The 56,292-nt window shown below is 33.0% G+C and overlaps 2 long non-coding RNA genes across 2 annotated transcripts; both read left to right on the top strand.

The window, feature by feature from the left end:
- The first annotated feature begins 17,149 nt into the window (after positions 1 to 17,149).
- On the top strand, positions 17,150 to 38,999 carry LOC133203677 (uncharacterized). The gene is made up of 3 exons (XR_009723444.1): positions 17,150 to 17,232; positions 37,730 to 37,907; positions 38,614 to 38,999. It is a non-coding gene; the product is annotated as an uncharacterized LOC133203677 (long non-coding RNA).
- Positions 30,726 to 33,468, top strand: LOC133203667 (uncharacterized). Its single transcript, XR_009723438.1, has 3 exons — positions 30,726 to 30,769; positions 32,519 to 32,601; positions 33,244 to 33,468. It is a non-coding gene; the product is annotated as an uncharacterized LOC133203667 (long non-coding RNA).
- Positions 39,000 to 56,292: the final 17,293 nt, after the last annotated feature.

The raw sequence follows: 56,292 nt of genomic DNA, 5'->3' as shown, positions 1-56,292 counted from the left end.
TATTCACAGATAAGTTGATCTTACAGGGATTTAAACAACCTCGTTTAAAGTCAGCATTTCGTAAATTCTATGGTTGATATAATGACCTTGTTAGCAAATAATGTATAAACTACCTATCATTTGGTCGTATTTTAGCTAACTTGTTTCATACCAATTGTTAAGCCTTTGTTTTTTGTTCTAAATTTGACTACGGAATGTTCCGTCTACTTGATCAGTACATAGGGTTCACGGCAGGTGTGACCGGTTCACAGGGGATGTTTACTCCTCCTAGGCACCTGATCCCACCTCTGGTATTTCCGAGGATCCGTGTCTATGCCCTGCATGATCAAAGATTTGTATTGTTTGTAGATTTCTTGAGATCCTTCACTGTTCACTTTTTTTCATTACATGATTATTGTCTACAGTAACAATATACATATAGCCTCAATGCACGTATTGTCATCTATCGGCACATACGAAAGGTGATCAAAAAGTTCGCGAACTATCTCTATATTTACAAAACCATGATTAAGATTAGAATGAAATTTGGCACACATATAGTCAAACATATGCCCTATAAATAGCAGGTGTCATGTAAAGTTTTGCTACATGTTTGTGACGTCACGATGTGAAAATGACGTCAATATGTAGGTGACCTGTGACAAAAAATGGTTGACTTCGTCGAACTGGAGCAACGAACTGCTGTAAAGTTCAACGTGTATCTTGGAAATTCCTTTGCAGTAGCATATAATAATTTGTACAATGTTAATGAAGAGATGACTTGACAGTAATTTAATCAATAATTGAATTGGTTGTTTAAGTGAAGAAAGGGAGATGATTAAAAATGACGTTTGTTCTGTTGCCCAGCCTGAGTGAAAGCAAGCGGCGAAAGAGATGAGTCTATATAGTTGAGCAATTTGTTAAGAAAGATCGCCAAGTTACAGTTAGAAAAGTAGTTGAATATCTTTAACAGTAATATAATTATTGAATCCCTAAAATATCATTTACTTTAGACTTTAAACATATCAGATATGATAAAAAGAAGGCGCCAATACTTGGATAAACGACGCTCCCAAGACAGAGGACTCGAGCTGTGATGGTCACCATGCTCATTCTGGGGAAGTATATCCATATCCGCCCATCCTGTTGCCGAGATTTGGTCATTTTTGACAAATGGACTGTTCTTGTTATAAAAAAAATAACTTGCATGGTAAGAAATATAAAACTCGGAAACATCTTTCAGCTTCTGTGAACAGAACGCTACGGAGCATGTCACGTGACCGCCTGGATCACGTAATTCGCGCATGGGCAGAACTGTGTAGATGTGCATTAAAATCGGAAAGGACTAGTTACTTGAAAAAATAATGAACACTGAAATATAATTTTATTTCTTTTATGAAAGTAATTCACTTAGTTTGCGAACTTTTTGATCACCCCTCGTATTGTCACCGAGTGAAAAATATACAGGTACTTATTGTTGCCAGGGAGGTAATTATGAAAAAAAATGATGAAAACAGTGCCCCCTACTCTCATAGAGTATAAAGTAAATCAACCCTTCGACTGGTAAATGTATATTTAATCTCATTTTCAGAATGCAAGTTTTATGAGATGACCAAGTGTAACGCCATGTTGTTTGAAGGTCTGAGTCTCGTCAGCACGATCCCAACGTCAAAGTTTCTTACAACGACTTGTGAGTACGTATCAAAAACAGAGGTTAGAGAGAGAGAGAGAGAGAGAGAGAGAGAGAGAGAGAGAGAGAGAGAGAGAGAAGAGAGAGAAAGAGAGAGAGAGAGAGAGTATTCGTTTTCTCATGCACTTGAATCACTCAATTTACGTATTGCTATTTGTTTTCCCTCTCATTTTTTACATTTCGATTTCTTCTCCAGAACCTTTTGGCCGATATCAACCAAATAAGGGATTATTCATCTTCGTAAGCCAAGGGTTGCTGATCCGCTACTCTCCTCACAAACCCTTTGGCCTACGGTGCTAAAAAATTGGGATTTCTTTTCTCGAGTTGTGATTTGAGTTGAATGATATCGTTCGACCAATCAGCAATTGCTTTTTGTAACTGCGTTCGGGGATAAATCTTGACTCTTTAGTCTCGGGATCGAAAAAAAAAAAAAAAAAAACAGGTAAAGAACGATCTGTAAGACAACATGCCATTCTATAAATAGCTATTGTAGTATTCCGGAATTCTGTAGACTTGTACCTTTTGGTTTTAAATGTTACTCAGGTACTTCCGTAATAAATAGTTTGTAACCAGGTTTGAATCCAGGTATCGACAAAGACTTAGAAACACTGGTGAAACGCTGCAAGGGTTGCCAGGAGAACCGACCCATGCCACCAGAAGCACCTGTTCATCCGTGGGAATGGCCCCAACGTGCATGGCAAAGGATACACGTAGACTTCGCCGGCCCGTTCCAAGGAAACATGTTTTTTTCGTCGTAGTCGATGTTGTCCAGGTGTCGACAACAACTGCAGACCGCACAGTGGATGTACTGCGTAGGATATTTTCAAGGAACGGTCTACCAGATCAACTAGTCTCGGACAACGGACCGCAGTTTGTCTCAGAAACCTTCCAAGACTTCATGAAGTACAACGGAATTCGTCATACTACGTCAGCTCCGTATCATCCGAGAACAAATGGGCTAGCAGAGAGACTAGTCCAGACGCTGAAACAGTCAATGCGTGCTTCGAAAGTGGAAGAAACTTCCATCACTAAGCGTCTTGCCAACTTCCTACTCACATACAGAAGTTCGCCGCATTCAACAACAGGGGAAACACCGGCTAAGCTTTTCTTAGGACGTGAACTATGTACAAGACTCACACGACTAAAGCCGAATGCTCGCAACACAGTGGAAGCTAAACAAGAGAGCATGCATTACCGCACGTCCGAACCCGTTCGACAGTTCAACACCGGTGACAAGGTTGCTGTGCGTGACTATCGCAGCAATAATGAGAAATGGGTTTCAGGGACAATAGACTCAAAAACAGGACCTCTTTCGTACAAAGTGGAAATTACACCAGGGACAACATGGCGGCGTCATACAGACCAGATAAGATCTGCAGATTTCACCAACTCTGCAGATACATTGATACATGATGATACATTGGCGGCCGAAACATCAGACCCTACCAAGAAACAATCACCAGAACTGACCCCTATACCGACATATGCACCCGCAGCAACTTCCGTGTCCGAAAAACGCTATCCAACCCGCACCACTCGAAATGTTCTGCCAAAACGTTACCAGTAGTAATAATAGACTGACATTTTTCTTTTATATGCGTACAGTGTTTGATTATTAGAAACTGTAATGTTTTGTGATTTTTTATGTTACACGTAACCAAGTAGTGCAAAAAAAAAGGTTCACCTTTTTTTTTATTCTTCTTGAAATGTGAATTTAGATTGTTCACAAGTCTAGTCAAAGTCTAGTCATGAATGTATTAAGTCAATATGCAGATGTCCATTAATATTGATATTCCTTCTGCTAGTCAAAATTTGATTTTTTTTATTAATCATTGAAGTATGAACTATGTGTCCATCACATTTAAAGGGGGAGGAATGTAGTATTCCGGAATTCTGTAGACTTGTACCTTTTCGTTTTAAATGTTACTCAGGTACTTCCGTAATAAATAGTTTGTAACCGCATGGAGCTGTGTTATAAATCTCATTTATTCGAGTGAATACACAACAGCTATGATGTCTTCTTGTGCCAATGATAAGGAGTTCTATAATCTATATTGCAGATGTGAATCTGCATGCTACATAACAAATAAACATCGCTCGATATGTTCTTGTTTTCTCCAAAAATTATGTGACCAATAACTCACATAAAACTTTCATATTAATATAGATGCTTATTCATGGCCTGCTGTTTTCCATCAGAATTTAAAAAGTTTTTCCTTTTAAATTCTCATGCACAACTTTGATCCCCCTATAATGCTTCACCTTATCGCTATTTTTTCCGGCCCAGTAACCCTGAGTTCACTGTTCTTTATCTGCACTTTTTCATTGAAAAGATTATTACATGACCGACTCGACATAGCACTCGGTCGTAGATATATATGGGCCTATTTGCTTTTTGTTGGTTAACTTTCCTTGTAAAGGGCATGGCCCTTCATTTTAACAAACTTGAATCTTCTTCACCAAGCTAGGATGCCATGTGCCAAATTTGCTTGAAAATGACCCTTATGTTCTGGAGAAGTAGACAAATATGAAAAAATTTTATTCACATGAGGACAACGCCGATTGATAATGGACTAGTTTTAATCAGGAAAACTCACTAGAGGCTTTGGCTCAGATGAGCTAAAAATCTTTCTTATAAGGAACACATTCTCAGGAATAATAAATCTTAAGAAGTTCCCATATAGCTGAATATTCGAATCAATACACAGATAGAGCCATCAACGATTTAACGGCTCAGTAATGTTTAGGAGCCAATTCCTATCAGATAACTTCAGGGCCCATTTGTAATAATTAGATTTTATTATGCACATTTATATGCCTATATTTTCCCAAAAATGTCGTGGAATTTCTCCCGGTGAAAAATTTACTAAATGTGTACTGAAAATATTTGTTTGTTTTTTTTCTTTTTGAATGTTCTGATTGTTCCCATTTTAGCATGATAATTGATTCTGAAATTCCTGAAAATCTCGGTTTCACAGTCCCAAAATACACTGATGTTGTTAAACTTCTCTATAATTATTGAACAGTTTAAGAGGCAATCCCGAAAGTTATTGGTACAAATATCACATGGTCAAAGTTTTGTTTTCCAGAGCGTACTCCCAGTACAGTCCCTGCATGGATCCTCTTATGTTCATCTGTGAGAAAAAACGCATTAATCCGTTTCCCGAGTTCCTTCTACAGGCTAAGTCTACAGATAACTTTGTTTCTAGACTCTGTAAAGAACACGTCTTAGGTAAGTCTACAGACAACTTTGTTTCTAGACTCTGTAACACGTCTTAGGTAAGTCTACAGATAACTTTGTTTAAGTGTGAATTTAAGTGTACATAAATGTTTTTATTTCCTTCATAGACCTGATGATATCTGCGGACAAGTGTTACGATAAGACGGAGATACAGTCCAATGTGGACACCACCTGTTCCAACCCTCTGATGTCGATCATGTTCGCTGGCGAGCCGAATGAGATTCAGCTCTGCAGGTATTTAAAAGGAAGATTTTTTTTTTTGAAATTTTAAAGTTTTGGATAATGTCCTTATGCCTTGAACTTGATCTTTAACCTACCTTAATATAGTTCATTAAGGAAAATATGCAATGAATATACTTAACCTTGAAGCATTACTTTATTTTTAAATTCTTCTAATATCAATTAGCTCTTCACATCTAACTTGAAATATCTAAAGAATTTTCAAAGCATGATGGGAAAATATCAAGGCGTAATACTTTCATTATTAATAAGGTATGACCTAAATTGAAAAAAAAATGTTGTCCAATTTAATCAGATCATTTTAGATACAATTATTACTTAATTTTTTGTACAATATAGTGAGCTATAAAATTTGGCAGAAACATACATGTAATGTAAGCATAATGATGATTTAATCGTGGATTGAATAGTAAAGTTGTTTTTACAGGTACATGTACGTGATATTGGTTGTTGTAATTTTAACAAACATCAACAAATTTTGGGTTAACTTTCATTCACTAGTTATTACTAAGTAATTCCTATATTTCACAGAAATCCAATGATTTATCATTTATTTACTGATTAAAAAGTATTCTCCTCTTTCAGAGAAGCCAAAAATTATGTTGAATGTATCGAGGCACTTATCGGGACAGAGTGCCCAGATGACACGAATGCTGTTAAGGCGATAACAGCTTATCAAGAAGCGTGGATACTGGAAACTCTTTCCTCGATGATTGGGATCAACTGTCCACCCATGGGCTACGCTAAAACTAGTAAGTTCTGAGTTACTGATATGCTAAAACTAGTAAGTTCTGAGTTACTGATACACTAAAACTAGTAAGTTCTGAGTTACTGATACGCTAAAACAAGTAAGTTCTGAGCTACTGATACACTAAAACTAGTAAGTTCCGAGTTACTGATACACTAAAACTAATAAGTTCTGAGTTACTGATACGCTAAAACAAGTACATTTTAAGTTACTGATACGCTAAAATTAGTAAGTTCTGAGTTACTGATACGCTAAAACAAGTACGTTCTGAGTTACTGATGCACTAGAACAAGTAATGAGTACTGATACGCTAAAACAAGTACGTTTTAAGTTACTGATACGCTAAAATTATTAATTTCTGAGTGACTAATACGCTAAGACAAGTTCTGAGTAACTGATACGCTAAAACTAGTAAGCCTGAGTTACTGATACGCTAAAACTAGTAAGTTCTGAGTTACTGATACACTAAAACTAGCAAGTTCCGAGTTACTGATACACTAAAACTAAAAAGTTCTGAGTTACTGATACACTAAAAAGTTCTGAGTTACTGATACGCTAAAACAAGTACATTTTAAGTTACTGATACGCTAAAATTAGTAAGTTCTGAGTTACTGATACGCTAAAACAAGTACGTTCTGAGTTACTGATGCACTAGAACAAGTAATGAGTACTGATACGCTAAAACAAGTACGTTTTAAGTTACTGATACGCTAAAATTATTAATTTCTGAGTGACTAATACGCTAAAACAAGTTCTGAGTAACTGATACGCTAAAACTAGTAAGCCTGAGTTACTGATACGCTAAAACTAGTAAGTTCTGTGTTACCGATATGCTAAAACAAATAAGTTCTGAGTTACTGATATGCTTAATCAAGTATGTTATGATTTACTGATATGCTTAAACAAGTAAGTTATGAGTTATTGATACGCTAGAATAAGTAAGTTTTGACTGAGATATACGCTAAAACAAATAAGTCTTAGCTATAGGTACGCTAAAACTAGTATGTTCTGAGTTACTGATACGCTTAAACTAGTAAATTCTGAGTTATTGATACGCTAAAACAAGTAGGTTGTGAGTTACTTATATGTGTAAACAAGTAAGTTATGAGTTATTTTGACTGAGATACATAATATACGCTAAAACTAACAAATCTTAGTTATAGGTACGCTGAAACTGGTAAGTTTTATGTTAAAGATACGTTTGAGTCATAAGTACACTCAAACCAGTACTTTTTGAGTCATAAATATAATAAAACAAGTAAGTTCTGAGTTTGTTCCAAGCTTTTTATACGTTTAAACTAATAATATCTGAGTCCTAGACACGCTAGAACTAGTTAGTAATTTCTGAGTGACTAATGCGCTAAAACTATAGTTCGTTCTGAGTAACTATTTAGGGTTCCTTAAAATGCATCTTTTTTATCCTAAAACCCTCTTTCCAAATAACTTTCTTTTTAACAGAATTTATGCTTTATCAAATTTCAGACTAGTAATGAATTTGAAGAAATTCTTATACAAGAGGCCTTTGGGTCACATGCTCACCAGAGAGAGAGTTTTATGCATGTATACACTTTATACATGAATATTCAGGAAAAATAAAAAATAACTATTGTGGCTTCTTCGCTGGTTAACCGGAAGAAGGAGAGTGCATTTACATGCAAACACTTACGTATGGGATTTACTGTCTTATGACAGCGTCTAGTATATATTTGTTTGTACTGAAAGATGCATTGCAATTCTAATTTTACAGCACCAAAACCTGCAACTACTACTCTTTCATTCTACACCGGGCATGGTATCATAATCCCCTCAACAGGACAAGCGAGCAAACCGACGACTCAGGCTCCACCGACTCGAGCACCTAAGACAAGGGCTCCAATGACTTTTGCTCCAACACAATCCCCAGGAAAATCCTCCTCAACACCTTCCTCAGGCGGAAATGCTCCTTCCTCTGAAAAAAGTGGGGTTTCTGATGGCACCAATGCAGGGGAGATCGTCACAATGTCACGAGGTCTAGTGTGGATTCTTTTAACTGTTTTTCCATTAAAGACCTTTCTCTGATAACACTACATATTCATACGACGAGAAAAAAAACACTTCTTCTAATAGGAATTTTGTTTCCTTGTATCTGCATGTATTTATAAAAGAAAGATATTTGTCTGCTGTACATTTTTGTGAAGAAAACTTTGTCTAGCTGACCTATTGGCAGCACACATATCAGCGAATCTTTAAGGATATATATCCTATGATAAGAATATTCCGTGTTTAGATCGCCAACTGCAATTATTTAATAAACAAAGTATTATTGAATAAACAAAATATTAAAACCATTTTCATTTATTAATATTTATGTATGCTCCATTACTTTGCATAAGGTTTAACAAAAATACAAAAATATCTTCTTTGAGAGAATATTCAAACTTGAGTCCTTTAAGGTTGTTTCCACACTTGTATCCATTGCATGGATGCCCACAAACTATTTCTCCACCAACACACTTGTTCATATTATATTGTCACTCATATAGTAATATTTCTGTTGGAAAACTTTCAAAAATGCTGTATCCGCCTCTGATGTGATTAGTTAATTTTAGGCCCGTAATATGAAAGGAAGAGGGCATTTCTCCTATAGGAGACTTTCAATCGAATGCCAGTTTCCGGCTTTCATGATTGAACCACTTAAGAAAATTAAAAATATAAAAATCAATGATGGATCCGTGAATATCAACACAAAAAAATATAACCCCCCCTTTTTTTTGACAGGGAAAATAAACCAGTTCGAACACGAAAAACCTTATTGGGTGATTTATATACACGACTCTTCTTTCCAACTCCAGTGAACTTCTGTATTCTTTGGGGTGGTGGTGGGAAAAAAGGGGGGTCTATTTCTTACTTTACATTTAATATCTGAATAATAATAGAATTTCGCTGAATCCGCTACTGAGATAAGATGTTTCCTACTTCACGATGAGAAGGTTGTAGGCTTTGCTTTGGCATAAATTATAAGAGCATTACGTGCAATTATATCAACATTAATTTGAAGTATAGGAATTATCTAAAACTAGGATTCATGACTATAAAATCTACTTGAAACGGGGAGAAAGGATGTGTTTGTTAATAGTGCTATGTGCTAAAAGGTCAATGTCCAAGAGAATATGTATATATATATATAAAAAAAAAAACTTTGGAAATATTTTTTTCTCGAACGCACAGCATACTATTTTTACCACTGAAATAAAATTTTGTATGTGCCCCCCCCCCCTTATTTCTGCCACTTCTTTCTACAGAAATATTCTCTATTTCAAGAATAAAAGAGAGCATTTTACCCTTTTCCTCTTATACTGTCTGTCGTAAGGCCTCACATGTACTAGTATTTGCAAGTCCTTGTTCGTGTAAAATCAATCTTACGCTGAGTATATGCAAAATATTAATGCCTGTATGTATGAATCTCACTTCAGATCTTGATGTATAAGAGCAATACATACGCAATACTGCTCTATTTATTCACATAAAAAACATAAAGTGAAAATGAAACTGAAAGTATACTGAATGTTAAGCAATACATCAATAAAATACACTAAATTTATTACATTTATAGGTAAATAAATACTGATAAGTTTTAAGAAGAAAAATAGAAACCTCATTTATTTATCTTCACGATTCACTATCCTGCATACACTTATTATTTTACGGGAATAAAATATGGCCTAGCGTTTGCCTACTTCGTGAAGATAAATATCAGCGAGCTTGGGGTACGTGCGAATCTCGCGGATATATCTCACATGCGTATTCATCAAAGTTGTTTAACAGTATAGATGTAAGAATTTAATAACTTGAAGTTTACATGTACACTCTTTGTTTATATACATTCAAAATTATAATCACAAATTATAAACACAAATTTCTACCTTTATTTATTTCTTGCAGTAAATAAATACATGTACATGTATTTTGAACAACACATCGGGTAATACCTATATTTATATTTCAGTTGATAAATACATTGTACTCTGCTTATTCTTTGATGGAATGTGGGGAATTCTCATGAATTCATCTAAGTCAATAGCATAGATCTTCAATTTTTAAGCAGATTTAACAATTTTGTTTTTGGGTGATTTTCTTTTAAATATAATTCAATTATTTCCACAAAATTTTGTATTTAGGAATAACAAGTTTTGAATGAGTTCTGTATTTTACGAAACTCCTTTCAGTTTCTCTTTTATGTGAATGAAAACGATAAGACGTTCAATTCATTGTAACAAATGTTTAGGAAATACATCCTTTTAACTTCCGTTGACTATTTTTTCTATGATAATTTATTAAGATATATTTTTTTTTAAAAGCTCAAATATTTACTATTTCATTGATCTAAAAAATACCGCAGTTGAAGTCATTTTCCATTGAAGACATTTTTTTTCAATTCTATCCAGTCAGAATGAACACTTTTATCTGCTTTTTTAATTTATGGTTCTTAATTAAATGATGTTGATTAAATAAATATCTATCTCCAATTATTCAATTTCAAGTCTTAAATTCGTATATTGTTACATTGTTATTGCAAACTTTAAGTGATTTCTATCGCTCTTTGACGTGACATATGTTACATTACACAAAATGACATTCCTATTGCATTTTTCTATCAAAACACTGTCATATTGCAATATATATTTTTCAAAAAAGTATAATAGATATTGAAAAAAGGAAAATGGTTATGAAAAGCGAAAATTCTACATTATCTATAATAAGCACCACAATAATTTTTGAGAAGAGGCCGTTTTTGATGGTTCGTGGACTTACCTCTTTGACATTTTATGTATTTAATTTTTAGCTCACCTGAGCCAAAGGCTCGAGGGAACTTTTCTGATTGAAATTTTTTTGTTGTCTGTCGTCGTTGTTGTCATCATCGTTGTTGTCGTAAACTTTTCACATTTTCATCTTCTTCTCAAGAACCACTGGGCCAATTTCAAGCAAACTTGCCACAAAGTATCCTTGGGTAAAGGGGATTCAAGTTGGTTCAAATGAAGGGCCACGCCTTCTTCCAAGGGGAGATAATTATGAATTCTTAAAAAACTAATGGCATCATTTAAAAAATCTTCTTCTCAAGAACCACTGTGCTAGAAAATATGAAGCTTATATGGAAGCATCCTAAGGTGTGTAGATTCAAGTTTGTTCAAATCATGACTCCCAGGGATAGGTTGGGGCCACAATGGGCAATTAAAGTTTTACATAGGAAAACATACTAGGGAAAATCTTTAAAAATCTTCTTCTCAAAACAGCAAAACCATGATTGGTCATATTCATATGGAAGCATCTTAACGTAGTGTAGATTCAAGTTTCTTCAAATCATTGGGCCACAGTGGCGATCAAAGCTTTACATAGGAAAACGTAGGAAAAATCTTTAAAAATCGTCTCAGGAACTGCAAAGCCATGATTGGTCATATTTATATGGAAGTATCATCAGGTAGTGTGCATTCAGATTTGTTCAAATCATGACCCTCTGTGGTAGGATGGGGCCACAATGGGCAATCAAAGAATTACATAGGAATACATAGGAAAAATCCTTAACAATCTTCTTCTCAAGAACAGCAGAGCCATGATTGGTCATATTTATATGGAAGCATTCTCAGTAGTATAGAATTGAGTTTGTTCAAATCATACCTCCGGGGGTAGGGTGGGGCCACAATGGATGATCAAAGTTTTACATAGGAATACATAGATAAAATCTTTAAAAATCTTCTTCTCAAGAACAGCATTGCCATGATTGGTCATAATAAAATAAAAGCATTCTCAGGTAATGTTGATTCAAATTTGTTCAAATCTTGACCCACCAGGAGTGTAGGGGGGCCACAACAGGGGTACAATTACCGATAAATATCGGGACTCATCGACACAATATTTCCAACAATAATATTATGTACTGCAAAAATCCCCTGTCAAAACTAAAACTAATAAATGGCTCTTGATAAAAATTATTTAACCAGAAAAGATAGGCTTTTCACTGCTAGTACAACTAACTAGCTCATATGTGAAAACATTCCCTAGCACTTAATCTATTAAATACTAGTACTTTACTGGTAGTAATGTACTTCAGTTACATTAACTGAACTAGTACCTCATATAACAGCAAACTTCAGGACTCTGACAGCTACTACTGCAATTAACAGCTTCTATTACTGAGTGAAAACATAGAAGAGCAAATGATACTCAGCGTCTGTGTATTTATTTATAGAACTCCCAAAACCCGCAATAATTAATTACCAATCATGATTAATAATTCCATCCTGTAATTAATAATTAGCCAATATCATACATAATTATCATCTAGTAATGAAATTTCACTCTTGTGCATCGTACGTAAAATTATTACAATACGTAAATAAAGTAATAAGATATAAGTTTACACTTTAAATGCACATTTAACATTTAATTAAACAGAATCTACAATCAAATCTGCTGCCAAAATAACTACAGTAAAAATAGATCAATACACCGTGAAGCATCGTGGGAAAATACACAAGTAAAACAAAGTATGGCGGGGCAAAACGTACGGAAAACACATGCTGAAAGATGCTAAAATACATTGTTCACATGATAATTAAGGTAATCATCAGGTAATCCTAAATTACAGTGCAACTTTCTAACTATGTATTTACAAGTAAGTAAACAACAAATGTATAATTAAATAACTCAACATCCAAGACATCATAAGACATGAAAAAGGTGGGAGCGATTGTTACATATCAATAAAAAAAATTTCTTAAGAATTCAAAAGCATATTTAGGTGGTGAAGATTCAAGTTTGTTTTAATCATACCCCCATCCCCCACCCACCACCCCTCACTTTAATTTAACTTTTCAATACTGAACTGATTTCTGCTTTTTCCTCGCCAATTCTATTGGTTTGATAGGAAAATATTCTAATTATGAGTTTTAGCAATTTTTAAAACTATGCAAAATGTTTTACAAAATTATAGGATTATTTTTTTTTGTATCCCATGTCCTTAAACTTCGGTATCTTGAACATCGATATTTTCAATACCATAGATATATCGAAGTGAGCTAGAAGTCCAGAATGCTTTAATTATTTTCCCTTGAATTCTCAGAAAACCCTATTTTTTTTTTTCTCCCACAGAGTTTGATGTAAAGAGGTTTGACTTGTATAATATTGACATAACTTCAAGTTAAAAAATTACATGCTTATAAACTATGAAGTTCAGCCATTCATTTTTTTTTTTTGGCATAGATCAGAAAAAGCTACTTTTGATTCTTAACACAGTTACACCTTTAATTTTCATGGTGTTTTTGTTGTTGTTGTTGTTTTGATGTCCTGAAGAGACCCTCAAATTCGTCACTTCCACAGAATGTCACTATTTCAAACAACCTTTTCCTGTGTTCTCTTTGCAAGAAGTCAAATCTCTGCATACCAGTTATATTCCTCAAACCTAGAAAAATTTGACACACAAATACAAAAAGCTTTGAACAGGTTTTTTTTTTATTGATGATCATTATTAAAAAAATGTTGAGAGTGATAGCTGATTTACAACATTATAAAAAGGAATTTCAAATTTGAAATTGGGGTGGGATGGAGGGTCAGCCTGAGGAAATAGTAATTTATTTAACAAAAATATCATATGAAGTCTTCATTTCATAGGAAAACCCAAGCCTGTCCCAAAGGAAGAAAGACTATAGTCTCACTGAAGTGTGATCAGCAACAGAAAGGACAGGGTGTGATTGAGAACCCCGCTAAATGTCCCGACGGAACGTGTGATGGATGTCTGTTCCACTTCCTGTGGACGACAGATCAGGCTTGTCCCCAATGTGTGGAGGAGGACATACAGATCATTGTGGGGGAGTGTCTAGATGAAGTACAGACTGTCCATTATAGTGCCCCAAAGTGAGTCTGGGAACACCATTACTGACTCTATTTCTGTGTATAGTAAATAGGACGGTATCTTAAGGTTTATACAAGACTTGGAATATAGTGTTTGAAATAACCAGACCACCCGAGACGCACACATTTTGCAGCAGGCGAACAAATTTGCATGTATTGATGCCCGGCTAGACGTGTTATAATTTTCGACAATTAAAATTTATATATTTGATAAATCTCTCTCGTATCAACTAAAAGTATCAGTAGCAAAGTGTAACAAGCCCAGAGGAAAAATTCATCAGTCTATAGATTCAGGATCGAAGTTATGGTTAACTGGTTCCAGTCACATAATGGTTAAAAACAAAGTAATAAAAGACAAATAATATTTTCTCGGGCTATTAGATCTTTGGCAGGGCTGACAACTTTAATACTAGCAGTCAGCACTGCATGTTTCAATTTGCTAATTTTACAGTGAGTTTCAAACACTGGGAATATACAGTGAAACTTGTCTAATCAGACTTGCACTGGTGTACTAATTATATGTCAGAAGAAAAAGGGTGTCTGATTGCATATAGTGTAAAGAACATGGAAAAAAGGTGAAGTGAGAATAAAATAAAAGGCAGAATGTACAGTGAAAGGATTGCATGGATTTGGGATTAAACAGCTTTTAATGTAATATGCACTTTTTTTTATTAAGCCAGTGTACAAAATTCTTAAATAAATTTAATTTTTTTAGGTCACCTGAGTCACTCAGGTGACCTATTGCTATCCGTTCTCGTCCGTCGGCGTGGCACTGCGTCGTGTGTAAACATTTGAACATTTTTAGCTTCTTCTCTGAAACCGCTTAACCAATTTCAAGCAAATTTGGCATATAGCATCTGTGGGTGAAGGGGAACAAAAATTGTGAATTTCATGGTCCCTGCCCCCCTGGGGCCTGATGGGTGGGGCTAAAACCACCAAAAATGATGCAATCTTTAAAAATCTTCTTCTTTACTCCAGGACATCAAACAGTCAAACTGTTGGCATCACTGTAATAAGCAGTGAGCCCTCTACCAAAATTGTGAAATTCATGGCCCCAGGGTCAGGAGTTCTGGCCCCAGGGTGGGGCTATATAGATCATATAGTGAAAGTGCATTATTTCTTTGAAAATCTTCTTCTCTGCTCCTGGGTATTAAATAAAGTAACTAAGTACATAGTAATGATGAGCAAGAGTGCCTCTTCAAAAATTGTGAAATTCATGGCCCCTGGGTCAGGGGTTCTGGCCCCAGGGTGGGGCTATATGGATCATATAGTGAAAATGCATTAATTCTTTGAAAATCTTCTTCTCTGCTCCTGGGTATTAAATAAAGTAACTAAGTACATAGTTATGATGAGCAAAAGTGCCTTTTAGAAAATTTTGAATTTCATGGCCCCAGGGTCAGGGGTTCTGTTGTTAGGGCGGGGCTCTATTGATTATATAGTGAAAATGCATTAATTCTTTGAAAATCTTGTTCTCTGCTCCTGGATATTAAATAAAGTAACTAAGTACATAGTTATGATGAGCAGGAGTATCTCATCCAAAATTGTGAATTTCATGGCCCCAGGGTCAGGGGTTTTGGTGTTAGGGCGGGGCTCTATCGACTATATAGTGAAAATGCATTAATTCTTTGAAAATCTCCTCCTCTGCTGCTGGGCATTAAGGTGATAAACTAAGTACATAGTTATGATGAGGAGGTGGGCCTCTTCCAGAATTATGAAAGCCATGGCCCCTGGGTGAGGGGTTCTGTTGTAAGGGCGGGGCTCTATTGATTATATAGTGAAAATGCATTGATCCTTTGAAAATCGTCTTCTCTGCTACTGGAGATTATTTAAACAAACTAAGTGCATGATTATGATAGGCAAGGATGCCTCTTCCAAAATTTCAAATATATGGCCTCAGTTTATGGGGTTCTTGAGGAAGGGGGGCTCTATTGATTATATAGTGAAAAAGCATTAATTCTATTAATTAATAATTAATTAATCCTGTCTGCTCCTTAGTGTTGAGCTGATAAATAAATTGCTTAGCCATGATGAAAATGTGAGCTTCAAACAGAATTTTTAAATCTTGTGGTCCTTGGGTCAGGGGTTCTGGCATAACTAAGGGGGGGGGGGGCTTTTGATAATATAGTGGAAAAGTGTTAATTCTTTGAAGTCCATAGGTATGATGATGAGGGTAACTCTTCCAAATTTGTAAATTTCTTGACCCTTGGTCTTGGGTTCTGGTGTTAGGGTAAGGCTTTGTTGAATCTGTAGTGAAAATGCATTGTGCCTGTGAAATTCTTCTCTGCTTCTGGCCATATCGGAAGAAAACTGAGTAAAAGTTTAAAATTAATGATATAAGTAAGCGTATTTCTACCAGATTTTTGAACATCTGGACCATTTGTCTAAGGATTCTAGTCCTGGGCAGGGCTCTATTAATTTGTATTCTACTGAGAGAAGTTATTCCCCTTTTCCATTCACCTTTGATAATTAATCCCTGTAAATAATGTATTTGAAAGGTTAATAGAATAAGATAATTATGCAAGAATGTTTATCATATAATTCAAAAAATATTTTCTTAGTTTTAATAATCAGGTTAACCTGTAAGTAATGGATAAATAAAAATGAGACAAAAATAACTTATCTTATTAAAAGTTCTTCAAAGACCATAAGAGAGGTCAATGTTAGAGCTCTTACAGTGTATAGTATATCATGTAGTATAGAAGTTACAGTGTATAGTATATCCTGTAATATAGAAGTTACAGTGTATAGTATATCCTGTAGTATAGAAGTTACAGTGTATAGTATATCCTGTAGTATAGAAGTTACAGTGTATAGTATATCCTGTAATATAGAAGTTACAGTGTATAGTACTTCCTGTAATATAGAAGTTACAGTGTGTGGTATATCCTGTAGTATAGAAGTTACAGTGTATAGTGTATCCTGTAGTATAGAAGTTACAGTGTATAGTATATCTTGTAATATAGAAGCTATAGTGTATAGTATATCCTGAAATATAGAAGTTACAGCGTATAGTATATCCTGAATATAGAAGTTACAGTGTATAATATATCCTATAGCATACTTGCACTAGACTTTAAACACAATTGCATAATTAGAAGTTATTTTCAAAATTGATGTTAATGTCCTTGTGTAATGTTAATTGCATTTTATAAAGGGAAACTCTCTTCTATACTACACAGACTTGTAGAAAATTAGAATTGTTCATAGAGTGCAGTTTTCTTAATGTAAAAAAGAAATTTATCTTAATAAGGTAAAGTTTTATTTGAATACAGAGGTATTTCAAATATTAAGTGCTCATGGAAAAATTATTTTGGTAATGTGTATGTAAGCTTTTATGCACTGAGTTTTCTATCTTTTCCTATTGCAGCTAAAAGTGGGCATTCCCTCTGCAGTTGGAGTGGGAATTCTGCTGTTTTTATGTGTGATTTACTGCTGGTGTAGAAACAGAAAGTAAGACTTTTATTATTTTCACTGATAAATTCTTACCAATGCTTTACTTTCAACTTTTTCTTATTTCTTTCAATTAATTTAAAAACTTAAAACTGGAATAATTATTTAAATATAATTAACACAACTTGAAAAGGGAAATGGCCTTCAGCAAATTTGAATCTGGTAATTGTAGTTTTTTCAATACATTGTGGTGAAATTAATATATAACAATACTAGAATCTGATAATCTAAATACATGACATTTTTATTATTTTAACTGGCATTATCTTCTATAAAAACTTTGTTTTAAAAGATCTTTCTGTAGGTGTGTTTACTGCTTTGATAACTATTTTTGTCTAACCTTATAATATGTTGTATGTAATAGCAAGGGAATACTCCCAAGCTCTGAAAAGGAGAAGTATGATTAATAAATAAATGTATAACAAGAATTTTAGTGGGAACTTGTGTACAGTTAATGAATGGCCTATTTATAGACTTGAGCAGGGTTATGTTTACATTGAGGACTTGTGTACCACTAATGATTGGCCTATTTATAGACTTGAGCAGGGTTGTATTTACATTGAGGACTTGAATACAGTTAATGATTGGCCTATTTATAGACTTGAGCAGGGTTATGTTTACATTGAGGACTTGTGTACCACTAATGATTGGCCTATTTATAGACTTGGGCAGGGTTGTATTTACATTGAGGACTTGTGTACAGTTAATGATTGGCCTATTTATAGACTTTAGCAGGCTTGTGTTTACATTGAGGACTTGTGTACCACTAATGATTGACCTATTTATAGACTTGAGCAGGGTTATGTTTACATTGAGGACTTGTGTACCACTAATGATTGGCCTATTTATAGACTTGAGCAGGCACTACTGTAATGATTTTCCCCTTAGATTCCAAAAAATCCCCTGACGTTCCCCTGTCTGTCCCTGACATTTTCCTGTCTCCCCCTGACTTTCTCCTATGATCCCCTGTCGTTGTCCCTGACTACCCTGTCTACTCCCTGACGTCCCCTGACTTTGCCCCTGTTACCACTGTCTAACCCCTGACGTCCCCTGACATTCCCTGACGTCCCTGTCAACTCCCTGATGTCCCCTGACTAAGACCCTGACCACCCTGCCAACCCCCTTTCGTCCCGTGACATTCATTTTGACCAGGAAAAAGGGTTAAAATATGTTTTGTTGCTATTTACTTGTGAGAAAATCTATACCTTACTCCTAGCAATTTTCAAGTTTTGTGAAAATGTAGATTTAATCATTAGTTTTTCTGTTTGAAATATCTGTAGCGAATTCTTTCAAAATATTATTTTATTGATTGTTACTAGCTTTTCAGATAAATCTTAATAAGGATAAATGCCGTTACTTAAAAAAATGAATTACTAATTTATTGCGTCTTATGTAGCACGAATGGCATGTAAATATTTATTTATTTATTTATTTATTTATTTATTTATTTATCTGTTTATTTATTTATTTCTTTGTTTATTTATTTTATTAATTCATATATCTGTTTATTTGTTAATTTGTCTGCTTATTTATCTATTCTTTTTTCTCCATTTATAGATTTATTTTTTATTCAATCTATCTATTTAATTTATTTATTTGTTTTATTTAATTATCAGTAAACAAATGGATTTATTTAAAATTTTTATTTATTTATTTTATTTTATTTTATTCAAAAATTTTAATTTATTTATTATTTTTTGTAGCAAAGTAAAAGAAGCAAATTAATTAATATTGATTAATAATAATAATTAATATTGATTAATTAAATTCAATTCATTTTGTGTAGTTCTTCATATACAGTGTCCGGGTAAAACAAATTTGCTTCAAACTAATTTTTAAGCATATTCAAATTACTTTTAATTCTTTTAATTTCATGATGGGTATCAAAATCATCGTCTTATTACACACAATCTAAATCTGGAATTTGTTTTTGTTTTGTTTTGTTTTTTTGTTTTTTTTTTGTTCCCTTTAACTTTTGGTAAAATAAAAATTTCCTCAAAAACTTGTCACGGTTGTGAAAGAAATAACACCTGCGGAGTGGATACAGTGGTGCTGCCACAGAATAAACAGTATACAGTGGTCAGTCAAAAGAACAATAGGTGTCTGATCTGTGTACCCAGAGTCACTGGTCAACGATCAACAGCTCAGAATTACTTTCACAACCGAACAGCTTTTGAGGAACATTTCTATTTTTTGTAGCAAAGTAAAAGAAGCAAACAAATTCCGAATTCAGATTGTGTGTAATAAGACGATTATTTTGATACCCATCATGAAATTAAAAGAATTAAAAGAAATGTAAATATGAATAAAAATAGTTTGAAGTATCGTTTGTTTTTCCATAAGACTGTTTATGGGGAACTACACAAATTAATAGGATTTGAAAAAATTAATTAATTAAAATGATAACAAAATAAATAAAGAAAGAAATAACATTACTTAATTAATAATTGAATAAAACAAATATTTAAAAGCAAAGAAATGAATATATTAAATAAATAAATAAAACAGATAGATAAAAAATAAATAAATAGAAAACTATACAAGAAAATAAGTTAAAAAAATAAATAAAAATATTGATTTTGTACATAATAATGTGTTTGAAGTATCTTAAGTAAATTTATTAATTTATTTGAATTAAATTTATTGATGTATCTTTTTTTATTTATGTCTTTGACCATTTATTTATCTATTTATTTTTTCATTCATTAATTAATTATATCTATCAAATTTATTTTTACGTATTTGTTTTATTTAATTTTTAATAAATAAATTTATTTATTTAAATTATTTATTTATTTTATTTTATTTTATTTATTTCCTTTATTTTAATTTATTGATTAATTTTTATTTAATTCAATTTGTGTAGTTTTTCACTAACAGTCTCCGGGTAAAACAAATTAGCTTCAAACTATTTTTTTAAGCATATTCAAATTACTTTAACTCTTTTAATTTCATGATGGGTATCAAAATCATCGTCTTATTACACACAATTTGAATCTGGAATTTGTTTTATTATTCCCTTTTACTTTGGTAAAATAAAAATTTCCTCAAAAACTTGTCACGGTTATGAAAGAAATAACACCTGCAGAGTGGATACGGTCGTGCTGCCACAGAATAAACAGTGTACAGTGGTCAGTCAAAAGAACAATAGGTGTCTGATCTGTGTACCCAGAGTCACTGGTCAACTATCAACAGCTCGGAACTTCTCTCACAGCCATGACAGTTTTTAAGGAACATTTTTTATTTTTTTTTTTTTACCAAAGTCAAAGAAGCAATAAAACAAATTCCGAATTCAGTTTGTGTGTAATGAGACAATTATTTTGATACCCATCATGAAATTAAAAGAATTAAAGGAAATGGAAATATGAATAAAAATAGTTTGAAGCATCGTTTGTTTTTCCATAAGACTGTTTATGGGGAACTACAAAAATAAATATGAATTGAAAAATTAATTAATTAAAATAAAATGAATCAACAAAATAAAGAAAGAAAGAAATAACATTAATTAATTAATTAATTAATGATTGAATAAAACAAATATCTAAAAAAAAAAAAAAAAAAAAAAAAAATGAAATGAATAGATTAAATAAATAAATAGACTGATAGATAAAAAAAATAAATAGGAAGATATACAAAGAAATAAGTAAAACAATAAATAAAAATATTGATTTTGTATCTAATTATTTGTTTGAAGTATATTTAGTAAATTTATTCATTTATTTGAATTAAATTTATTGATGTATCTTTTTTATTTATGTCTTTGACCATTAATTTATCTATTTATTTTTTCATTCATTAATTAATTATATCTATCAAATTTATTTTTACGTATTTGTTTAATTTAATTTTTAATAAATAAATTTATTTATTTAAATTATTTATTTATTTTATTTTATTTATTTCCTTTATTTTAATTTATTGATTAATTTTTATTTAATTCAATTTGTGTAGTAATTCATAAACAATCTTCGGGTAAAAAAAATTAGCTTCAAACTATTTTTTAAGCATATTCAAATTACTTTTAATTCTTTAAATTTCATGATGGGTATCAAAATCATCGTCTCCTTACGCACAATCTGAATCTGGAATTTGTTTTATTGTTCTCTTTTACTTTGGTAAAATAAAAATTTCCTCAAAAACTTGTCACGGTTGTGAAAGAAATAACACCTGCAGAGTGGATACGGTCGTGCTGCCACAGAATAAACAGTGTACAGTGGTCAGTCAAAAGAACAATAGGTGTCTGATCTGTGTACCCAGAGTCACTGGTCAACTATCAACAGCTCGGAACTACTCTCACAGCCATGACAGTTTTTAAGGAACATTTTTTATTTTTTTTTTTTTACCAAAGTCAAAGAAGCAATAAAACAAATTCCGAATTCAGTTTGTGTGTAATAAGACAATTATTTTGATACCCATCATGAAATTAAAAGAATTAAAAGCAATGTAAATATGCTTAAAAGATACTTTGAAGCATATAACAGTGCGACATTTAACTCCGGACACGACATTTGTCCGGACTTTCGCCAACCACTTTTCCAAAGATACATGGAAACCATTTATGTCATCTGGTGGGATTTTTTTAATCGCACAACATGGACTAACCTTTACACCTGAATATCTTCTAGATTAAAAGATATTACACCTGCAATCAAGAAATCCCATGGGATTATGGTGGGATTTTCTCTCCTAACTAATATCCCACCATTATTCTGTGGGAGAAAAATGAGTTCTGTGGGATTTTTTCTCCTATAGAAGCAAAACTCCCATTTTTAACCTTACATGGGATTTTTTATCCCATAATTTGTGAAATAGGACAAGAAGTTCTATAATTGTCACTAATAGGATTAAAAGTTCTCTAACAAAATGATTTATAGAATATTTTATCCTACAGGAGAATGGAAATTGTTTTTATCTCTTTAATGTACAGGGAAAAACAGTCCATCTTCTTTTAATCTAATACAGTCAAGGGTCAAAATTATTTTTGAAAGCTTTTTGCCATATAATTCATTGCAAACTTAACATTTTAAAATCATTACTTTAATATTTCTACTCTAGCTTTATATCACTATAAAAAAAAACTTTACTGTCATATTATATACATGCTGTGGTCTAGATATAAAATTGTTATTCTTTACTTTTATCAGTGTTTATCATAAACCTTAAATAGACTTCTGCATGGATCTATCTTGAAATGATTTCATAATGAATGGTAACTAAAATATTTTTGTAAATATCATTGAAATAGGTTTGTAATGGGTTATAATTATAAGTGCTGAAATACTTCCGACCTTTAAATGTATTTTATGAAACCACCTTCTCGGGTGCTCCTTATACATAGGAGGGAACTCCATAACTGAACTGAACTAAAGCACCTTTCTTTTTGACTTATTAATTGCGCTGAGGTGATTGTGGAATAATTCAAGCATTACGTATTAAACCAATATCTCAATAAAATGAATATAAATGAGACTAAATTGATTTAAAAGTACGTGAATTAATCCTTTCAGCAGACTGCATCTTTCCCTGTTCTTGCATCACAGTTGCAACAATGCATTTACAGAATGTGTAATTTTACTACGAATACAAAGCGCAGTGGAGATCTTGATCGGTATTGGGTGGATTCGTCTCGACTATGTGGATTCACTCCGGGCGTTTCGTTTCATTCTAAATAAAGTATTCAATTGTTCTATAACGACTATATTTTTCTACTTTAAATGAATGTTGAATTATTTTTAATCATGGTAGCGTTTTCACTCGGAGAGCGTTATCAAATAAAAGTACTCAGCCAAGTGAATTTGCATGAAATAAAAGGAGAAAACTTGTAGTCCACTCAGGTTTCACAGATGAATTTAGGGGTCAAATAAATTCATATGTTATATGCATGCAGGTATCTGACTTTAAAAACTTAATTTCTATTTTTGAATAGTAATTATGACTGTATTTATAAGGCAGATAAAGCTCTCCCTTTTCAAATAATTTATTTAAATTTTAAAACCTGGTCTTGAGTAGAAAAAAAGTCTCCCATTGGTCATTTTCTTAATGTTTCAAAAAATATACACAAATTCATTTATTAGGTTTGATTTACTAAGTGAATGCTATGACAAAAAAAATCTATTCCAAACTGGCTAAATTTCATTGAAAAGTACAAAAAGTTATGGTAATTTAATTAAGTGAACACACCAATTCCTATCAATGGAGTATACCATGATGATGGATTCTCCCTATGAAAATTTCAGTCCTCTTACAATTTATCAATTGACATTTAGAAAGTACATGCTATTGCAAGCAAAATAATATCAAACTGGCAAAATTTCATTGAGAAATAAAAAAGTTATGGCCATTCAAGAGAACACACCAGACTAGTATGATTAACGAGTAATATATGACATGATGATGGATTCTCCCTATGAAAATTTCAGTCCTTTTATAATTTATCACTTTACATGTAGAAAGTACATGCTATTGCAAGCAAAATAATTCCAAATTGGCAAAATTTCATTGAGAAATAAAAAAGTTATGGCCATTCATTAGAACACACCAGACTACTACGATTAACGGAGTAATATGACATGATGATGGATTCTCCCTATGAAAATTTCAGTCCTCTTACAATTTATCAATTGACATTTAGAAAGTACATGCTATTGCAAGCAAAATAATATCAAATTGGCAAAATTTCATTGAGAAATAAAAAAGTTATGGCCATTCAAGAGAACACACCAGTACGATTGACAGAGTATAATATGATGATGGATTCTCCCTATGAAAATTTCAGTCCTTTTACAATTTATCGTTTTATATTTAGAAAGTACATGCTATTGCAAGCAAAATAATATCAAATTGGCAAAATTTCATTGAGAAATAAAAAAGTTATGGCCATTCAAGAGAACACACAAGTACGAATGACAGAGTATAATATGATGATGGATTCTCCCTATGAAAATGTCAGTCCTTTTACAATTTATCATTTTACATTTAGAAAGTACATGCTATTGCAAGCAAAATAATATCAAATTGGCAAAATTTCATTGAGAAATAAAAAAGTTATGGCCATTAAAGAGAACGCACCAGTACGATTGACAGAGTATAATATGATGATGGATTCTCCCAATGAAAATTTCAGTCCTCTTACAATTTATCTTTTTACATTTAGAAAGTATATGCTATTGCAAGCAAAATAATATCAAATTGGCAAAATTTCATTGAGAAATAAAAAAGTTATGGCCATTCAAGAGAACACACCAGTACGATTGACGGAGTATAATATGATGATGGATTCTCCCTATGAAAATGTCAGTCCTTTTACAATTTATCATTTTACATTTAGAAAGTACATGCTATTGCAAGCAAAATAATATCAAATTGGCAAAATTTCATTGAGAAATAAAAAAAGTTATATATAGCCATTTAAGAGAACACACCAGTAAGATTAGGTGAGTTTAATTAACATGGCAAATGTTCCCTATGAAAATTGAAGTCTTAATTTTTACAATATCAGAATTTCTACTCTTTTCTATATCAGTATAACTTTAAATTTTGGGTCATTTTTAAATTTAAAGGATTGTAATTATATTGATAATTTTTTCAAGGAATGAATCAAAGAGCTGAGATGTATACATATATAGTTTTTCTTCATACAAAAACTTACGATGAAATATGGCACAGTTAGATATTCTTCATTTAATTTATACACTTATTATTATCATTAAATTTCTCAAACAATTAGTTATGAAATGAAAAATACAATTTCTGGTAAATTGAGTCTAAATTCTGTAAGTGATTGTAATCTGCACCATAAAAGACAGTACTGAATGCATTGTAATAGGAAAGGTCATATTATATGTATGCATATATATAAATTGGTAAAATTAAATTGAAATGTTAGAAAAGTATATTTTATGAATATATATTTTTAATCTGTTAAATAAGAAAAAAATAACATGTTGAATAAATGATGGTTTTTTAATTATGAAAATGAGTTGCAACAGATCTTTGAATGAGCAAACCATGAAGCCTCATGTGTACATTCAAATACATGTATTTTGAATTTTTTTTTTTTTTGGAAACAGATACCAATAACTGTTTTCATGTGATAATAGCACTAACAATATAATTAGTCCAACATATTGTTACCTAAACTTAATTAACAAGGTTAACTATATTTACTAATTATTAGCCATTGTCATCTTCATTGTTTTGCAGTAAAAAAAAAACTATAACTATACATATTTTTGTATGTCCATTAATCAACACTTTAAAATGTTGTTGTTTTTTCTTGGAAAATGTTTTAAAATAATTTTTAGAGTAGGTACTCCAAAACAAAGTATATACACAAATTGATAATAAACAGGAAATGGCTCGAGTCATCATCAGTCGGTGTGGAGATGAATTGTTGAATATATGTGTATATCACTGTTTACATTGAAGTCCTGGGGAAAAAAAAGGTGTGAGAATATTCCCTTCAGGCTAAATTTTACAATATATTTTCAAAGGTGTGAAATTGGAATCATTCAATGATTTCAATCTGATCACTCTTTTACAACATTATATAAGATTTTCCAGAATCAATAAATTACTCTAGATCTCTTGAAAATTCTTCAGCAAATCAAAGATACTGAAATACAATCAAGCCTTTGGAAGCAATTTCAGTACTCTTTTGAGATGGGGTGGGGTACATGTAAGGAGGTGGGCTCAACTGATGAAGAATTTATAGAAGCATACAGTCCCTGAAACGTTCTACTTTCCCACTTGAACGGTGAGCGAACGCTGAACGAACGGTGAACGAACGCTGAACGAACGCAGAGCGAACGGTGAGTGAACGATGTGTGAACGCTGAACGCAACTTGGTGAACGATGTGTGAACGGTGAACGGTGAGCGAACGCAGAACGCGAACGGAGCGCAAACGCGAACGCAAAGTGAACGGTGAACAAACGGTGAACGCAAGATGAACAATATATTCGGAATGCCTCTGATCTTTTCCTTGCATTGAAACTACTTTATTGTATTATAATGTCAGGTGCCAAAAAAAAAAATGATTATAATAATAAATAAGTAAATCAATAAATGAATGAATAAATAAGTAAATAAAATAAATTCTCAAAAATTGTCCTAAGAAAGACGATTCATGCACATTAAATTTTTAATCATACGATTTTTAACGCATTAAAACATTGGAATAGTTGCCGAACGCTGAAGTATAAAAGATATTTTTTAGTTGGAAAATAAAAATGTTTATTCTTATTTGATAACAAATCAGAGAAAACTTCTGACTTATAGAATGAATTAAAGCGATTGTAACATCCATTCATATATCTCCGTGTCAAGGCGATTTCATGTAAAGTAATGAAAAAAAAAATTAATTACAAAGGTCAGTGGACGTTTCGCATTTATACGCTCGTATTTTAAATTTTAATACAATGATATATTATGTGTCATTTCTATTTTTCATGATGATTTATTGAGCAGACTTCTACGTGTATCTGTAGATGGCCGTGATTATACTCGGACAAGATAATACAAAGATACATATTCATATTATTTGTTATAAATTCAATTTTCAGAACTTGATATTTAAGTAATATGCTGTTATAATCTTTATTAAACAGACAAATGAGAGAGAGAGAGAGAGAGAGAGAGAGAGAGAGAGATTCCGTTTTAGCCCCCCCCCCTTCCTTTCAGGCTTCACTAAATGTTTGTACCTATATCAAACAATAACTGAAAATTTTTTCTAAATATATTAGACAGTGAAAGTAACTTTTTTTTATCAACAGATCATATCCATCTGTTTGACAGTATTACTCGTTTTTATTTTCCTGCTTCAAGTTCACACGAAGTCCACGTGCTTGTCCTGTCAATCAAAATCATTCGACACTGTGCAGGTGTGAAAGTTTCGTCACATCGAAGACGAAGTGCGAGTATTTCCAACAAGTTATAACATTTATTTTTATCATTTCTAGATTTGATATCAACATTTAAATAATAAATGAATAAAATATATGGGGCATTAAAACTTGAATTTGAAACATACTCTCTGCCAATTTCAAATACCACCGCCGACACATGTACATTGTGAACTACTATTGTTTTGTGACTTTTTTAGATGCATGTTTGTTTTGAGGCTGAGATTTTTGTTCTAAAAAAGACCTTAACTTTTTTTTAACAGGTTAATTAAAATTTTCTGGAAATACATTACTGACTAAGTAACCGATTTAGGGGAAAGGGGGGGGGGAAAGGGTATTAATCATATCGCAAACATATAAAGTTACGGTGAAGAAAGAATTTTTTTCACTATAACTATAGACTTTATATACATGTATTATAGTAGCGAAAATTCTGTAGTGCATTACATTTTAAATAAATATTTCCTTTAAACACACTATCAATTTAATTCGCTCCAAAGATAATAAATTAACAGGATATCTGCAGTACTATGTATAACTCTCAGAACTAGTTCTATCATATTTTCTGTAGTAACTGAATAAAAAAACGCGTTAGAAATAAATATTTTCGTAATTTTGCTGCGTAATTATTTGACTTGGATAATTATATCTCATATCTTTAACAAAACAACAAAATGTTGCAGTGCTTGAAGTATTTGCACATTGCCCTTAGTTAAATTTAATATTTCAGCATCGTTCTACATAGGTACAGAATGTGCTTATAACAACATTTATTTTCCAGAGTAATTTAATAAATAACCTAATAGCTAAGTTAGAATAATAAAAATATACGTCTTTGATATTTTCCCCCATGAAATAATGATTCTTCAAACACGATATGTTAGTTATTAAATTAAAAAATCTGTAACTCCATACCTACAAAAAGATAAGTCCTTTCACTTGGGAGTTCCGAATGGCAATGAAAACTGAACGATAGGTGAACGCTGAACGCAAGGTGAACGCAAAGTGAACGGAACGAAGAGCGAACGCTGAACGCTTTGTGAACGGTGAACGCGAGCGCACGGTGAACGGTGAACGCAAAACTGTGAACGGAGAGCGAACGGTGAACGCACGGTGAACGAACGGTGAACGCACGCTGAACGAACGGTGAACGAACGGTGAGCGAACGGAAAAATGGGAAAGTAGAACGTTTCAGGGACTGTACAACTTTTATAATTTTGTTGCATAATATTCGTAGCGTAAAAGAGACATCTGCATATGGGGGCAACATTTCTTCTGCTTGATTTTTTAAAATTGTTTTAATTTTATTTTTTGTTTTACTGAATAACGATAAAATGTGTGAATCTTTAGCTTTCCACTCTTACTCTGTATTTGGTGTTGATGTACAGTGCTAAGTTTGTACAATCTCGTAAGATTTCAATACATGTATATATAAAAAAAACCTGAAATAGACTTGAAATTAAACAACAGTGGCCTTATCGGCAGACATATGGCTGCAATTAGCCCTTTGTTTTATTTCACAAGTCCTGCATCTAGTATCTGAAATGTACAGTTTGTACACTTTGAATACAAGATTATTGATAGGAAAGTTAAGTATATGTGTATACTTTTCACACGGAATTTACATTTGGTACATCATTAACTTTCAAATATCAAATTATATATTTTTATTCATTTTTTCTATTTACAATTTAATCAGTTTGGTCTTCCACGATAGATATTTTTAAATGCGAATGTGATCTACAGGATAACATTAAAACAAGGTGATTGAAGTTATATAGTAGAATGACATATTATCTTATTTATATACCAACAGTCCTAAGGGGACCGCTTTGATTATTTACTATAATTTAAATCAAGGATCTATAAATTGTCATTTTTTTTTTACTAAACTTTAAAAAAAATTCCTTTTCGTCCAAACTTTCTTAAAATAAAAGTTACATTGGCTATTATTGTTTAGATGAAAAAAATAAATCACGTAAACGTAAAGACCATAAGTATTTTAAAATCTATAACTTACATTCTAGAAAGGGACATAACTCTGTAAAGAGTATCGTATTATGCTATAGTGTCCTAGATCGGACATGGATATTCTTTAAGCTAGAGTTAAAGCTATAATTTTATAAATGATTTATTTTTATTTTATCGATAAAAAACAATAATAGGACATATTCATAAATGCGTCACAAGACCCACTTCGAGATATTGACTCTGCTGACTTCTAAACGCTTTAGCTTTGGACGGGACTATATTTTTGGACGGGGGTGTCGATCCCAAGTTCAGCTCAATCTGATTTTTTTTTTTTTTTTTTTTTTTTTTTTGGATATTTGTCATCTGAGTTTGATTTCACAGAAAAATAATCAACTTCTGTTGTATTACCTGTTTTTCTTAATCTTGCAGTAAATGTTTGAATACTAATAAAGCAACTTAAGTCTGCTGTTAAACCTACCCCCCTCCCTCCCCTTGCTTACTTCCAAGAAACCAATATCTTCACCCCAGATCTCCATAGGGTATGATACATGTATGTATATACCTAGAGGCATTTAAGAGTCTTTTGTTTTCCCCAGGTAGCAAAACTGTCACAATTTGCTTGGAACTAACAAAACATACACAAGGGATATTAACACACAGCAAGTCGATTTAACAAATGAATCTACAATAGAAATTCATGAAAAACAAACTCCATGCTTTTACTAAACCTTTGGATTAAGTCATAATTTTTTTTTCATTTTCAATTTAAAAATTAAATCCAAACAATTTTACATCGTTCATAATTGATAGCAAACAATTAATATAAAATTGCATACCCCCCCCCCCCCCCCTTAAGGACAGATGATACAAACAAACGTTTGTCAAAAAATTCGAAAATATAAACTTGAATCATGTTTATGAAAGTAAAATGAATGCTCGTATAGCTTTTGATTTTTCATTCTACGTTTCACAAAAATGGGATTTGAAGTGACAAAAATTTATACGTTACTATTGATTATCACATGAAGGATGGTTGGTGAATGATACAATTTTGAACATCATAGAAGGTTAACAATATATCAAAATGTCGTGAATTAAAAGAAGAAGAAGGGGCTTTATTGAGGCTATGTACTGACTGGACTTTTAAACTTGTACTGAATATCCCACTGACCATGCAAATAAAATTTTCTTGACTTTTCAAGGGAAACATTAATTGTTATTTTAGAGATACAGAGAGACTACCCACCCGTCCACTACCCCTCCTCCTTCTTATCATGTTCTCAATGATCATGATGATGTCCCATTTATATAAAATGTTAATATTTTTGGTATTGGGCATTTTAATAACCATTATTACCCATGGCAGTATTTACAACAACAACAATAAAAATCTGAAAAAAATAGGCCTGATAATTTATTTCATTTCTTTGTTTTCTCGTGAACTATGCATTGTTTAAATTAAAAAAAGATAAACCAATAAATAAAAAGAAGCAGTAATATTCTATCTATAGATTCACTTCTTAAAAATTCTGTGCAGACGGATGCATTATATTCCTAGAATTACCCAATACCAACCAAAAAAAAAAAAAAAAAAAATGGCGACAAGATTATGAATTTCCACGTGATGTTTGTAAACAAAATTATGACGAAGACCTGCTCTATTTTTGTAAGTAGATCTAGAATTATTGAATTTGTTATTTATTTCATTTAAATCATGTTAATACATGGCTCATAGATTCTTTTTTTTTTTTTTTTTTTTTTTTTGAAGTCTAAAGATCTGATTCCTGATTCCTCGTTAACTGATGAAACAATCTTATGAATTTCTGTCACTGTAAAGTGTTTCCAGAGCTAGCAGTCGATGGGGTTATTCAGTAGTACATTATACAAGTTAACAAAGTAAATAATCGTCAGAAAATTATACATATCGGAATATTATTCTTTCGTTCGAATTACCTCAATGACAACGTTGTAGGCTAGTATTCGTTCGTTCGAATATTTTCAATGTGTACACTAGCTGATGATTGTACTTAAAAAATTATACTGTCATGTCTAAATTTGTCTATAATTTGCAAGTTACAATTTATAAGTATCTTGATCACAGTCATCAGCATTACTGATAAGAAAATTAATTATCTTCTCTCAGACATGGTTAAAAGTATCCTACTACTGTAGTGTACTAGGGATTAACAAACATTGCATGTGTTGCAAGTACTATTTTTTTTTTTTTTTTGGTGTCAAGATAAATTTTGAGATATGGGGGGTCAGTGCTTATAGTACATGTCATGATGGACATAATTAATAACCCCCAAAACTCCTACTTATATTGTTTGAAGTATCCAAATATCAAATTACTAATTCTCTGTTAGAAAATTGGTTGATCCTCTGAAGTTTACATAGGACATGTACCCACATGATTATTGATATAATCAATGTTTTTTTTTTTTTTTTTTAATCTCTGAAAAACAGTCTTAAAACTTTGAGTGAAAAATCAATCTTTATACTGCTAAACTCATTTTTTATACCATGAATACATACTTAGGAATATCATTATTAAGTTATGTTCATGTTCTTTTGAGGGGAAAAAATATACATCATGTAGATGCTTATGTGTAAGTAAATTATAAAAGACAAAAATGCTAGGACTTTTTTATTTTACATATTTATTTGTAAAAATATTTTTTCTATTAATTGGAAATGAAATAAAAAAAAAAGTTCTAGCTTTATTACTAATAATATGATTTTTTATTAGAATTGATAGGATATGGGATGTTTAAGAAATAAAGACCGCATTCTCGTGAATGTTGCAGGATAACCTGCAATGTTAATGTAGACATAGATTTAAATTACACAAGGACTCCCATGCCAATTTCAATAGTCCTCACCCACTGAAGTCAAACACAAAGGTAGTCGCACAAGATTTACATACATATTTAGCCTCCTTAGCGTCAGACACAGAGACAGGTGCGCACGAGATTTTCATGCATATTAGGCCTTCTTAGCTCCCGACCTATCGACCTGCCTAATTTACATTCCGATAGAATTATCAAGAAATCAATTCCGCTAACTTTCAAAGAGTTACCACAGAGAAAAAAAAACAGACATGAAAATATTATGGCATGACATCATGAAAAATTCTCAAGGGCATAAAACTACTTTAATACAGATACCGGTAAATGAATGCAGAACATGCACAAAGTTTCATTTATGGTATATTGATAGATAAAAATAATTTATACTTTTATACTTCGACCTCAGTAGGGGTAAATTTTAGTGTCAGTCATTTTGGCTGGATCGAGAAATTTGAGTGATCGATATTCAATTCATTTTCTAATTTTAGTGAAAAATTTAATCCATGCTTTGTTATTATACATGTAATTGGTATTGTATGATTTATTCTATTTTTTTTCTTTAACAGAAAATGAAGGTATAGTAGCTGACATATAGTGTACATGTACCACTTGAAGATTTGTCCCCCTTGTAGATACAAGAAATGCAAAGGTAATTCTTTGTGAAAATAGAGAGAATGAATAATAAAATTTTTCAAACCATACAACAAAAACTACTTTGAATAATTAGTACGCAACCAACCATTTACAATTTAATTTTGCAGTTTTATTTCTTTAACATTGAAAAAAAATCAAATTTGATATTTTTTTTTAGCTCTACTGGTCAGAGACCAGAAGAGCTTATGGGATAGGAAGGTGTCCCTCGTCCATCCGTCTAGCTGTCCGTCTGTCTGTCTGTCCATGGCGTCTAGTTGTCTGTCTGTCTAGCTGTCCATCTGTTTGTAATTTTTCAAAACACTACTCCTCCTACAGTTTTATTCTGATTTCAATATAACTTAGACTGCACTAAGGTACATTTCAATGAACGGTGCTGCCATGGTTACTAAAAATAGAAATTTCTGTAAAATTCCTTTAAAACGCTACTCCACCTACAATTTTGGTATGATTTCAATATAATGTGGCACACAAGTAGACTACACTTAGATACATAATTCTATTTATTGCCGTCTGTTGCAAAGTTTCAAATCCAAGTGTTACTTTTTCTTTGTTATACATATAGACCAGTAGAGCTACAGTCTCATCAGAGACTTCGGGTTTATCCTTTTCATCACACAGCGACTTTCTTTTTTTTCAGTGTACACAGATACATACACATAAAAGGAGACATCACCTCATGATCTGTGGATCCATTGAAAACTTTAAGGACAAAACTTTTGATAATTCATTCATGTATAGAGTGTTGACTCGAATATTGAATATCTAATGAATGGAACCAAGAGAATTAATTTAAGAAGTATTATATTGTATATTACTCTTTTTATTCATCTGTCAAATTTCTTAATTAAAAATTAAACTTAAAGGCTTAAATAAGGATTTTTTTTTTCATTATTTTAATTAGAACAAGTTCTTTAATTTATTTTTCTCTTATATAAACGGGCATTTAAGGTCATACGCAACGTAGTTTGCACTTTATTGGGTTCTTCCCTGGAGTTGAAGAGTTCCACTAAATGAAGGACCTGTGTGCAATATTTTTATTGTCTATATATGGATTTGTAAATCTCTTCTAAAACAATTTTGATAAAAAAAATCTGGAATTTATGTTTTGTAATTTTTGTACATTTTTCTTTGAATAATGCAAAATTTTTCAAACTTTAATATCTTTTCAAAATCCCTGGAAATGCATGCTGATTTTTTGTTTAAAAATATGTTATATGGTACATGTATTATAAGTTTAAATTTAGAATATCTTGAAAAATTATCAGTAGGTAAGGTATCTTGCGTATGTCCTTAAATGTAAAATGAAGGTATGTGTACCTTTATTCAATGAACTAGGGAACTCATGAAATGTGCATATTTATATAATAGTGTTGTATTTTGCATGCACTATTCTTAAAAAGTAGTCAGGGTTTGACACATGGTGCACAAGCCGGAGGCTTTAGGTATAATGTACAGATAGTTTTAGAGAATAGTAGTTGAGTGATGGGGGCAATTGCAAGAAACTATTTTAGAAGAATTATTTTGTTTATTTTTCATCTTAAGTGTTAGCTGCAGAACTGTAGCTCTCTGAAAAAATATATATTGACAGACGGGAGAGCTACAGTGCCACCCATAGAAAAAACTGTATATTTATTGTGCACTTTTCGTGCGCTGTTTCTCGATTTATTTCTCAGTGTTTTTAAAACTGTCATCTCAAAATATTACTAAACGTGTGTTTCTAACATATTCTTTCACTGTTTCCACAATAAAACATTCCTTATAATTGTTTTTAACAGCCCTCCTGGCCCTGAAATTGAAATCATTGAAAATTTTGCCTATTTATACTACCATTTTGGTCTTCACGAGAATTCGGTCCAACGCACTTAGTACAAGTATAAACTACGAAAGTTATAGAGGAGTAAGGACTTTTTTGAAATGTAGCTTTTTTTTCAATTGAGGTAAAAATTTCGAGGAATTAATTCAGAACCGAGCGCACTTTTTTGTGCGCAATAAATATACAGTTTTTTCAATGGGTGGCACTGTAGCTCTCTGGTCTGTCAACATATATTTTTTCTGAGAGCTACAGTTCTGCAGCTACTTAAGTGTAAAATATTTGAAACTAAGTTTATATATATTATAGTACATTGATATTTATAACGGCGTCTGTGTTGTAATCGGTAGCGCGTCGGACTGACAATCTCGGGGTTGTGAGTTCGCTCCCAGGCGTGGGTGCAGTCAGTTTTTCTTCAGAAAATGAAGTCGTGCACTATTTCGGCATAGTATGCTTATGCTATTTAAATCCTTAGAACACTATGCAAGAATAGTAGGGTATGGGTTATGTAGAGACAAACTGACAGGAAGCATAATAATTGACAGTATGCATTTATGACAAGAAAATTGAAAATCTTCCTGAAAGAAGTTGAATAAATTTAAGCCACTTAAGAACCAATCTAGTTAAAATTAGATGTTAGATCCGCTCACATAGTCACTACAGTCAGTTTAGCGAGTATGCGTGCGGATCTAACATCTTATTTAAATTACACGTAGATTACTGAGGTAAAAGTTTAATACATGTACCCAATATCATTCTGCTATATTTGCATCCGCGTGGGTATTAACAGTGAGCATTAACTAACTGTGGCCTGGACCTCTTATTTTATGTGTTATGGGGTGTCCAAAACAAGGTGCATGCTGACGTTTAACAAAGAAGAAACTTGCAATGGCCTAAGGTGACTTGGCTATTATCAGTTGAATACATGTCAATGGTGCATGGTTATTATATATACCAAAAAATAACAAGTAAAAGATCAGCAGAGTGCTTTTATTAAAGAAGTAACAGAACTAAGGAAAACTTGTTTTCTACTGGATGATATGAAACAATGAGTAGAGTACCACCGCAAATATTTCTGGATCCATGCCCTTTCATCATGTTTATTTTTGAACGGGTTCAATGAACTGTCGAAAATTCTTGATATGTTTCTAAGGTGTAGGTAGAAAGTTTTGAAATAAGTGAAAAGGTTGTTAAATATTTTTAATGCAAACTACCAGTAAATGTGCATAATGAAGATGGTTGAATTTTTTTCAACATTATTTTCTGTTCATTTGTCAGATCGGGTTCGTTATGTGTAAAATAATTTCCAGCTGTCATTGGAACAAAACAAGGCATGATCAGGATCATACAAAGAAAATTAAAAGTAAAAATTAGGTAAATTATTACAGTTTGTGCATGTAAATAAGTTTTAAAACTCTCTTAAGAATCTCAGAGTGACTGATACGACCCAATTTCATGTGATTTTTTAATTGGAAACCTATCAGTTTAGTGTAGCAAACAGGCAAAGATCTAACAACGTGCATGGATCTGATCATGTTGTAAAGCTTGACAAATGACACTTATGCAATAAATTAACCTAAATGATTAGGAGGAAAATAAACAAAAAAAGATTTGTTCTTTCTTAATTGCATTTTTTATTTTTCCCATTCAAAATTTACATACAAGGAATAAAAGAAGGTAATCTACATACAAGGGAAATTGCCTTTTTTCTTAAAAAAAAAAAAACAAAAACAAAAAAAAAAAAAAAAATGAAAGTTATAGAGATAAAACCACTTTTGATTTTTTGATCTTTAATCATTGAAAAAATTAAACATTACCCCAAAATTGGTTAATTTTATGAAATTTAAAAAAAAAATGGTTTAGGAAACACATAACCTAAATGAAAATAAATAATTAATAGTAGTTAAACTGTTCAATAGTTTCTTTATTTGGTTTAAAACTGTTGTTTCTTTATCCCATGGGAGAATTTTTTTTCTATTTTGTAATGAATATGGGATAAATCCCACATTTATAAAGAGATGGGAGATTATCTTCTATATACAAGTATATGGGAGATTTTGTCCCATTATAAAGCATTCATGGGATTTTCAAACTTCTATGGGAGAAAAAATCCCACAGAATACCTTTTTCTCCCACAGAATAATGGTGGGATATTGGTAAGGAGAAAAAATCCCACCATTATCCCATGGGATTTCTTGGTTTCAGATGTAATATCTTTTTACCTAGAAGATAATCAGGTGTAAATTTTGGTTCATGTGTTAAGTTTTAAAAAATCCCATCAGATGACATAAATGGTTTCCACATATCTTTGGAAAAGTGGTTGGCGAAAGTCCGGACAAATGTCGTGTCCGGAGTTAAATGTCGCACTGTTATATCTTGTTTTACCTTACGACTGTTTATGCGAAACTCACAAATAAATTGAATAAAATAGAATTAATTAATTAAAATAAAATGAATTAAAAACTAAATAAATATATAATATGTATCAATTAATTAATAATTCAATAAGGAAAATATATCTAAAAAGAAATATATGAACAGATTTAATTAATAAATTAGTCAATAAATGAATAAAACAAATAAATAAATAAATACATGTGGATATATAGATAAACATATAAATAAATATAAATATATTTACTTGCCATTCATAACAAGACTCAATAAATTTGTAATTTATTCTTTTCAAAGTAACTGGCATTTATTCTCCATAAAATTTATCTAAAAGCTACATGTAGTAAACTAAAACAATCAAATACAATCACATTAAGAAATAAATTTCTCAAGATATTCAAACAAATAACAATTGACTAAATATATATTTTCACAAAACTTAAGAATTGCCAAGAGTAACGTATTTCTCACAAGTAAATAGCAACAATACATATTTTAACTCTTTTTCCTGGTCAAAATGAATGTCAGGGGACGACAGGGGGTTGGCAGGGTGGTCAGGGACTTAGTCAGGGGACATCAGGGAGTTGACAGGGACGTCAGGGAATGTCAGGGGACATCAGGGGGTTAGACAGTGGTAACAGGGGCAAAGTCAGGGGACGTCAGGGAGTAGACAGGGTAGTCAGGGACAACGACAGGGGATCATAGGAGAAAGTCAGGGGGAGACAGGAAAATGTCAGGGACAGACAGGGGAACGTCAGGGGATTTTTTGGAATCTAAGGGGAAAATCATTACAGTAGTGAGGGTTGTGTTTACATTGAGGACTTGTGTACCACTAATGATTGGCCTATTTATAGACTTGAGAAGGGTTATATGTATATTGAGGATGTGTGTAAAGTTAATAATTGGCCCTCTTTTATAGACTTGAGTACAAGTATATGAAGTTGGTGGAGGGTTCTGGCCCGAACTACGATGGGGAGTTGCCAGGTGTCGACTCATGTGCCCTAGAGGATGGGGAGGATGAACATTTTGATACAGTGTCCTTCTCAGAAACCAAGAAAAAAGGACTATTCAGTAAGCTCAGGGGGAAAAAATACAAGGTACGTCATCAGGAATAGTGGTATAATAAACAATCAACTATGAAGTTAACTCAGAGGGAAAAAATACAAGGTATATTGACAGGAATAGTGGTATAACATACAAAAACCATTCAGTAAGCTTAGAGGGGAAAAAATACAAGGAACATTGACAGGAATAGTGGTATATTGTACAAAAACTATCAGTGAGCTTAGAGGGGGAAATACAAGGAACATTGACAGGAATAGTGGTATAACGTACAAAACCCATTCAGTAAGCTTAGAGGGGAAAAAATACAAGGAACATTGACTGGAATAGTGGTATATTGTTCAAAAACCATTCAGTAAGCTTAGAGGGGAAAAAAATACAAGGAACATTGACAGGAATAGTGGTATATTGTACAAAAACTATTCAGTAGATGCTCATATAAATGCCCTCTGGTCTGATATGTCCAAGATAAATGGGTATTTTGATACTATAATTTTAAAGTCCCATCTCTCTTAAGCAAACAAGTCCCCGAAGTATCTGACATTTAAACTTAAAGTTCATGTGTTTCTATGATCTTTCAAAATTCTAAATTCCCAAATCAAAGTACATGTAACTTAATCTTTATTGAAAGATGCACATTTTAAACATCTTATTTGATACAGACTGTGTAAAGATCCAGATATAAAGTAATTTTTATGCTCTATAAACCTATTTTAAATTTGTTGTTATTTCTGTTTTCAGTCGCATGATGACAACCCGTTTGAGACTTCTCACACAGAGAAACTCCCTCACACATAATAAAACACCCTGTGTTGCCTAAGTGACAGAAGGGATGAAACGCAACAAAGCTTCCTTGACAGTTTACAGTGGACCAATAGAATCTCTGTCTGGCCTATCGTTAGCCTTTGTTCTCTTTGATTTGCTCACTACTGTTTTTCAATTCATGTAACCATTGATGATTTTAATCTAACATAAAATGTCAATGATTAATTTCATAGTAAATATATCAAATATATGCTGTTAAAGGATGTCTTTCTGAAATGGTTTTACAGGGTTTTGTAGGAAAATATTTCCATATGCTACACAAATATTTTTGTTTGAAATATACTGTAAAGTCACTAATTTTCTTGGGGGTTTAAATTTCATTGATTTCAAGGTATGAAGAGACCCATGAACTCTGACAACCACGAAATGTAAAAATTCGTATATAAAACTAAAATTTCATACATAAAAAACATAAATTTCATATATAAAACTTAAATTTCATATATAAAACTTAAATTTCATATATAAATTATTCAACAATTTTTCATCCACGAAATTAAATCCCCAAGAGCCCATATTTTTTCCTCAAACCACAAAAATTTGAACCCACAAAAATATGTGTGATTTTGCAGTATCATGAAATCATTCTGTTTAATTGATTAATACATATTTATGTACACATTCCTATTAAGATACATTTTTTTTACCTACATTCCAAACCATTTTACATTCCTAGAAGCTTTTTGTCTCTGTTTTAAGACATTGCTAACCTTGCCTGACATTGTTAAGAACTCCTTCTCTTTATCTGGATGTATTAGATATTTTTCAAAGCAGAAGTGATTTGTATGGAAATATGTCATTTTTAAGCATGAAATTTTTGTTTATGTAATTAAATAAGTTTTGTTACCTGTGCAATGAGACGCACATTATGTTCTTCTTGGTTTTGAACCAAGTAATGTATGATTTTCATGAAAAGAAAATTGAACATGTTTGTTTAAAGAAGTCAATATCTTTACTGCATTCTTGATGATGTTGATGACATTTCAAATGGTAGTCAACTCAACCCATATGGGGGATGAGGAAATTTTTGAAAAAAAAAAATTATGGTGCTTTGTAGAATGAAAACAGGGATCTTGTCACTTGTTTATATGTTATGACTGATGAGTTTCACACCTCGTATAGTACTATTAAATAAAATGAATCGTAATTTGGTGTGAAAGGAGAAAGTAATGGAGATAATCCCTTACTGTAGTGGAGAAAAATGTCATTCAGAGTAAAATTATATAACTTATAGCATACATGTCAATTTATTTTGTGTGTTTTCATGTTCTGGAGAATAATTGTTACACATGATTTCAATTATTAAAACATCAGTCATTGATTGTAGTATTCAGAATACAACACTTTATCATCATGTTTTCTATAGAGAAATATCAGGAAACATAGGCCTCTGTTAATTTACATCTTTTTAATGTTTTTTTTTTTTTTTTTGCAGGTGAAACTCACATGTGGCATTACATTGACTTAGATTTCATAGTTCACATTTTAAAGTTACTATAATCTATTGTTTAATTTGTCCCAGCAAATTCATTATGAAATCCACTCTCTAAGAGTCTCTTTGTTTAATACCTATTTACTTTTGTTAGTTTTCTGAATATTTTCCTATTTTTGTTGTTTATTTATTTACTATAGTATATAGATAGTTTTATTTTGTTTTTTCTTTTATTAGGGATAATATATATATAAAGTGTAGTGAGCTTATTTTTCTCCTTGCATTATTTAATGGTTGTGGGCACTACGTGATCTGTAATTAGACAGAGATAGTATCACATTAAATGAAATCATATTTAGTTAAAGATCTAGTTTGTAGACATACTCATTCAAAGTTATATTTCTTTTCTTTAATATTGTATTTCTTTGAGTAAGTGGTATTTTGTGTGACTTTAAACTTTCCAATACTTGAGAAACAATAGAGGTACATGTATTTTATTACAAATCAAGAAGAATCTCGCATGTTTTATTTATTCTCTAGTATAAATGTTTGTTGTGAATAAATCGTAACTTTTTCTTTAACAGCAGAGGGTTAGGAAGTGGATACTAGATGCTTTATTGAATTTGTCCTTTGCTTGTACTAGGTATAATTAACAAAAAGTCTTATTTATATAAGAAGTATAAATTTAAAAAAAATAATTAAACAACATTATTATAAATGAATACAATGTTAGTATCTCTACTGTCCTTTGCTTGTATAAGGTACTAGGTATAATTAAAAAAACATCTGATTTATGTAAGAAGTCTAGATTTTAAAAAAATAATTCAACAACATTGTTATAACTGAATACAATGTTAGTATCTCTGCTCAAAAAAGGTGAGAATTCCAACTCTTTCTTATTTTCCAGCATAATGGCTTGCTTTTGTTTAGGTGTCAAGAATTCAGTATGTGCAATATCACTTAGTTATCTTGTTTGTGATATTACTGGTGTGTGTTTTCTAAATGTTTTGGTAATTTGAAAGCACGGCGTATATAATGAAGTTAACATATAACAAAGTTTAAATGAGTTATTTAAATGTAATCCTTTTTTTTTTCCTCATCAAACATTAAAAAGTGGAACCAAATGTGTTGTATGTTTTCTTCTTGGGTACTAAGGCTTTAGGGTTACGAACATTGAATCAAATAACAGTGTATTATTTGGGGGTACTGTTGTATGGGAGCTCATTTTAACCCATTTTGTATTTTCCCTAATTGGCTTGACAGATGGAGTTTTAAGAGTGGTCCTAACATTCCTACCTTAGGTGTGAATTTAAAAAAAAAAAGTAGACACATTGATGCTAAAACGAGAAAATTGAAAAAATATATATATAGAGAGAGAGAGAGAGTGCTTAGCTCGGGCAAATTATTTAAATTTAAGAAAATATTAGGTTTCATAAAATTGTACGTTTCAAAACCCAAATATTTCTGGCCAAGTACGGCAACATTGATTCACTCCACTTGTACGCGTTATAGGTGGAAATCTTGCCAGGGACAAAAGAACTTGGATTGTGTTTTTGAGAACAAGATTCAATCGACCGAAGCAAGAAAGCTCAGTTGGTAGAGCACATTTCCGAGTTTAGCGAGCCAGGGTTCGAATCCTAGGTCTGGCCCGGTCCGTTACATTTTCTCTCTCGCTCCCCCCCCCCCCCTTCAAGACTGCATATAGTCCTGGCTGTATGTGACCATATTAAGAAAATCGAACCTATTTAATTTTTATGTACATGGAGGTTGGGGTGTTTTGTAATAGACCTTGAATCCTTTTCTCTCTCTTTTTTTTTAATTTTACACACACACACTTAATTTAAATCTCTTGAATGTTTGTCTCCATATATAATTATTAGTCATCAGTCCGCAGTATCTATAACTTCACAACAGCATACCACTATTACGGGATGAAAATGAGGCAGATTCAGGTACATTTCAAAGAAGGAATTGCTTTGTATGAGTGGAAATTGGTTTTGTAAAGCTGCATGTATATTAAAGGCTTAACATTCACACATATTATCCTCGATTTCATTAATCGTATAGAATCCTTTTCACATATTATCGAATTACATGTACATGTGTTTAATCAATGATCGCATTCCAGAAAAAAAAGGATGAATTGTGAATTTTACCTGGAAACTATATATGTAAACTATATGTAATGTCTCCTTCAATCACCGGCTAATTGTAAGGATAATTCAGTAAAATATTCAGTGTTTGAAGAATCCAAAAGCGTATGTGTGTAAGTATGGGCTGCTTTTCTTCTTGAACATCTCAGAATAATACAGTATTACTACAATAGTGCGTAGGAGTTGCTCCAGGAGATTTTGGAGTGGGTGTGGGGTGGGGGTGATGTTAAAAAAATATTTATATATCTTAATTTTTAAATAAGTATACATTCGGTACTTATATTCAAATTAAATATTTAAGGAGCACAATGTCCAAAATTATACCGAAGCCCCCACCCCACCCCCTTTAAACCCTTTAAATCCGCTACAGCATGATAACAAAAATGAAATGTACAAGTCGGCAAAAATTTCAGCCCTGAAATCTCTGTTACGCTTCCGAATAATTTAATCCCTAAAAAAATCTGAAGGCCAAAGAACTTAAGAAATGTTTACACCATGTATCTTAAAAAACTTGTATAAAAGTAAAAGATTAAATATGCTACATTTCACAAAAGTCCCTATTATGTGCAGGTCATTCGAGTTTGCCCAATTAGTGGACAGAACCCTGTGGGACTCCGGCCATCGGGACGGATCAGCTGCGAGACAGCGATCGGAGGACAAGTTTGTTATCACAGGACCTGTACAACATGGCTACAAAAATTACAGGGATATTGTTAATTCTCTCTTTTGCATCAGGTACTTATGCATTTTAGACTTTTCTATTACTAACTCATTCTAATTCTATTCATTTAATGAATTATGTATATATACGTCATGTATATATAATATATAAATCGCTTTTCCAGTTGTGAAAAAAAAATCTTGATTATTTGCATCAAATAAACACGTAAATGTAATTGAACAACAGAGAAAATAATACAAAAGCTTCTCATCTCCTCAAAGTGCAAACGGAAAAAATAAAATATGAATAAATCTACAAATCGAAGGATGAGAAATCGATTAATGTATTTTGCCCCCCCCCCCCCTTTTGTGAAATTCCTCTTGAAATTTGATATGTCCCTTTACTTGGAAAAGAACTTCCCACTAATGCACTTCATCATCCGCATCAGAAGACCAGTATGCTCTGACACCAGTATCAATTAAATTATATGACTTTCCATTCTTACGTCCTGCTTAAATAAAAGCCCGTAGTGGGAGGAGGATATCCTTCTGGTAATTTAGTATGGGGAAAAATATTTACATGGTTGTTGTGCCCCTTTTTATGTCGCAGTATGTTAAATCCTACCACATATATGTTATAAAACTTGTAAAATTTTCCTCGTTAAAAGTTAGAACCTATACATGCACCCCCAGATCAAAATAGGTTTTTCGAGTTCGGACAATTTAATTCATTTTGTTTATTTTTTGCTTGTCAAAATTTTTTCAGATACATGTATCTTGTCAATCCTCCCCCCCCCCCTTTCCAAACACACACACAATTTAAAAACGATGCTACGTCCCTGAAACAGTAAAACACCGGACCTGAGTCTATCCACCAACAAAAGACGGGTCTTCTTCATCGTCTTTGACCTTTATTTTTTTTCCAGGGATCGCCGAACAGGTGTTATTCCCAGGGAACCCCGAACAGGAGTTACCCCAAGGGATCGCCATACAGGATATCCCCTGTCCAGAAGACAAACTATTGGAGTGTAGAGATTCTCCGGCCATGAAGTCCTTGTGGATAGAAGACGCCTGTCGGTAGGTATTCAATTCCGTTTACGAGCTCTCCTGTCCTCCGAATATTCTGAATCATAAAAGCTCACTAAAAATCACAGAACAGTGATATTTAAGGAAGCTCTAAACATTAATGAAGAATTTTAGGCATAGAGAAATAGAGGAAATATCTTAAAAAGGTGTACATATTCAGTTTATTTTGTGATTTTTCAACCCCTCCCCCCCCCCCCCCCCCGATAACTATATATACATAAACAGAAGTCACTGTTGCATGCATGAATGGGGAAAATACATAAAAATTATGCATGAAAATACTTAATCTTCGTCTTATATAATATTAACAATACTAAGATCGATTATATAAATTGTGTCCTATACATTAAATTAAGTTTATCCTATTTCACATCGAAGTACAAGTGCAGATCATTATTACTGCAAAAATGTTTCATTGAAATAGAACTCTTTAGTTTTGTAGCTTCCTAAAATGTACATAAACATGTAAATGCTATTGAAAATTCAGAAAACAGAATAAGAATACCCGATGTTTACAGGTAGATTGATTTTGTGAACAGATAAACCCTGTAATACGAGTATAGATCAATTAAACTTGTATTTATATGATGTCGCGAAAATATTGAAGATGTTCATGTTGTTATTGTTGTTTTAAGGGGGATTAACATGAAAAAAAAATGTAAAGGTGTCACGATTTTCCTTGACCTTTTTATAATTGGTATACTGTAAGACAGCTTTGGCGTGAAAAAACTCGACGGTGATAGTCCTGGGATAGCGGCACTGAGAAAATGTTACTTAAGATTAAAGCATTCATTATACCGAGTCATACGATGTGATTATTGTTTTCTTTTATCAAAAGTGCTTGATCATATAACTGCTTAATCTTCATACTTAAGTAAAGGGCGGTCAGGTATATGTTACATGTAGTATTTAAAAAGTTCAAGGAGGTATGCCACACCAAACTATTATTTAATGGATGTTTAAAGAATCTCTTTTAAAATATGACTTCATCATTGACGGTCAAAATAGAATAATTAAGAACTTTTATTAGTCTTTCGATGAAGAAATAAAATTTGAAAAGAGAAAACTTTAAAAATCCATTATATAAAAGTTCGGTATATCACACGAGACACTATTATAATTAAGTAAATCTAAGAATGTTATTTAATCAGATGAAGTCTATTATTATTTTATGCAGGCACATCATATTAATGTAGTGGTGTCTATAGATTTAAAGTTTGAATTTCTCTGCATGCATGCTCAAGTTCTGTGCTAGTGCCATACGACACATCATTAATTATTTTACATGTATATGGACATCAGAATACATCTACTATTATTAGTATATTACAGGCTAGGACAATGTGATGTGAGCATAATAATTATAAATAATTAGAAAGTAGATATATACATGATATAGAACATTATATCAAGTCATTGAATTTAAAAAAAGGCTGAATTTAATTTAATCATTTTTTTTTATTATGCAAAATCAATTTTTATGGATTGGACATCAGGAATAGCCTATATAAGTCCTCTCCAAGAAGGTCAAGGTTACAAAGGAATTGACAACAATCATGTGTAATGGTTTAAAATTAATGATGAAATTGTTCAAAATAAGTTATATTAATTTCTGATATAAAAGCTTAAGAGTATAACTCACAGATAATTCACTTTCTTAATGGAGACATGGCATGTATATTTTCCGACATGACATAATTTATATTTTGTACACTTTGAGAGTTGAATTAAACAGTAGGTTGCTTATTGTAGTATATACTTCTTCAAAAATAATTCAATGTAAGTACATGATAAAAGAACATTGCGGAATAAATTGAAATATTTTTAATCACACAATCGTTAATTAGTCTATTTAAAATTTAATGTTAGGCATAACAAATAATAAAACATAGTGACTAATTTTAATAAGACTGAATCGTTCATAATACATTTTGCAAAATCTATTTTTCCTAAGCTCACTAACATATGAGGGTCGTCCATAAAGTTCGTGGACAATGATGTTTTTGTCAAACTGAATGGTCCAGCATATATTATTGTATACCAAAATATTTGTTATGCAAATCCAAGTCAAAATACTTTGGTTTTGAATATTTGAACTTGATATTTTTGTAAAAATCGCGATCTTTAAAGTTCGATAGAACGCAGGGCCCAAGGTAAAAATGCTATAAACTAAACTTTGAAGTAAAGTTTTCAAATTAAAATGATTATATTTCTTCATAAGACAGGTCGAAACTTAATAAAAATTGAATGTGTCGAAAATAAAGCGGTTGTCGTTATTTTTTGATATCTTTCCAATCGTTTATTTGACAGCCCGTACAGGTTCCAATTAAAATTTCCATGTACATGTAATTCATTTGGAATTTGCTCAAAAACGAAAAGATATTCATTTTGAAATATACACAAATTAAAATCAGATTCTTCCAAATAAAATTCTGAAGATTGACTTGGAAGTACTTGGAATTCCAAATGCCAAAGTAATTCCAAGTGACTTCCGAATGAGAATCTACGGGGAGTTTGGTCTTCTACACACGGAAGTTGTTGAAAACTCCGAAAGAAATGTTTAAAAAAATTGAAAGAAAAAGCGACGTCAGCCATCCGAATGGAACAGCTGTAATGCTCATAAGGTTAACACGACGTCAGAGATTGTGTAAAAGTTGGGAGACACTACAAGAAGTGGAAACCACTGATCTTTTGACAAAAATTAGTATATCCCTATTCATTACATTAATTGTTTAATATTAATATTTCACATGTACATTACCTTTGACAAGACCTTTCCAAATATAATATGATTTTCAACCCCGTGGCCTTGAATTTTGACTTACTTTTTAAAAAAATTTAACATTGGTTATAACTTTATAAGACATTCATAACTGACGTGTGCATTACCTGTGACAAGTCGTTTCCAAAAGTACTATGATTTTTACCCCTATTTGCCATTGACCCGCATATAAGTCGGTACAACTTTTTGCACGAACCGGCTGACAATTTCAAATCAATGTTTTAATTCATGGCCGTAGGGGGGGGGGGAGGGGGGTGCCCCCCCCCCCAATATTTTTTCAAAAGAAAAAAAAATCATATAGTAAAATTAACATATATTGTAATGTATAATTATTTTTAAGCAGAAAGTTCATTTAAATCAATGAGACTGAGAGGCAGTCAGCGTGACTGTCCTTTAGCTTAAATAAAAAAAAATAAAAAAAATTATTATGAAAAGCACTTATTGCTTTAATATTTCTTAGGGCATCATCCAAAAGGTCGTTAACATGAGGTCATAGTTCGATTCTCGTTCCCAGCACCGCGTCTGGCGTCAAACATAAAAGGTATTAAACATGTAGTGACTGTTCGTTTGTCAAGCTAAGCACCCGGCAATATGAGTGAAAGTCAAGGATATTTCGGATATGACCTTTAGTTGTTAATCAAAAGGTATCTTATATGTGTGACCTTGACCAAATTTCAAGGTCTAATAATTCATTACATAGCTTGTTCGTAGAAACTTCGTCTTGATACAAAAATGCCTATACCCAACTGCCCTAATACCAGTTCAACGTTTGTATATATTTAAACTCTTTTTGTAAAGCTAATATGATGAATTGTTGACTTTTTTTTCATCACAGTTTTTTATGGTAAAGGTAAACCCGACAATGTGTGAAGTATGATCTATCAGTGACGTAACACACCCCCAGTGACGTAGGTCATGACTTGTAACAACTTTTTCAAAGCTTGTAAAGTCTCAGGCTGTCTAGATCTGTTTCATTCTTGGTCCACGAGTAGACACTATCATATCAGTGTAAGATCAACCTTCCGCACAGTTTCAACTTTGATTATATTTCACAATGTATGCCCAGACGGATGAAAGAAAGGCATTTTTCGAAAAAGTGCACGAAGAAGCAAGGAATGCGGGAAAAAGGGATGGGGGGCACTAAATTTTCTTGTTAGACTCAAAGGGCAGAGTTTTAAGAAATATCCCCTTCCAACAACCATACCCAATATCCCAACTTCGAATGTTCGAAAAGATGTTGTTTCCTCAGAGCTTTATCCAAATGATGCTCCTTCTAAGTTTGTCCCGATTCAGATATATGGTGATGGGAATTGTTTATTCAGAACTCTCTCTCTTTTTGTGTTTGGACATGAGGACAATTTTAAGGAAATGAGGGTACGAATTGTGTTTGAACTTGTTTCAAATCTGAAGCGCTACACAAATGAAAACACTTTTGTGACCATGTCCACAAACAAAAGTTCAATTCAATATATCTTTGAAAGTTCCCTGTCAGAAGATTGTTTAATTACTGGTGATTTGGTTGCTTCATTACAAAAGGAAACAATAAAAACAACCCAGAACGGTTACTATTCAAGCCTTTTACATATGTTCGTCGCTTCTAACGTTTTGCAGAAACCAATCATGTCAATATTCCCCGAGGTGCAAAACCTTGGTGTAAACAAACAAGATCATAATCAGCTTATTGTTCCTCTTGACCGTGCTGAAGCTATAGAGAATCAGGATGCTATCCACATCATGTGGACTCAAACAATTGCTACAAAAATAGATGGTTGGACACCTAATCATTTTGTTGCCTGTATTCATAAGTATAAGGAACCTCTTTCAAAGCGTTCTAGGTTATTCTTTGAGGATTCTGAACCTCATCGCTCATATGAACCAAAACAATCACAAAATAGTCCTTCACAATAGTCTAACACAAATGAGGAGTCTATTGAAACAGGTAAATTGGGGGAAACTGCAAAGAAAGAAACGGACAAACATGTTGAGGTTGCTTTCTTTTTTGATTCTTCTTCTTCATCAGAAGATGATATGTCAGAAATACCAGTTCAAAGGGCCCAGGTTGTACATGAAAAATGGCATACACCCGAGATTGGTAGTACCCCAAATCAGCCGCGGAATATTTTCTTTCCAGCAAAAAGGTTTGGTAAAAAGATGAGATCTTTCAATGCCTCCTGGTTTGATCGGTGGTCTTGGTTACATTATGTAGTAAACAAAGATGTTGTATTCTGTTTTCCTTGCATAAAATCATTTCAGAAGAAGACTCTCAGTCGTCACAAGAAAGAAAAAGCTTTCATATCTAGTGGTTTTAAAAACTGGAAAAAACAACCACAAAATTCGTCGCACATGAGAAAAGTGATTGTCATAAAGAGGCAATGGGAAGGGAGTTTACGATAAAGAAGGAGGTTAAAGATGTTGGAGAATCTCTTTCAAAGACACACGAAGTCGAGAAGAAGTCTAACAGGGAGAATTTGCTAAAAATCACAAACATTTTGAAGTTTCTTGCTCGACAAGGAATTGCTCTTCGGGGTGACAAAGACGAGAAAAACTCAAACTTTAATCAACTTCTCATGCTTGAGGCTAAACGCGATCCCCAGCTTCAGGAATGGCTTCAACGCAAGACAAATAAGTACGTTGCTCAAGATATACAAAATGAAATTTTGCAGGTCATGGGGTTGCAGGTTTTGCGACAAATTGTTGCCTTCATTAAATCGTCTGAATTCTTTTCAATAATGGCAGACGAAACACGAGACATTTCCAACAAAGAGCAACTTGTTTTATGCATTCGATTGATTGATTGTATGTTGTTTTACGTCCCATTCGAGAATTTTTCACTCATAGAGAGACGTCACCTTATACCGGTGAAGGCTTTAAATTTTGACCTTTACTCGGCACTGAGGGCCATTGAGCGGTTAGGAATCTTTATCGTGCCAACGCCCTCCGTGACACGGGGCCTCGGTTTTTAAGGTCTCATCCGAAGGACCCGCAACTTTCACTTCAAAGTGCCGAGCGCATGGCGAAGGAACAGTTGCTACCTATATTTTATCGACTTAGGTCTGTCGCGGCCAAGATTCGAACTCACGACCTCCCGATCACGGAGCGAGCGCTCTACCGACTGAGCTACCGTGAACGGTATTATGCATTCGATGGGTAGATAAAAATTTCACCGCTCATCGATGGGTAGATCAAAATTTCACCGCTCATAAAGATTTATTAGGGATGTACTGTCTTCTTGACACTGGGGCTAATTCAATAACCCTAGCAATTAAAGATGTCCTCTTGATGTTCGATCTGCCTATTAGCAAAGTACGAGGCCAGTGTTATGACATGGCTGCTTGTATGGCTGGTTCAAAGACAAGTGTTGCAACACAAATTCATGCACTTGAACCCAGAGCCCTTTACATACACTGTTATGGTCATGCTCTTAACCTAGCTTGCAGTGATTCTATTAAGGGATGTAAGTTGCTTAGAGACACCCTGGATATTGCAAAGGATATAACAAAGTTGATTAAAGAATCTCCAAGAAGGGAGATGATTTTCAATACATTAAAAAATGCCCAAAATCTAGAGAAAACGTCAGCGGGAATAAGGGTCTTGTGTCCCACAAGATGGACAATAAAAGCCGACACATTTCGGAGCATTTTTTCAAACTATGAAATTTTAAGAAATGTTTGGATGAAAGCCTCCAATACGTGCGTGAGGTAGAAATGAGAAACAGAATTAGGGGAGTGGCTGCTTATATGTGCAGGTTTGATTTCTTCTTTGGGTGTTTACTGAGTGAAAAACTTTTACGTTATAGTGATAATTTGGCAAGGGCTCTGCAGGCTCCAAATCTCTCAGCGAGTGATGGTCAAAAAATGGCATCAACGACAATGAGTGCTTTGCAAAGTCTCCGAGATGAGACAATCTTCACTCCGTTTTACGAGGAAGTTGTTGAAAAAGCAAAACAGATGAACATCGATGATCCTGCTCTTCCTAGAAAACGCAAAGTTCCTCGTAAACTTGATGATGGGACAGCAGCACATACTTTTTCATCGTGTGCAGATATGTATAGGAAAGATTTCTACGAGGCATTAGATCTGCTTTTAGCTGGCATTAAGTCTAGATTTGACCAGCCAGGTTACAAAGCTTATGTAAATCTTGAAAACCTCGTAATTAAGGCTTGCACAGGTCAAACGTTTGAAGAAGAATTCAATTTTGTCACGACCCTATATGATAGAGATTTGAAGCCAAAGGATCTTCACTGCCAGCTTTTAATGCTGAAGACTGCTTTACCAAAAGACATATTGCCAGAAATACCAAGTTTGGTTGAATTTTTCAGACATTCAAATGAAAAAAGTCTGTTTGCCGAGATCCTCAAAATTCTCAAACTAATTTTGGTCCTTCCTGCAACTAACTCTACCAGTGAGCGCTCATTCAGCGCCTTGAAAAGATTGAAAACATCACTGAGATCAACAATGAGCCAAATACGAACAAACAATTTGCTTTTATTGCATGTTCATAAAAATGAGACAGATGAACTGGATCCCGAAAAAATAGTTGAAGAGTTCGTAAGTGAAAGTGAACACAGACTGGCGATTTTTGGAAAGTTTACCGAATACTGAGTACCTATGACCCAGAAATGATAATGATTAATAACAAAATGATAAAGAAATAAACAAAAAAAGGTGAAAAAAAATCCTTAACCCCCCCCCCCCCCCGAAAAAAAGCGAAACAAAACTTAAAATTAAAGGTGAGGGGTTTTCTGGGAAACTAATTAGATTGATGTACATGTTGTGCACCTCAATGCTTGCACATACTTATGCAATTATCTTTTACTTAATGGTTTTGTCAATATCCCTTTTTTGTCGTAAATTACTTTGGTGTGATGCCCCCCCCCCCCCCAGTGAAATTGCTTCCTACGGGCCTGTTAATGATGTTTTAACCTGGTTTAAGTAATTGTTTTTAGAAATGACACCAATATTCAATTCTAAATCATCAAAAAAGTACGTAACGCTTACTTAAGATAAAAATTGAATCAATGAAATTTGTAAATACTTGTACTTCATCAATAATCTTAGAATACGAAAATTATATCATATATCCAGACTTTATTCATCGATAATCGTCGGACACGTTTATGAAATACTATATGTTGTCGTTCAAAATTATGCCAATTTTTTATGACTCGCCTATAAGTCGGACAGAGAGTTTTGAACCAAAATTTAACTCCCCAAAAAACCGACTTATACGCGAGTATATACGGTAATTTATTCTGTGCAAATTGTACAATTTGTTCTTATAGTTAATATTATTTTGTTTTAGATGTAGATTGACATATGATTTTCGTTACAGATACTATGATACTCTGAAAAACTGCTACGCCCAGTTCTCGTTTGAATGCGCCGAAAGTTTCAACTAGAACTACTTTACCATGATTCAAGAGATGAAGACTCAAAAGGAAATATTTTGCAAAGAGGAAGTACCAGGTATTCCTCATTATTACAATGGATGCCCTCTTCAACTTAAAGCTTTTTCGTTTTAAAAAAATCCTTTGGCATTGGGACTAATAATGTAGTCTCGGATTGATACGAGATATATATGGTACACAAATCTTTATCATTTTTTTTAAAAGTATGTGATTCGAAAAAACTGGAGGCTTGCTTTGCCAAACACATTGACATGAGAAATACGGACCTTCAGAACCCAGAGACCTTCCCTATACTGTGCAAGTAAGTAAATAACTGTCAGGCCATGTACAATAAAAATCTAGATCTGTTTTTAATTTAAAAAAAAAAACAGGATAAGTGTACAAAATTTAGCATCGTCTCATTCTTGACCATCGCTAATCGATAAAATAAAAGTACGCGTTAACTAAAGTAACAACAAATTCTTGAAAATAATAATGGATGTCTTGAAAATTACTGTGCGGTAGTATACTAGCACTCGATGTAAAAAATACTTACAAGTACCAGAATTAAAGCTGAAATTACACATGTTTACTCTTTTGTTTATTTTACAGGGATATCGGGCCATTTTCGCAATGTTATGAGAAGGCCGTTGTCCCTTGTTATAGCGACCCCACATTCCAGGGGCAATCCCCTTGGGAAAATCTCTATGAACAAGTCAAGATCATCTGTTTGTCTACGCCAGGTAAAAATCATCTTGCTGTCTAAGGTACAGGTCAAAATCACCTGTCTTCTATGGTGTTCCGTTGGGGCTACCCGCACCTTCGCTTTTAGGGCGAAGATGCGAGAGAGCGAAGTTGCGTAGCGAAAGTGTAAAGTTGCGAAGGTGAAGGTGCGAAGATGCGACGGCGAAGCGCGAAGGTGCGAGGGATAAAGTGCGAATTGAATTAAAGGTGAAGGTGCGATGCTAGTATCGCTCCTTCGCCCTCGCATTCTCGTCTTCGCTTTCTCTTTTTTTTGTGAAGCTCTCTATCAGTTGAAGTTTATTCAGACCGGTGCTTACCATCAAATTTGGCGCTGTCACACTTATCCAGCGCATGCGTACCAATTAAAAAAAATACTGGCACAAAAAAGGCGAGTGCGAAAGTGCAAATGCGATAGTGTAGTCAATTAATGAACCTACACACAGTAACTCTAAAAATTCACTGAATTTATCCCACTAAAATTTATTAACGATAAAGAGCTCCACAAAAGTAAAATGCGAATTAAGGCGAAAGTGCGAAGTTGCGAATGCAAAAGTGCGATTTTTGTATTGTTCCCTCTCCTTCGAAACTTCGCACTTTCGCCTTCGCCATCGCATCTTCGCTCCTTCGACTTTGCAACTTCGCACTTTCGCCTTAGCAACTTCCCACTCTCGCATCTTTAGCCTAAAGGCGAGAGTGCGAAGGTGCGAGTGGCCCCAAGGGAACACCATAGTCTTCCCACGCCAGGTATATGCGTTCTCTTCTCTGGTCAGCCAGCAGCTCCTATCAATTAATGTATTGTCTATTCATATATCTTTCAATATGAGTTGTATATATCTTATCATTCGAGATAAAAAAAAAACAATCCAGATGATCACAATTTTGCAAATGAGGTAAAAAGTTACCATTGATAACCCCCTGTTGTCCTGTAGTTACATCGTCAACTTTCCTTAATAATGTAGTAATATTCCGCTATTACCTGCATATGGTGTTTATATCTCCCAATTGCAACTTATTCGATACCCAAGAGCAGTCTCTGAGTTAGATCAATTTTTAAACCGAGACAGAGTATTCACAGATAAGTTGATCTTACAGGGATTTAAACAACCTCGTTTAAAGTCAGCATTTCGTAAATTCCATTTTTTGATATAATGACCTTGTTAGCAAATAATGTATAAAGTACCTATCATTTGGTCGTATTTTAGCTAACTTGTTTCATACCAATTGTTAAGCCTTTGTTTTTTGTTCTAAATTTGACTACGGAATGTTCCGTCTACTTGATCAGTACATAGGGTTTACGGCAGGTGTGACCGGTTCACAGGGGATGCTTACTCCTCCTAGGCACCTGATCCCACCTCTGGTATTTCCGAGGATCCGTGTCTATGCCCTGCATGATCAAAGATTTGTATTGTTTGTAGATTTCTTGAGATCCTTCACTGTTCACTTTTTTTCATAACATGATTATTGTCTACAGTAACAATATACATATAGCCTCAATGCACGTATTGTCATCTATCGGCACATACGAAAGGTGATCAAAAAGTTCGCGAACTATCTCTATATTTACAAAACCATTTCATTAAGATTAGAATGAAATTTGACACACATATAGTCACACATATGCCCTATAAATAGCAGGTGTCATGTAAAGTTTTGCTACATGTTTGTGACGTCACGATGTGAAAATGACGTCAATATGTAGGTGACCTGTGACAAAAAATGGTTGACTTCGTCGTACTGGAGCAACGAACTGCTGTAAAGTTCAACGTGTATCTTGGAAATTCCTTTGCAGTAGCATATAATAATTTGTACAATGTTAATGAAGAGATGACTTGTCAGTAATTTAATCAATAATTGAATTGGTTGTTTAAGTGAAGAAAGGGAGATGATTAAAAATGACGTTTGTTCTGTTGCCCAGCCTGAGTGAAAGCAAGCGGCGAAAGAGATGAGTCTATATAGTTGAGCAATTTGTTAAGAAAGATTGCCAAGTTACAGTTAGAAAAGTAGTTGAATATCTTTAACAGTAATATAATTATTGAATCCCTAAAATATCATTTACTTTAGACTTTAAACATATCAGATATGATAAAAAGAAGGCGCCAATACTTGGATAAACGACGCTCCCAAGACAGAGGACTCGAGCTGTGATGGTCACCATGCTCATTCTGGGGAAGGATATCCTTATCCGCCCATCCTGTTGCCGAGATTTGGTCATTTTTGACAAATGGACTGTTCTTGTTATAAAAAAAATAACTTGCATGGTAAGAAATATAAAACTCGGAAACATCTTTCAGCTTCTGTGAACAGAACGCTACGGAGCATGTCACGTGACCGCCTGGATCACGTGATTCGCGCATGGGCAGAACTGTGTAGATGTGCATTAAAATCGGAAAGGACTAGTTACTTGAAAGAATAATGAACACTGAAATATAATTTTATTTCTTTTATGAAAGTAATTCACTTAGTTTGCGAACTTTTTGATCACCCCTCGTATTGTCACCGAGTGAAAAATATACAGGTACTTATTGTTGCCAGGGAGGTAATTATGAAAAAATGATGAAAACAGTGCCCCCTACTCTCATAGAGTATAAAGTAAATCAACCCTTCGACTGGTACATGTATATTTAATCTCATTTTCAGAATGCAAGTTTTATGAGATGACCAAGTGTAACGCCATGTTGTTTGAAGGTCTGAGTCTCGTCAGCACGATCCCAACGTCGAAGTTTCTTACAACGACTTGTGAGTACGTATCAAAAACAGAGGTGAGAGAGAGAGAAAGAGAGAGAGAGAGTATTCGTTTTCTCATGCACTTGAATCACTCAATTTACGCATTGCTATTTGTTTTCCCTTTCATTTTTTACATTTCGATTTCTTCTCCAGAACCTTTTGGCCGATATCATCCAAATATGGGATTCTCATCTTCGTAAGCCAAGGGTTGCTGATCCGCTACTCTCCTCACAAACCCTTTGGCCTACGGTGCTAAAAAATTGGGATTTCTTTTCTCGAGTTGTGATTTGAGTTGAATGATATCGTTCGACCAATCAGCAATTGCTTTTTGTAACTGCGTTCGGGGATAAATCTTGACTCTTTAGTCTCGGGATCGAAAAAAAAAAACAAGTAAAGAACGATCTGTAAGACAACATGCCATTCTATAAATAGCTATTGTAGTATTCCGGAATTCTGTAGACTTGTACCCTTGGTTTTAAATGTTACTCAGGTACTTCCGTAATAAATAGTTTGTAACCGCATGGAGCTGTGTTATAAATCTCATTTATTCGAGTGAATACACAACATATCTGGCGACGAGGATGGCCACTGGACGTATAGGAAGAGTCGATGTGTTCGATCCGGCAAT

Source organism: Saccostrea echinata, unplaced genomic scaffold (assembly GCF_033153115.1).
Source record: "Saccostrea echinata isolate AGI-Se365-2 ecotype Australia unplaced genomic scaffold, CSIRO_AGI_Sech_v1 ptg000051l, whole genome shotgun sequence".
In the NCBI taxonomy this organism is placed as follows: Eukaryota; Metazoa; Mollusca; class Bivalvia; order Ostreida; family Ostreidae; genus Saccostrea; species Saccostrea echinata.
This window is presented reverse-complemented; position numbering and strand designations above follow the sequence as displayed.